Here is a 72,089-nt window from a genome sequence, read left to right as displayed (position 1 = left end):
CTCAAATAAATCTGGAAGAATAACTGTGGTCTTGCTCAATGAATTTGCACATATTATATAATATGGATATTTAGTTGTTACACTATTTGTACCTTAGGGGAACTAAAACCTGGAATGTAGCAAAAACTTATTTTGATCTGATATCTTTCTTATTCTAGGACCATTTATTTTGTTCATGAGGAAATTTTCTTATCTGCTTTTCCAAGATTGATCTAGTTTGTTAATATTCTGACTAGATAGGTAGCTTTTTCTTTTCTTTTTTTAAGAAATGTAAGTTTTATCTGGATTAGAGAAACAAGAAAAAAAAGAAAAGAATCAAGCAATTCCAAATAATATATCTATTCAATTTCCTTGATTATGGATATCAGGTCTAATTGTTCAAATGAAACAATATGGCTCATTGCAGATGAATTATAAAATTCATTTAAGAGCATGTAAAATAGCATCAAGGAGATGATAAAAAGCTGGAATTTGAATATTTCAGGAAGAAGACATTTGAACCACCCCAAAGAATATAATTATAAGAAAGAATTAAAAGAAAAAAAGGAAAATAAAACAAAGAAAAACAAAGCTATTTTAAACAAACGAATCTTCGAATTTTCAGGAGAAATGTTGCTTCCTTTATCTGGTTAATAGGCTTGTGAATAATGCAGAAACATTCTTATTTGGCTTTAAAATATTCTTAGTTCAAACCCTGAGTTTTAAGACCTGAGTCAGATGAAAGCGATTTTGCAATGAAATCTTTCTTGGGTGTTATCTTCATCAACCTATTTTCATAGAACAACAGAATTTTAGAGCCAGTAGGAGCCTTGGAGATCATACAGTCAGTCTCTTAACTCTTCCTCTTCTTTTGGAACAAAATTCAGAAGCAAAAATAATAAAAAACAAGGGGTATTTAGTCAATTCAGAGCTTTTTTTCAAGTAAAACTGCTTCATAGACTCTTTAAATCCTCGAAGAATTATTTGCAAATCTTCAGAAAAAGGCTTGTCATAAATAAGATTCTTAAGTTAATTGTCTTTTCCTTTTTTAGAGAAACATGGCATTTAACTTAGAAAAGAGCAAAGATGAAATTTAAGATTTGATTTTGCGGCTTCATATTGAAAATATTTTAAAGCATGCAAAATGTGCAGTATGCAAACAGAATGGGTGCTAACATCAAGTACAGTAGTTCCCCATTATCCACAAGGGATATGTTCCAAGACTCCCAGTGAATACTTGAAACCTTGGATAGTGCTGAACCCTAATCTACTATGTTTTTCTATACATACATACCTATGATAAAGTTTAATTTACAAATTAGGTGCAGTAACAGATTAGCAACAATAACTAATAATAAAATGAAAGTTATAGTGTAATAAAAGTTATGTGCATGTGGCATTATTAAGTAAAGTAAGGGTCACTTGAACACAAGAACTGTAATACCACGATAGTCGATCTGACAGCTACTAAGTGACTAACTGCCAGGGGCGTATGTAGTGTGGACACACTGGACAAAGGATGATTCACAGACCAGGCAGGACGGAGCTAGAGGGCTAGAGATTTCATCACACTATTCAGAATGGTGTGGGATTTAAAACTTATAAATTATTTTTTTTTCTAGAATTTTCCATGATAGAAAATCCTAGGTTGGCCATGGATAACCTGAACTGAGGAAAGTGAAACCGCAGATAATAGGAGGCTTCTGTAGTAGCAAAAATCAAAGTAACAGAATAAATGGATTTCATGAGTTCTCAAGCTGGCCAGCAGGTGGGGGCCCAGATTGTTGCCAAAGTATTTATGATAAGAAAAAAAAGAAAGGACCTTGAAAATAATATAAAATTCTTATGTAATATTCAGTTTGTGTAAAAAAATAAAAATACTGGACGTAAGCTCACTTGATTCTAAGTACCCATGCTCAAACCGGCAATGAAGACGGTTGTAGGTTACAATGCAGTGCTCCAGTTTTAGAGAAATGCAAAATTATGTAGTTCACTTCCCACTGAACTCTATCAAAGAAACTTTGAGTGCTCTTCATCAAAGTAGTTAATGGCACATAGCTCCCACAAATGTTCCTTTTTAAAAAAATATATAGAGAATCTAACATTCTAATATTAGTTCTTATTTTCATATCTTTTTATAATGCGTACTGAATATGCTCACATGTACCCAATTATATTTCAAAAGCATTGAAATGCTTTTTATATATCTTTGTTTGCTTTTTTTTTTTGCTTATTCAGTCTTTTGACAAAGAAGCATGAATGAACTGTGTAATTAATTTTTAAAAATTACAGGGACTTTGGTTGTTATTAATAGAAAAAGTAAAACATTTCAATACTAACTCACAAAAATGACAACTAATAATAGTTCATTTTTTCAATCACAGGATAATTAAATTATTATTATACCAGTTAAAGATTGTGCAATTTTTTCCCCACTGTGCTTTAAAACTTTTAGTTCAGGAAACAGTGAAAATGATGTGCTGTTTGTGGTATTAACTCTACTTAATTTGGAACCTCAAAATAATTTCATTTTCTTTCATTAAATCTTTAATAATTTTTCAGCATAAAATTTAAATATATAAATATGACAAATACTGATTTTGTGTTAACATTTTAAGACTATCTGAATCACATTGATACTTTTTGGTGGGTGTGAAAGCAGGTCGATCTGTACTTTATTATCTGCTCAGTATTATGATTTTAGGTTAATTTGTTGACTAAAGAAGAATTATGTCCTTAAGTTTCATTCTATTATGATACCCAGTTTTCTCATACTGTGAAGAAGACTTGGAAAGATTTATACATTTTTCCTGCATTAATGATACAATTATATAATTTTTCATTTTTAACATTACTTGGTTATATTCTGTCAGTCTCACGCAAAAGATTTTAAGAAAGGAAAGCTCTACTTCGTTAATACTGAAAAAATGCCAATGGAAGGTTGGCTTTACATGTTATTGCTCTTATTGTTTCTAGGGTAAGATGGATGAGAAGATATAAAATGTTAGAATCCCAGTATGGTTCTGACAGACGGCTGTGCTAAGAGAAAATTTTGCCTTTGGGTCTATTTAAGAGAACACTTGATTTACCCTACAGCTTTCAGTAACACCGTTATAACTACTGAGTAGTTTCAGGAAAGATAAGGGTAGGAGAAAGGGAAAGGGTGGAAGTTCTCTGAGGAATTTAGGAATTTTCTTCTTTATGCATCCTACAATGTTGTCCTATTTTCCCTACTTCATACACCCTACGTTTGGCAGAGGGTGAAAATGAGATCACAAGAAAAATAGAAAGAGAGAACTAGAAAGAAGAAAAATGTAGTTAAGCAGCAAGACGGTGAGCTAGTGGGAGAAAATGAGTTCTTCCCTCCTGAGACTACATAGTCAGATTTATAGCCTCCATATCTGTCTTAGCCAGAGATTTACTGACAAATCTTTGCCAAATCAAATCACTTAATTCTATAAGCCTTTCTTTTTTTTTTTTTTGCTCTTGGTAAAATATTATTGTTAGTATTTATGAATTGCAATGAGGGTTTCATAAACATAAAGCCATGAATATTTCATGAAGGTCTTGAGATATTTGGATCTAAGTATGTGTTACCAAAGACAGCCGGCTCTCAAGTACCACTCAGTGTGTTGTGTGCGGAGAACTGAGTTCTGGACTGCTATGCTACCCTCTTGCCATATCATATATTTCTGAGCTGTCTCCCTTCACAAGTTAGTCAGGGTATAGTTAAGGAAAGCAATCTAATTTAATTTTAGTCTTGGTGGTAAATCTCCTGCTATTGAAGGTTGAAATACAAGGCAGTGAGGGAGTGGTAGAGAAGGAACTACTTGGGCTCTCTTTCAATCATCAGTCCAACACGTATTCATCATCTACTCCATGTAAAGACTGGGTCAGGGCTTGGAAAAAAAGAATATGAATAATAGAGGAAGCCCTCTATGGTTACAAGGTAAAATTTTAGAGCTAGGCTTATTGGATTTGAATTCTAGATTCATTACTAGTTGTTAGCTGTGGCATGCTACTTCATCTTTTACTTGTTACCTGTTCTCTTATCTGAAAAATGGGGATATTACCTACATCACAGACTTGTCTTGAGAATTGTGAGAAAGGCACTTTGAGCAGCATTTGGCACCAGGCTTATATGCACTTGATACATGATAGCTGTGAAGATGTGATCTTTGTCCTCCAAGATGGTCAGTCATCTATGGGAATGTGTATAAATAACAATGACTATAATTTAGTGTAGCAACTGCTGTGACCCAGACCTGCATAGACCATTGTGAGGGCTCAGGAGACACCCTGAAATAAAATTGGAGGATTGGTCCAAGTTGGAAGAGGATGTCAAGACCAAGTTTTGAAAGGAATCACATGCTAAGCCAAAGATTTATATTCTAATCTGAAAAAAAGTATTGGTATACAATGTATAAACGTCTAGTCTCAGTTTCAACCTCAGAAGATCTTTGTCCCAGAAATTCTAATCAGGGTTTTCGACCTGTGACCCCTCTCTTAAGACATAAAAGAACTTAGTTTTACATCTTCAGCTTTTAACCTTTCAGTCTAAACCAAAGATTTGGTTTAGTTCTTAGGGATCCCTTTATCTTACTGAAATTTTAAAATTTAGTTTCATGTTTAACCTATTTTTACCTACTTTTATTAGCCATATTTCTCAAATTATTACACTTATTTTCTGAATTTTATTTCTATTTTAAAAGTGTAATCTCTCTTTTTTTTTTTTTAGAGAGAATTTTGGAATTTCTTGGCCCTCATAAAATATGTTTGTTTTCCTCAAATTTTTTGTTCAAGTCTGGCATATAATGAGGAAGAGAAAGTGCTGACTTAGAGAGGCTAGTTCTAGGGTAGTAAATGAAGTGGAAAGAGGTTTGGTAGAGAGAACTCAGTATGTGCAAGAAGAAGTCTGTTCCCTAACTCTGTAATCTTAAGCCGACTAATTAATCACTCTAATGTCATTTAAACATTTTCCAAAAATAAGGGTGTCACATGAAATAGTGAATATGGAAATGGCCAGCACACAGAAAGTTCTGAACAATGTTAGTTAATTTAGTTCATGATCATGAACAAAACCCCTTTGCAGTTTGTGATGATTTTCTTGTCCTAGAGGAAGCTAGCCTCACATTATAGATGATCAACTGTTAGCACGGTGAAGGTGCACGGTAGGCAACCAATACATATTACTTACATGAATAAATGAAAAAGTGAAACAGCTAAAACCTCCATGACTAAAATTATAGTTTCTCAGTAGATGGCAAGTTAAACATTTCCCTAAAAGAATACTGAAGATGCTGTAATTTTCTTACACCTAGGTTAGCTGGTATCTGGTGGTCGATGGTGTAACTTTCTGCCTCCAGTTAAGATATCATGTAGTTGGTACCATAGAGTAAATGTGAAGAATGTAGCCTAAAAGCCAAATTGAAAGATGATCTCCATTAGTCATCTACTCGTAATTCCTGTTTCTACAAAAATTAAGGTGGAACTGAATTTTTCCTTGAAAGCTTTCTACCAAGAAGGACAAGATAGAATTTCTGTCTCATTCTTTAGAATATCTACTTCCAAGATAAATAAAAACAAGTAAATTAAATCCATGTTTCTTCAGGGCCAAAATATTTCAAGAATTCTTTGTCTCCATTTCCTTCTCTCAATGTGAAATCGCAGAAGTTACCTGTAATTGGAATCAATAGAGACAGAATTTAGTGTGAAGATGGATCATGTCACTTACATAAACTAGATAAAAGAAGATCTTTGGTCTCAAATTTTCATCCATACTAAGAACAAAAATTAAATACACATGAAGCTTGCTATTGTTCATATCATTTTGTCAGGCTCGTGATTTAATAGTTTATGGAGACTTAAATGTCAGGAATGAAAATGCTCTGTCAAATCTTAAACTGAGAAGCTTCCACATTATGGGCTGGTTCTATAAGCAGAGCTTCCTGAACAAATTTAATATTATAATCTAATTTAGCTACCCTCAGGCTAAGTCTTCACTCAAGGTCCCAGGATGATACACTATTAGTGCTTCCCCATTTTGGAGATGGATGTTTTAGAGCAACTTAATGTAATCATTTATTCATTCATCTTTCAATCAGGAGCTATTTTTTGAGTGCTTATTATGTGCCAGGTGTTTTCTAGGCCCTGAGGATAATGGTGCAAATGAAACAGACTAAGTCGCAGCCCCATGTTCTAAAGGTGATTTATCCCTTAACCTTACTCTGACCCAGTATTCCTGCCGGAATCCTACACTTTCCATTACCAGAAGGACAATATAATGGGTATATAAAGGGGAAATGGTGCTAAAATGCTTCTGATTTATAATCTAAGTTCTAAAATACTCTGCTCAGACTGCCATATGGTTCAACTTTTCCTCAAGCCAAATTCCAAGGGCTCAATGATTGTTTAAAATCAGTCTCAACATCCACATGCCTTGAAAGCAGACTTGACAATCCCATCTTTTGATTAAATAAAAGTTACCAGATTTTTTCTCTCATTCTAGAAAATTTCTATAGATATTTTAAAAAGAACTCATATGAAATGATCGAGTGCCTATGTTTAATATTTTTGCAAACCATGTATCATTTCAAAGCTTAGGTTATCTCAATTTACGTTAAGGGAACTGAAACAGGGGACTGTTGGCAATTATAAAAAAAAAGTTTTATAGGTCTTTTTAAAGAGAAACTGAAAATATCAACTCTGTGGATGTCTGGACAAGCATTTCACTTAGTTCTACTGTAAGGATCCATCTGAATTTTTTCAATTGCAGTGTTTTTGTGGCTATAACAACAACAACAATAACAACAACATCAATCTCTGTGATCTTTTAAACTTATGATTAGTAGATCAAAGCTGAGAAGTGCCTTACGAGACCTCTTGTTGCCAAGAAATATAGAGCCTTGGACTGTGAATGTTTAACACTTTGCAGACTTCTACTTAATTCCATGTAGGGACTGTACTCTAGAAACGGTTGTACTCTATAGATATGATTTCTCTATGAGTCCCAGGAATCATGTTAAGTGTTATAGATTTAGTGGCAAACAAAATATATTTTTATCTTTTTGGAGTTTACTTCTGAGTATGTGGATGTAGTCAATAAACCAGTAAACTACAAATAAAAACGATTACCATTTGTCATGAGATTTATGATAGCAATAGGATAGTATAAAGGGCAGACAGATGTAGGGATTTGAGGGTGAGCTAACTTAGATGTGGATATGTGTTGCTGTGGGGGTAACAGATGAAGTAAGACATCAATGATTAGGAGTAAGCTAGCTGTTTGAAGGATAGGAGGAAAAAATTAGCAAATACAAAGGGCCTGTGGTAGGAAAGAAGCTGATGATACCTAAATCTATATCCGAGTAGAAAAGCTCATATTTAAACCCTCTTCTTATGTCTGAAACTTTTTATCGATACATATTTATATGTTGAACAAGGACTTAGATTGTACTTGCCATGTATGAGACACTGGTGTAAATGCTTTACATTATCTCATTTAATCTTCATTAAAATTTTAAAAACAATGCTGGTTCTCCCTACCCCAACCCCCCAAAACACACTTTATAGAGGATGAAACTGTAGCGCAGAGATGCTGTATTCTATTGTCATCTCAGACTTAACAAACCAAGACCAATGTTATCATTTTTAATTCTGTCAGTCTTATTATATCAATGGAGTTCTCTTCTCAATCCCACAGGGTAGAAACTTTTAAGTTGCACTTAATCTTTTTTTTCTCCCTCTCATTCTCTTTATTAGGCATTGTCAATTGTCAATTGCAATTGTCCCTTCAAAACATCCCTTATACATATCAATGTCTTTTTATTCTCATCAGCAGTACCTTGATGCAAGCCCATCCTTCTCACCTGGATCACTTCTTGTTTCAGAAGCTTAGAGTCTGAAGAGCTGCCTAGTTATTTTCTCCTAGAAAACCAATTCATCATGTTAGTCCCCCTTTAAAAAACTTCACAATTCCAACCAAAAGGACACATCATTAGAGTGTTTTGCCATTTAACTTTGTTCTCTTTATCTTTAATCTCCTGTTTACAATATGGCTCTTCTGTACCCAATTTTCTTATTTCTCTACTATTTTCTGTACATAGAGGAAACAATGGTACAATTCCATGAATACCATTGCCCTTAAATATAAATTAGATGAACATATTAGTTGTGGGGAAAATATATATTAATTTAGGAATCTATAAATATTTGTAAAATATGATTAATACGTGTTGCAAAGAAATTTTGCACATGCGACTGACAATACATTTATAAATATGAGAACCAACTTGCTTTTCCTGCATTCACTGTGCTGATTCAATAACAACAAAAGAGGAAGTTTTAACAGTGTGTGTGTGTGATTATAACAATTTCATTTTCTTTAGTTAGCAGTCCTTTTGCTAACTTGAATGTTGTATTCAATTATGAGAAATATATATAAAGGAACTAAATCCATCTAACATATATTTATCGAGCCATTATTATGTAAAAATTCTGTTTTGAGAGCTATGAGAAATAGAAGAATATGATATGCATTTTCCCTTTAGAGAATTTAGAGTCCACCAGAATTTAAAATAAAGCTTATAATAGTTCCCCTAGAGGCTGAATAGTGAAAGGGCGCTGGTCTTTGGGAGGGGTTTGTGTGCATGTATGTGTTCCTGTAGTTATTATTTTAAGCAATGAGAAAAACTAAGGGGTATATATACACAACTGATATTAATGGAAAGACCTAAAAAGAGAATTGAAACCAGTGTGCACATGGTCACCCTAAAGAGTTCTAAAGGATTTGAAATACTAACATCTTTTCTCTCATTCCCTGGCTACCTTGAGGTACACTCAGCCACCTAGGTAGGTAGAAAGCACTCATTAATTGATTCAGTACTGGGATTCACTCTTTGAAATGGAGTTTGAATTTCTTTCCCTTTAGCTCAAAGCTGCTCTCTGGCTCAGTGCTTAATCTTTACTCATGTCTCTTAGCATTAAGAAAAGCCAATATTTATCTGAAATTAAAGATTGAAAAATCAATGTTTTAAAAAAGTTTATAGTAACAAATCTCTTAGAGTATTTACTCACTTTCAAAATTACTTCTATTTCAGTCAATGCAAAAGATCTAAGACTGATTGTCCTTTTTCAAGATCTATTCCCTCCTCCTCAACATAACATATTCTTGTGAGTGCATAATTTAGTCTAGAATAATGCCTCAGGAGTTCCAGTAAGACAGTCTGGGGTGGTTATTGTCACTCTCCTTTCATGATCATTCAAAAATATTTTAAAGGCCTTCTGGCAATAAGAACCACCTCATTGCCAAGCCGTATCTTGTCAATGACTGCTCCCTTAGCTTAATAAAACCATGCTAAGGCTTATTGGGACTAATAAATTCTTAGACCAGATGCCTCATCCTCCTCAGTCTCCATTATAGGCAGTATTAGGGAAGCTGGGGGTGGTAATTTCATTATTCTAGTTAGCTAAGTAAAGAGACTTTATTTTTTATACAAACCAAACAATATACATCAAAAGAGCTCTTGATCTTCAAGCTAGTCTCCTTAAAAAGAAAAAAAACAAAACAAAACTATGCTTAGTTTAATAAGGATACTGCCATTATTCAAATATTTTTTATTCCTCTTTTAGAATTGCCTTCTAAAACAATCTTACAAGAAAATTTTTTATAGTGTAAATTATCACTCTTTGTTTTTGACTAAAAATATGATTAACCAAGTTAAAATATTCATCTATTCAAATAATTTTTGATTAAAAGATAAATTTAAATATGCTCTTTAAGAAAAAGAGATTTGTTACCATTAAAATAACATAGAAGAATCCACCATAGATGAGTAGCTAAAATATTTTAAACAATCACTGCAACAAATGCATATTATGCAAAGACGACTGGTCTGAAGGGGCCATGTGGAGTTGTTTTGGTGTATTTGTTTAGAACTCAGTCTTGTTACCTTGAAAGGTGTCACCAATGTATTGAGCGACTTGGGCTGGGAGCAAGACAGCAGGGAGCGTGGTGGGTGTAAGAACGAGCTATGTCAAGAGCAGGCAGCTGCTAACTCATCTAGAGCCAGCGTCATAAGGGGCTCCTGAGCCCTGTGTTGCCAAATTACTGATATTTCAACATCTTTGGAGAATGCAGAGAAATCTGGTGATTTGGGGGTGACTGGTACTATTGGTGGTAATTTTTCAGTCATGTGGTGGCCCAAACAAGAGGGAAGGCTGCAGAAACCCCGAGCACAGATTGTGCATTTGAGAAGTTTACTTGTGAAAGGAAGAAAATAAATTAGGATGTTAGCAAGGTCCAGAGGGTTTTCTTTAAGGTAGGTATAAGAGGGAAGGGAAGGATTCTGAAGGTAGGATATGATTAATGTGAGGGGAGAGGGGACAGAGAGCAGGACTAATTGAATAACATGAAACCAGGGAACCTGGATGGAATAAAGCCCAGGGTCCAGGAAGAAGGGAAAATTGAGAGAATGAGAAAGGAGACCTCATCCTTTGGGAAAGAGATTTATTGTGGCAGAGTGAGAAAATCAATTATTTGCATAAAAATAGAAAACACAATTATCAAATTTGTGCATGTTACAAATCCGTGAGCAGTATCTCATATGATTGATAATAAAGATTCAAGAAGTCATATTGGAATGTGGGAATGATGAATTGAAACAAACAGAATAAAGGCAAGTGGTGACAAATGCAAAGTTTTTCCTTTATACTAAAATAAATCATGTAAAGTACAGCATGGAGGGAAAACTACTTAATACTATTTCAAGTGGAAAAGATTAGCATCTTTTACTGAATAAAAAGCTAATATATTCATGATACCAGAAAGATAACATAATTGCTTTAAAGTTAATGCTAACATTGGTTCGATGAACTGGGAGAGGGTAGAGTCTAGTCAGGAGAGTTTATAATATGGTATGTGAAATGGCTAAAACTGAAACTGAGAAAACAGTCCATAATCAGGGCACTAAATAACCTATGGTACATTCTCATAATGGAATACTCTGTAGTTGTGAAAAAATAAGGATGCTCCCTGCGAACTAATTGGGAAAGATTTTCAGGATACATTGTTGAGCAAAAAAATGAAGGTACACAATTGTATACACAGTATACTAACTTTTATCTATGAAATGGAGGAAATAAGTAAATAGTAAATATATAATTATATTTGCTTTTATTTGTACAATAAAATTCCAAAATAATAAAAAGGAATTTAAAAATGTGGCTTTCCACAGCAGGCAAAATAGAAATAGAGTAGACAGGGATGCGGTAGGAACAAAATTTCTCAATATACCATTTTAAATTTAGTTTTGTTTGACCTTGTGTATGTATTACCAAATTAAAAATATTTTTAAAAATGAGATTTGTGGGGTGAGTGGTTGAAATTTACAACAGAGAAAATAAGAACCAGGGACACTATCCATACTTATATTCCTCCTAGTGATAGGGGTCACACTTCATTTATCCGTTCTTCTTCATAGTATCATCTATAATAATTGTTCTGTAGGAGACTTTCAATTAAATATTTGCTGATCAAATGAACAATTGAATGGATATGTGAATGATATGACATGAAATTATATCTCTCCTTAAATGTACTAATGACTTTTATGTTAAAGAGGAATTAGCACTGTTTTTGTTCTATGTGATAAAAATAGAACGAATGAGATTTATAGAAAGAGAAAAAAAACAGCTTTTTCTTTTTTTTCCAACAAGCATTTTTGAGAGACTATTTTGTAGCAGGTACTGGGATTATCAAGTGGAATTAGACATGGTTTACGCTTTCAAGAGATTCATAGTTTTGAATCATGGTGTCAGACACAGAGGTAACCACAATGTCACAAAATGCACACAATGGTAGAGAGCAGACACAGGAAGTTTGGAGAGTGCTGAGCAAACCTGGGATGAAGGTGTATGTGTGGGTTTTAAGTGGTCATAGTTAGCTTCCTGGAGAATGGCACACCTGAGCTCAATTTTAATAAAAAGGAGGGAGGGGAAGAGGAGAAATTTTCAGTCTCAAGAGAGGGAGGGTAAGAGCAGAGACTCAGGCGAGGGAAGAGCAGACTGTGTTGTGAGGAACAACAAGCAGATCATCTTGGGGGTCAAAGCAGGATGGCACGATATGTGACATGAATGATACACAAGCAACCCTGAACTCAGTATAAGAAAGGTGTTTCTAGCAGAATGCCTGATCTAAACAGGAATGGGCCTTAATGGAAGCTTCAACGTTCAAGCCCATACAGGCTGCATTACTCCTTGATGGTAAAATAAAAGAGAATACATACTCAGGGTAAGTATGTATAGAAAAACAAAACAAAACACATTTAACTTAGAATATAGCACCATCCCCCCCATTCCACGGTTTTGTTTTCCATGATTTCAGTCACTCACAATCAACCACAGACTGAAAATATTAAATGGCAAACTCCAGAAATAAACAATTCATAGAGTATAAATTACATGCCACTCTGAGTAGCGTGATGAAATCTCACGTAGTCCTACTGTGACGTGATGCGAATTATCCCTTAGTCAGCCAATTGATGCTGTAACTGCTTTCTCTTGTTAGTCACTGAGTACCCGTCTGCGTTATCAGATTGACTGTCCTGATATCTCGGTGCTTGTGTTCAAGTAACCCTTATTTCACTTGATAATGGCCCCAAAGTACAAGAGTAGTGATGTTGGCAGTTCAGAAGTGCCAAAGAGAAATGGCAAAGTGCTTTTTACGCATCTTCAGAAGGTCTGTAATAGCCTAACGCTATGTCTCAACGCCTGCGTCATTCACCTCACTTCATCTCATCACATAGGCATTTTATCATCTCACATCATAAGAAGAATGGTGAGTACACAATAAGATATTGTGTGAAAGATGACATTCACATAATTTTCATTATAGTATGCTGTTATAATTGTTCTCTTTTATTATTAGTTATTGTTAATCTCTTTGCTTAATTTATAAATTAAACTGTATTACAGGTACATACATATGTATGGGGAAAAAACATACGGAAAGGGCTTGGTACTATCTGAAGTTTCAGGCATCCACAGGGGATCTTGGAACATATTCCCTGCGGCTAAGGGAGGACTACTATAGAAATTTGTCTTTTAAAAGAACTGCATTGCAGGAAAAAAAGGAGGATGGAACCATCACACCTGAGTTTCTTGACACATCAAAATTGCAGGTTAACATTGCCTCCCCTTCCCCATTACCTGCTGGTTAGCAGGGGAGGAGAGGTACATGACACTCAGGAAAAGAAGAGGGGACCTTATAATATTAAGCAGTATGGCAGGTGTATCTTGAAGTGAGTAAATTTGGAAAAGGCTTTTTGCAAAGAATGTTGATCACATACATTTGAAAAGGGCCTTGTGATCGGTAAGGCCTTAAGCAGCTATCATTTCATTGAAGCTTAAACTTTCTCTAAGGATGATTCTATAAAGCTGTCTTATGGAGAGGTGGGGAAAACTTTTCTTCTCTTCAGTTAGAATAGTAGAGAGACAGAATCTAAGCATAGCGCAAGGGATTAAAGCCAGATAGTTATTTATGACACTTTATAGTCCCGAATTTAGTAATGTGAAAAATTGTTGTTAAAACCTGCCTTAGGACTATTCTAGATTCATATCACCCCTATAGAAAGACTCTCTTTGAGAGAAGAAAGGTTTTTGTTTGCCTTTTCTCCTCAGGCCTTTATACAGGGGCTTGCTACCCAGTAGGGACATTAAATAAATTCTTTTTGTAAATAAATGAAGAAGTCTATCACCAATAGTCTTCTATCTTTATACTAATAAGTAATAGTTCTATGTGCTAACTAGCTTCTATGAATCTTTTAATAAAACACACACACGCACCTTTTATAGACACAAAAGCTGAGGATCAACAAGATTAGGTAAATAACTTGTCTGAGATCACACAGCTAGTCAGTGATGGAATACACAAGCCTTTTTAACTCCTGAGCTGATGGCCATAGACTGTTGAGAGATTTCTTTGGCTTGTTCTATTATTTATTCTCTTTTTATGTATTTCAGATTTTAAATTATGTTAGAAAGCTACACAAAGGAAACAAAATAGTGTATTTTTCCCCTTTAAATAAGCCACAAGGTCCTCATGCTCATTAAGAAGGAACCTCAGGGTAGCAGCCTGCATTTTCCATGGGAGTCCATATCTGCTTTAGAGATCTGTCCTATAATTTAGAGAGCTGGTAGAAGCTGACAGTGTAGTGAAAAGGGTACAATCAACTTCCTGACATGGGAAGAAAGACTGTGAAGAGGTCAACTCTCGGGAGCCCCTGGGCACCAACTGTGGGACAGAGCTAACAACTTTCAGAGGGAGTTGGGGCCAGCCTTTCCTCACCAGATGGCTCATTGCAGGATGGAGGGTCCCACAGTGGGGGGCTGTGGAAGGGGCTGTCCTGGAGGCAGGAACAAGTTATAACAATGAGGAATCCTTCAGATACCAACTGGGGCATACTATCCATGAAAGAAAAGGGTCCAAACTACTGTCGCCTCACAGCAGGATGCTGTCTCTCATCCTGTTCAGCTGGACTCACCAGGCACTCCCTTTGATATGAGTAATTATAAACACACTATATACAATCTTGCATGTGTTTCATTCTTTGGCAAAGTGATTACACTAATTACAAGCATTCGAGGGCATGTCATGATAGTCAAAACACTTGAGGTGAATGCTTTTTTACCTTCTAAGAGAAGCAGCATATGGTACTATATTAGTTACCAAGAATATAATTTAACCAATTTTGGCTGTTTTCCTATATATGCTATTTCCTCCTTACTTACTTGAGTGATAGTGCTTATAAAGTCTGCAAAAAACATAATTCTGTAGCCATTATTTCTTGAACTTTTCTCTGAAACAAGACAAGGCAAATACAAAACCTACAAAGTTGGTTTCTCTTCACATATTAATTTTCTATCTTCCTTCTACAAATAAAGCCTAAATAAAGCATACTACCTTTCAAGAACTTTTCCTTTTTGTTTTACTAAGATTATAATTATGATAACATTCAGTTTTAACTTTTGTTGTACCAATCCCAAATACCTTATACAATTGCTAAGGCATTAAATTGAACACATTCGTAAGCCATTATTTGACTCATTATTTTATTATCATTAATTCGTCAAGTTGTTATAATATTATATACTTTTAAAAGAGTTTTTAACACACAAGTTATTCGTTCATTAAAATAATTCATCCCACTTTATAGCTAAAATCTTTACTCAAGGAGGTTGAATAACTTGTAAGTTGGCATGTGGTTAATGGAAGACTACCAGCTGGCCTTGGATTTTTAGTCTAGGCCTTTGAACATTGCTTTATCATGCTTCTGAGGTGGGAAATCTATCTCAGTTACTAGGAACTCTGATGCAGGCCACTTTCCTCTCTATTTACTGTTGTACAGCTATTTAAAATAGGAGAAGAGGAATAAAAGAATCTAGTGGAGGGTGGGGTAAATGAGTATCTAGTGAGGTTGGTCCTTGACTGATTTTTTTCCAACTCTTGGGAATATTTCTCTGGTCACTGCTATGCAGCTGGAAGCACCATTTCTCTCAGAGTTGGCTGCTTTGGTTACTCTAGGAGAAATGATAGTGATCAAGAGAAGGTGAAAGATCAAACAACCCACCTCCTAAGTGAAGTAGGGATGTGACAAGAAGACTTTACTCGATCCTCCAGAATTTCCTGAGTCTCTTCTACTACTTAGTCTTCTGAACTTTCTCTCCTCCCTCTCCTCATTCTCTTTTCCTGTACCTTCAGTGTTAATATCTATTTTTCTCCTTCAGCAGTTCTGTGAATCTCTTGTTCTTTGGTAGAACAAAGGATTATGGTTTTTGTTTAGCAAATATTTAAGGAACCAAGAATTTAATGGCCACAGTGTCATATTATGCTCATCTGTGTCAAATAATAATAAACAGTAGTAACAATAAATACTGATATTGGTTGCTAAAAAAATCAGTTATAAACTCAGTAGACAGTAATATGAAAGCTTTTCCTATGTTTTTGACTAACGGAAAATATCATATATATCTGATAGTTAAGCTGTCAGGTAAGACTGGGGACAAAATGCCAAATGAGTGTAATAAACTTCAAGAGGAAGTCAACTGGCTATATGAGTGGGAAAAATGACTTTTTAATTCTTTGTGTGAATGTTTAAGGCAATAATTAGACAGGGAAAAACTCAAAGTACCTAATACTAAAGTTTATACTATGAGTTTAAGAACAATGGATAGAGGAGGCTAAGAACAATTACAACTTTATATTAAAACTATTGTGGCAGAAATTGTTAATTGCCTACCTAATATCCACTTACCCTTTCTTTCTTTTTCTTGTTTTGCTTTCTTTGTTTTTATTTTTTCACTAAAAGAAACTGCATATTAATGAGTGGCTGTTTTAACCCAGCTAAAAATAAATTCCAACTTCCCTTTAGATATAGGAGTCAGTGAGTTATAAACAGGAATCTTTACTAAGGGTGCTTACTCAGCTACAAGTGCCTTTTTGCGCTTTTTTCTCTATACTTTTTTATGGAATGTAGACATAAGGGATGGAGAATAGTGACTATCTTGGGGCCATGAAAATGGCAAACAGAAAGACAGAAGAGCCTGGGGTACTGACAATACCATGGACTTCTGCACCAGCCCTATACGGATGCCTTTGTCTGCATTACATGAGAAAATAATCCCATTTATACATATGTGTGTATATATGTATACTGTATATCATATATCATACATATGTATCTATCGATCTAGTTGATTTCCTCAATAGATCTTCATCATTCTTCAGCAATCTCAGCCACATTACACTGTTTTATCTTTTCTTTTTTTTCTGTGCAGTTATTACTTTTTCACTACCCTATAGTTTCTTTGTATTATGTTTACTGTCCATCTCTCTTTGCTAAAATATCAGCTATGCCTGTTTTGCTCACTAAAGTATCCTAAGTGCTTAAACATGGTCTGGCACATAGCAGGTGATCAGGAAATATTTACTGCTTTATACAAAAATGACAATTAAATGCTTGGTAATACCTATCAATAAATCATGAATAATAAAAAACATAATTTTCCATGTGTATGTGGGATATTTGTCCCTGAATTTTTTGTGTAATGTTGGTTATTAAGACTCAGGAAAACAAGAGAATTGGACAAGGACTACTGAAGGGCAATTAAAGAGGACTAAATGTAAAGTTGAACTTTGAAAAAATTAGGATTACTTAGGTTGGTCAAACAAGCTGCAAAGAGAATTAGCTCAAGTCCAAAATAATATGAAGGACAGAAAGAGAAATTGTTCATTCAATTCCAATCCCCACTATAAAGAGTTATCCATTTTAACCTGATAGAGGTAAGTTTCATATAAATGTAAGGATATAAATGTAAAGATATCGGTGATGCCATATAAAATTCATTGCTCTAACTAGCATGCATGCGTCAGCCCCAAACCTGAGAAGGCTGGAATTTGGACACCATAGGGATCCTTTCAGATAGGACTGAGGCGAGGGTAGGGTCCAACAGTAGGGTCCAACAGGAGGTATAAGGTGAAATTGTTGCTGGGTGAGCTTAATACAACTCCACGGGGCTACTGGCAGAGGGGATATGGAGAGAGCGAGAGAGAGAGAGAGTTATAAGAACTGGGGATGAGAAAAAAGACTCCCGGGCCAAGGCAGAACTGGGAGGGAGTGAAGGAAGGAAATGGAAAGCCCGGTAGGGAGCTGAGAGGAGACCTTTCCCTGGTCTTGGGATACAAGGCAAATCAATACTGCCACCAAAATGTGAGGTCAGAAAAGCAGAATGGATTAGCCGAAGATCTGAATATCGATACACAGATCGTATCATTTGTGCCTTGAGGTCTAACTATTCCAGGGACTTGAATGGGACAGAACATATAGGTAGGCTGCATGGCCCCAACTCTAGTTTTTGAAGTGCTGTGTATCAGGAAAATCAAATATTGGAAATAACATAGAAAACATAATCCTGAGTGAAAAACAAGGCCTATCTGAATCTGTAATTTGTGAATATTTCTTAATGTTTATTAAAGACAGGAGAAAATATGAAGTATAAATAACTACACATCTAATGTAAACAAGTTAAGTAACTTTGAATTTCTAATTAGTAATTTAAGGGAGGTAGGGCTATTTGGAGTATATTAATAACATTTTTTTTTGTTGTTAAATTTATTAGGGTGACATTTGTTAATAAAATTATACTGGTTTCAAGTATGTAGTTTAATAATGCATTATACATATATTGCATTGTGTGTTCACCACCCAAAGTTGCTTCCTTCCATCACATTATATTTGGCCCCTTTACCCTTATCTAGCTTCTCTCGCCTTTCCCTCTGGTAACCACTAAACTGTTGTCTGTGTCCATGAGTCTCTGTTTGTCTTATTTATTTGTTGCTTTCAGTTTAATATCCCACATATGAGTGAAATCATATGATTCGTGACTTTTTCCGTCTGACTTATTTTTTTTTTAGCGTGATAATCTCAAGATCCAGCCATGTCACAAATGACAGTATTTCATCTTTTCTTATGGCTGAGTAATATTCCATTGTATACATGTACCACCTCTTCTTTATTCAATCATCATCCAAAGGCATTTCGGTTGTTTCCATGTCTTGGCCACTGTGAGACATTTTTGAATTTGATTTCTATGGAACAATCACATCTCCCATAAATCTATCTTGGTGTCACTCTCATAGAAGTACTGAAATAGAGAAATCATGAATTTAATTGAGTTTATCGGTTTAGATTTTAATTAAATGAACTTATAAAAAACTATAAAAAATGAAATGAAAATGTTTCCTGTAGTATGTTAACATTTAGCATCATAACCAATACTAACCCAATTATTTGTAATTTATTTTTCTCCTTTGGTTTACCTTTTATATTTGTACATGGAAAATTTGAAGAATCACATTGTGCTTTATTGCCCATTTTTATGCCAATGTGAAAAAACATTTACTTACAAAATATTTCGACACATGTCTTGAAGTTTATTTCTCTAAATGCCGTGAATATGCATTTTTATAGGCATTATTCTAGAGGAAGATATTTTATCATTAATAGAACTTTTATTTAAGGAAGTAAAATATGACTGGGTTTGTATATACGTACATATATTATTTATGTCAAAATAGACCTAGGGATCCATGAATTCACACTCAGAGCACTGTGGTATGTTTATCACAACAAATATGCTATCATTAAAGATGGGGACTTTCTGAAACTTTAGTGCCTACATCCAAAGAGGTGATTCTATTTTCCAGGGGCAATTATTTGGTGGAGGACATGTTATCTGGCAGCTGGTCCTTTTTCGATATCCTTCATGATGGCTTTAATGAAAGCAAAGTTGACCCTGCCTATAAGCCAGTACCATGAGAAATCATTATTAGGAAAAAAAATGAACCTTTTGTCAGCTGAGGAAACTAATACTTTTTATCCTTTATTTCCCTCTAGTCACAATAGATAAACACATTAATTCCCTATGTACAAAGGACATGCAGCTCAATTATTTACTAGAGGCATAAATTAAATGCTGAGCATAGGTCAGGTGGCAGGGCGTCTTTCTTTCTTGAGAAAGTAAAGGGAGAGAGAAAAGCACTAGATGCTTCTAATCTTGCCTGTTCATATTATAGTGAACGAATCAAGTTTAATCTATTTCAGTGTTGGGCTTTAAATTTTCATGTTTTCTTCCTGTTTTTTAGTAAAAGCTAGTGTGCAGACCAGCCATAGTGCTTGTTTATTTTTATCTGAACAAATGTCTCCATTCCCAACAAAAGGCTTATGTATTCTTTACCCTTTCTCTTCCAAATGACCTGTCAAAACTCAGAAATGTCATGTTAATGTTTTATGGACAGACTATCCCAGCTGCTTCAGGAAATGCAGCGCCACTTCAATAATTCACATTGTGTTTCTGCTCTACTTTTTCCTGCGTCTGTAGAGTTTTAACAGTGAAAAACCAGACCGCAATAGGGCTTCTAGGCAACATATCAGTCTCTAGAGCTTTGTCCACTTCGAATTCTGCTTTTTTCCTTCTTAAATGAAAAAGTCAAACAATTTCCATTTTCCAGTGCTGGCGGGAACCATCAATCCATTATCACACAAAAGGCTATGTTTCCAGTTCATTTTGTGGTTCAACTTTCACACTTATTTTTTACCTATTGGATTTATTGGCCTTGTTTCATAATTAGTAACTTATTTTAAACCTGTTCTTTAAGGATCCCATTCATAAATATCTTGGTTTCTTACCTCGATAAAAATGTCTTGGCTGAGAAGAAAATGCATATTTCTTCTGTGTCAATTTACTATAATTATATAAAATCGGGCACATTAAAGTATTTTCTAAAATTTAAAAATATTATCATGAATAAATTTGCCTTTGTTTAAATATGTTGTGGTGAAAAGAAGAGAGGGTTGGCAGCCCAGAGGCCTCAAATGGAGTCTCAGTTTTCCCCCTGACCTTTTCTGGAATCGTAGTCAAAGATTTGTTTTTCCGTCCTCACGGCAAGTATTCTAATACTTGTCTGACATCTCATGATCTGTGTAAGGATAAAGGAAGATGCCTTATGTAAATGTTTCATAAATAGAAGATTTCTAATGGGATCCTCCCAGTCTGTAAATGACTCTGGAGTTCTCACACATTTCGGCCTCTGTATCAACCTTCCTAGGCCTTTGTGCTTTAAATCAGCAGAAGTCCAAGTGGCAGAGCCTATTGAAAGCAACTCAACATTGTGGCTTCTGCGAGTGTTAAAGCACCTCCCAAACAAGGACACTAAAGCAGGGAAGGTCCAGTGTGGTGCAATCTTGTGTCAGAGAGTGTAAAATGGATTATGTAAGAGAACACTCTTTCTATTGGTTTCCTTCCAATAAAAAGATGCCCTATGTGGAGGCCTCATCATTATGAGGCAGTAGAAGGCACGTAGTTTTTTAAAGAAACTTAAACTTACAGGTGTTTTGGTAAAGATTTTTAAAATATAAGGGGATACACTTATCTTTAGGAAATCAGTTTTCAGGGAAGATTCACTTCTATGCGTAATCTAAAGTCTTGTGGTTTATAAAACAAAAATCTAGCATCTACCAAGGACATATTTTCCACGTTGAAAATAGATATTTGGGTTCTACTTTACATAAAGATTATTTTTATATATGGCACTAGGTATAATGGAAATGGTATATGAACGTGAATATATTACTTGTGGTATGTTTACTTGACCTGAATCTAAGTGGTTTGTATGTAGCAGAGTTTCAGAGATTTCCCAACTTTATTTTTGATATTCTATTCTCTCCCCTACAAAATAGGTTATTATTTTGATGTGAAGGATGGTAAGTAGTGAGATTTAACTTAATATATCTTGTTTTTATAGTGTTCTTATATTATGATTATTTCTGGGCTTATTTGATCTCTTTGTTGCAAAGAACTCAGCCATACTTTCATAAACTACATAATTACTTGAATATATCATTTTCTCAAAAGATATTGTAGAAAGAATGAATAATTGTACTATGTATCGTTTTGACAGAATGATTTTTCTTAAATGATTTTCATAATATTTTTTTTTCAGCTGTTTACCAAGGCATATCTTAAAATAGTCAAAACTTTTGGCCTGTTCAGTGTGAATTCATGAGGCAAGTGATTTCATATCTGTGGGTATCAGTTTCTGAAGATGCTGAGGTGGGCAATTCTCAAATTTTTATAAACTGATCCCTTTGTCTTTATCATCATTCAATGCAATGCCAGCTTCCTGATTTATATGCTGTTACTTCTACCTGGAATCTCTTATGTATGTTAGTGCACACACATAATCATAAGAAATTGTCATTCTCACCTTATTTGTGTCTAATTACCTTAGAATTTCCTTGTACTTTTGAAGTAGAAATTAGATGGAAGCAGGAGTGCATGTGTGTGCACATGCATGTATGTATGTGTGTGTAGAAATGGAAAAACGTTTGTAAAAATAGACATTCATTACCTGTAGGTGGACTGATTTTTTCTTATCTAACTGAGGAGGAGGAAATAGGTTTATTCAGCCAGCAAAAGATGACTTGCAGAGCTCTGGAGAACTCTCCTACTACTGCAAATTAGGACTTTGAGACATGGGAGACCCACGTCATCTTGGAGAAAGGCGTTACAAAGAATAGGGAACATGTACAGTTTTGGGGGAAGAGATCCTTCGTGAAAATATGTGATGCAAAGAATATTCTTTATTCCAAAGAAATGACTTTTACTAGCTTAATGTAAATAATGTTACAAAGCAGATGCAAGTGGCATAACTTAGGTTTAATATCTTTTTTTTTTTTTTGTAGTGGAACATATGATTATAGACAGAGTTTATTATTTTTCACTGATGGTTATTTTTTGCTCATGTAGTCCGTGGTGATGTCTTACAGCACCATCCTCCCACTCACATCATGGTGGAGAGGGAGGCATTCCTGGCAGACGTCACAAGGATGTTTAGCCTATAGTGTGTGAGCACCAAAGCTCTTGTGCTGCAGAGTTCCAACTATTCACTCTCGGTTTTGATTTTGGCTTTAAGAAGAACCATCTCTCATCTGTTACTTGAAGAAAAAATAAATAAATTGCTTACCATTGCTTAATGGTGTAAAATAACCAGCTTTTTAATTTTATATATTGTGATTTATTAAAGAAGCAAGCAAACAAGGGACTTTGCCTTTCTAGAGAGAAAGTAGATACAGTTATCAATTTAGGTACCTGTTATAATTAAAAAAAAAAAAACCTAGATGAAGAATATTAATGGTCACAGTTATAGAAAGCGAGGCATAAATATTAGGTATTGAGGATTTCTTCAGTGCTAAAACATGTAATTGTGACATCTCCCTCTTGAAGGAAGCTGGGCACTAAGAAACTTCCTGTGCTATGCTTTTGGCACAAAGTTGCTGGCTCAGTCACTGAGTGGTTTGGTCCCAGCTGCAGGTTGATTGATGGCACCGCATTGGAGAGCATCTTAGGGGAGCTGTTTACCTCCATCTTCCATCTGGAGCTGCTGGGATATAGTTTACTGTGATGATGGCTACTGAATGAGCTGCACTGGCACGACCCCGACAATAAGGAAGGATAGTGGCTGGGGAGCCAGCCCGGAATCAAAGGATGTCAGGGAAATGAATGGAGCAGAGCACAAAAGAGCCAACTCTTCTCAAATGTGATGGGGTGGCAATTCAAAAAGAAAGACAGTGCACAGCTTTTAAAACTACAAAATAGAGAAATATTATGTTCCTTTGTTCTTTCACTTAGGTTACTTTCTAGAAATTTCAGATCAAGGAAAAATACTACTTATGATTGAAATATAATTACTTTGCTGATATCTACTTATTATTTAAAAGACATTTGACCACATTAGATTATAAACTTCTTTTGGGGAAAGGCATCCAATATTTATATGGGCACATTGACAACCAGGACAGGAGGTACATTCTTGATCCACAGGTTCTCTAGGAATCAGCAATTATTATATATTAGGGAAATGACAAGAGATAAAAGATTATCTACCAATCTGTCTATCATCTATCATATATCTATCATGTATATTCACATATTCATATATACTTATATATAAATATAATATATAATATGTATTTTTTCTATTTTATGGGGGATAGTACTGAGAATTCCATAAGAATAGTACAGAAAAGACAGTACGGAAAACACCTGCCAGGGATGAACATATGTGAAAACACGATCCACTGACCACAGATGTAGCCAGAGTAAATGCTGAATATTATAGGGATGGGAGGCTGCTGCAGAAAGGAGAGCAAGTCTGGGAATGAAGCCAACTGGAGAGTGTCTAGAAAACCTCTCAGGAAGAGGGTTATAAGCAGAGCTTGAAAGGAGGAAGAGATTTTATCTTCTGTTTTTTGTTTTTTTTTTCTTTAAACTCTTCTACTTATGGTTATGTATTCTCACTTTGGCACTCTAGTTTTGCACAGTGTTATTATAATACTTTCATTTTTATAATAAAATTTATTTCCTAAAGTATGTTGATAGTTACAGAATATGGCATGTAAGTGTCCCAGATATTAAAAATGTAGAATTTTTAAGAAGATTGACTACTTAGACTAGATTCTGAGCTGGGTTAGAATTGGGCAGTGTGGTTGGTGGAATAAAATCTATGAGCATAACTTGTAATTTGGTAGAAGAGAGCCTCACAGTGATAGTTGAGGAAGGTGGAGTTGGCTGGATTGTTTTGAGAAGGTGGTTTGAAGGAGGGAAAGATGAAGTAGTGAGAATGCAACTGATGTATCTGCATACCTTGGTTCTAATGCAAGCAAGGAAAGGACGGATCTGAGAAAATATATTTGTTTGTCAGCATATTCTTTTATGAAAGTCTTGTTCATTTTGCTATATAAAATTTGCGGATTGATTCCGCGGTTCTCACTATCCTGGTTATGCCATGTACTATCACATTGCTCCGTATTTTTTGCATGAAGTTAATATAATACTTTCTTTTTTTTTTTTTACAAGAAAATCCATTTTTAAACTATACTGGTCATATAAAAGATATTTTTTGGAAGCAAAATTTCATTGTGTATTCTTTTGCTTCAAAAGCAACATATTTAAGACCTGCAGAGATAGACACTAAGATTCTCATTAATTGAAGCAAGTACAGTCTTAAAATAATTAAAACTTGAAAATCAGTAGAAGGTACCAACTAGGCACCTAATTTGTGTCCATTGCTTTGTATATGCTTGCTCTGTAATCTCTCCTTAGTAGTATCATGATGTAGAAATTAAAATAGTTTGAATAACTTGCCTGAGGTTATATAATGAAAGGATGAGCAAAGATTTGCACTCAGCTCTTTGAGTGGAAGTCCACTTTTTTCCTACTACTCAATTTTGCTTGGATTTTTACTATGCTTGATCATCTATAGCTTGAGTTTCTCAATTTTTTGACATCCTTGCAGCTTTTTGTTAGCTACCTGCCCCTAGGGAAAATAAAAGAAGGTAGAATATAAAATTTATCAATCTTGTTATTTAGTACCACTCCTGCAAAAAAGTTTTGCTGGAGAGGAAATTAAAACAAATGTCTAAAATTAGGAATGTGATTAATAACTATAATTTTAATTTTTAAAATTCTCTCTCTGGTATAAAGAATTAGGACTTAAAAGCAGGAGTCACTATGTAAAACCTATGCATCTGAAATCAATATTTTAAGGGGATGGAGATTTTTTAATTCATTCTTATACTCAAAAAGTGTGACAACACTATTTCATTAGCTGCAAATATTGCTAGATATAGGAAACACGCTAAAGCATTTAGCTCAAGTTACATTGCTTTTTTTTTTTAAGAGACTTTTATTCTTAAATGAGCTGCTGCTCTAGTTTACTATTAACTTCTGAAAAATTCATAGAAAATTATTTTCTGAAAAAAATTCTGAAAAAGTTTAAATTTCAGGTCTATTTAATATATTTGAGTCAGATATTGTTGAGGACTTAATTGTGTCACTCTAATGTACAAGTTCATGTTCTAACTCCAGAAACCCATGAATATGACTATTTGTAAGGTTATTGCACATGTAATCAGATGATCATGAGGTAAGACTGGATTATGGTTGACCCCAATCAGTCAACCTTTGAAGGAAAGGAAAAGTTGGACACAAACACAGAGAGACACGCAGGGGAGAATGGCATGCGAAGATAGAGGCGGAGATTAGAGTGATTTGTCTACAAGCCAAGAGACACTAAGGATTGTCAGCAATTTATCAGAATCTAGGAGAAAAGCATCGAACAGATTCTCCCTCAAAGCTTCCAGGAGAAAACAGCCATGTTGAACTTTGATTTCAGACTTCTAGCCTCAGAACTCTGAGGTAATATATTTCTGTCATTTTAAGCTACCCACTTTGTGGTACTTCGTTCCTTGTAAATGAAGACAGATATAAAAAAAATCCACAACAGAAAAGTGCATCTTTTTCCCCTAGAGGGTATTTTTCCAGTTTACAGTTTTTCTGTATGGATATAGACTCCTGACAGAGAACATCAAAGCAATATGCACACTTTTCTTGAAAAATTTTTGAAGGCAAAATATTTCCAAATATAAAGTCATGCAAAAAATTTCATAGTTCTGAGTCTATCTGGGAAATATATATATATATTTTGGTTACAATTTTCTTTTTTTTTTTGTGATGAGAGCTTTTGAGATTTACTCTCTCAGCAAATTTTAAATTTGCAATATTGTATTATTAACTGTAGTCACCATGCTGTACATTATATTTTTATTCGGGAATGTCAAAGAAAGATTTCCTGGTTCAAAAATAAAAGGATTCAAACCATTTATGTGGATTCTTAGGTGTCAAATAACATCGACATAGTAAAATGTAGCATATGTACTACTGTTATTAACCAATGTGCAGTCCTCTCTTTGAGAAAATATGAATGTGTTGGGAAAAAGATGGTGGGCACGCACTAGCAAAGAGACACATTCATTTTGAAAAGTTTGAGCCCCTGCACTTAATCAGCTTTATTACTGGGGAAAAAGACCTTTCACTTTAATATGTTTGTTGAGTAAAAAACAGTACAAATAAAACAAGATAATCATTAAAAAGGAGAAAATCATAACAATCATTTAGAAAACCAAACACTAATAGAGTATTTTATATTAGGTGCTTTTGCATAAATGGTCTTTTTAATCCTTCAGTAAATTCCATGAGATATAAGGATCATGGATAATTTCTTTTATTTTTTAAGTCAGGGAAAAAGCATTTGGGCTATTTAATGAATTGATTGAGGCTGCACAGCTTGTCATTTGCAGAATTAGGACCCAAACTTGTAATTCAGGTCTTCTGACTTGAGTGTTAGACAGTTGCCTCTCTTATGCTCAACTGTACTGAGATGACCTGTCCACTAATCTAGAATGTAAAATGTGTTGTGAAACACATCCAGACTGAAATAAAACTGAATAGAAGAGATGCAGAAATGATTTCTTACTTGGAGACCGGAAGCTTGACTCTGAAGAGTCAGATCGGGTCAATGTAATGCAGACACTTAAATGTATGCAGTTGAGTATTTCACAAAATAATCTTTTTTGAGTGCCTGAACTGACATTCATTAACATGAAGTAGAAAAAATCAACAGATATATAAAATGAGCAAACATCAGTGGGTTCCGATAGCAATATTCAGTGTTTACTCATGAAGGAGTTGCTGATAATGTTTTGCTCATAGCTGAGATTTGTCTGCAGCTATTCCTATGAGATCCTCCACAGTGCACCTCAAGCAACTCCGGCCCTGAAGCATGGCATTTTACTAAGTCTCAGTATTGACTTTTGCAGTGGACCCAACTACAGAGAAGTAAATACTGGGTCTTGACCAATTGACTCCCACAGTGGTGGCATAATGGACTCATCCTCCATCATGCCCTAAATTGTGTAGGTTCATATTCACAAATGCTCTCGAACCCTCTACCCAAGACAGAATGGTATACAAACCCTCTTCTCAACTTGACTATGTATTCTCTTATTTTCTAACCAAAAAAAAAAGCTCACCTAAGATTTTTGCCCTCCTAAATATGCATTGATATACAAAAATACTGTCCTTTCTTCTCTTATATGTCTCTTTCTCATGGAGCCCTTTTGATTTAGTTGTGCTTGTAATAGACTTTTCCTTGCCTCTACTTTGAACATGTCTCTGTCCGAAAGATGTTTCTGGTCATTACTGTACATTTCCAAATACTCTCTGGGAGCTCTGCATGGGTCACTGTAGCTGAGGAAGAAGTTCCCTTAGCCATTTGAATCAGTTTGCTTTTTTACATTTTGCATATAATTCTAAGTCCATCTTACCCACTCAATTTCTATTTTTTTTATTCAGTCTTCCACTGAGAATATATTTACCTTTAAAGAACATTTTTTCTCCCCTTACAGAGTGTGCAAATTTAAAAAATTACATATGAAGATGAAGTAGAATCTAAGAAGTACTTTTTCCCCCCTCCTCAAAATTACTGCATGGAGAGTACCCACTAGAGGGTGTCATTGAGCTGTTAGTGTGACATGACCTGCTGCCACAGAGGGGTTATTGACTGGCAGTCTTGCCTCTCTGTAATAGATAATATAGATAGTCTGGCATGCAAAGGAGGAAGTAGTGATTCCTCATGGATTCCTAAGGTTCTATGTATCTAAATGGGGAAAAAATAGGTATTTCGTATATATTTTTAAATTTGACGAACAAACTCAAAAGATAAACCGTTCTTCACAAGTAAGCACACACATATTCTAAAATGAAATTTCACAAAAACCTAAAGATACTCGACTTTAACAAAGGTATCGTTTTCTCTAGAGCTCAATGAATCTAAGACCCTAAGTACTGCTTTCGGTCACATAGATTGATGCATAGATTGAGAATTCATGGAATAAAACATTTCCCCAAGCTTTTACTGTGTGTTACTTCCTGTTACCACTAAGGTTTGACTATAAAAATTTCAATCTAGCTGAGCTACAGTGTAAAATCAGATCCACACTTAATAGACACCAAAATACCATACAAATATTAGCACAGGCTCTTTAAATGTTCACTTTTAAGATGACAGTTTGTTATTCTTCTTTTGTTTTTTGAGGGCTGTTAAACTTTATAATGCTACAGTGTCAATATAGTTTTGTAATTGTTAGCCTGAGCCCTTCTAAGCATTTTAGCTTGCTTCCTTTCATTACATTTTCAAATAAAATGAAGCCAACAGTGTTCTTAATATTGAAAGACTGTCATTAAAAGACTGTCATTGCTTGTATTGGTTAATTTCAAATTCTTTATCAATTATATTTTCCAGTGTTCCATCTCCATATTGTCAGTTTCTTGGTTTGGGTTATTATTGCAACTAAATCAATTAATATCACAGTTTTTTGATCGAGTATTGTACATTTTATTAAAAAAAAATGTTAGAAGTGCTGAACTGGCCTGCAATGTAGCCATTTGGATCAAGTTGTTCAGGTGTAAGTCTTTGCTTGTTTCTGTTTTTATCACATAGACATATCTATTTAATACCAAACTCGACCTTAGAGAAAATAATATAATGAAATTGACCTCTCTCAATTATCCCTTCAGTTGGTTTCAGGTATTTATAATTTTTCTATCGACCTTAGGTTTCAAGGAAATCTTTTGACCATTTCTTTCTCTTAAATCTTCTTAAATATTACATCTCAAAGGTTACTAAGAGTTTTAATTAATTTCTTGTTGAACATTACTTAAATAATGTTCTCTTTTGTCTATGGCTTTAGTTACTATCTACACACTGCTTAATCTTAAATGTGTATACTAGAACACTGGTTCTCAAACTTTTGTTCTCTGTAACTCTCAATAGTCAAAAATTATTGAGAACTTCAGAGCTTTTGTTTATGTCTACTAATATTTATTGCATTAAATATGAAAATTGAGAAGGTTCTAGGGCATTTATTTCAAATAATGTTATTTAATTCATTACTTATTAACATAAATAACATATTTTTTATTGAACAGTAACTATTTTCAAAAATTTAGTGAGACAAATGGCATTGTTTTGCACTTCTGCAAACCCCTATGTCTGGCTTAACAGAAGACAGCTGTATTCTCATCTGCCTCTGAATTCAACCTGTTGTGATATTCTGTTTCAGTCGAAGTATATAAAGACAATTTGGACTCCCACAAATATTACTTCTTAGAAGCAACCACTGAACCTTGATTCATGCTCAAGGACCAATCTGAAGGGAAAAGGGGGAAACAGACAAACAAAAGAGTCCAGCAAATCGATCTAAAATAAACTAGGGCCTTTATAATTTTCATATGCGTACTGATCATAATTATTTATTCTACTATTAATCTATATAATAATAAAAGATTAATAATCTTAAAAAATGTGGATATTCTTCATTGATGTTATACCAAATCTTAAACAGAAGTATTTTTAAGAGAAGTATTTGCAAGATGGAATCTAAAGTCATTGCAAAGAACTTATTACATTCTATTATATTAAAATCCATTGGTCATGATATTGTATGATATTATAACGTTACACATTGGTCATTTGGAAAGTACTGATTCTCTGAGTCATGCACACTTTCCAAATGTTCACACATTTTGCTATAAGAATATTATTAAATATATTTAAAAACCATATTAAGTAACATGACTACTAATCTCATCAGAAAAATGTTTAAGCATTTCAAAGCTCATAGTAGTGAATGTAATATTTTAAAAATTCTAATTTTTGTTTAAAATCTCTAATTTTGTCTTTTGTGACAAATAATTATATTTAAAGTGACAAGACTTACTTTATTTTTGAGAAAATGTCTACCAAATATTCACAACTGGTTGTTCTTTCAAGAAAGAAAAAATCTTATTCTTTAAAATGGTGGATACATCAGCTCACGACTCAGTCACACAGCTTTCTCTTTTCGGCAGCAGCTGTTGTAGTTCAATCTGCAGCAGAACTGCTGTCTATATATGTCCTACTTGTAACTCTAACTATTACAGAGACTTCTCAAGGGTCGAGATTTAATGAAATTAATAATTTTTCCTGCTTTCGAATTTTTTTAAAAAATTGTTGTTGTTGTTGTTTTTAAATAAATGCAAGTGTGTGGTAGCGAAGCAAAGTGTGACCACTACTAAAGTTTTGGTGCCACCACTGATATGTGTGCCAAGGTATCAGTAGTTTTGCCCACCATTGCTTTTGCATCATTGGTGTAAATACCAATAGGGCGAAAAAGGCAAATATGTTTCAAATCATAGCGATATTATTTAAATTGTTTTAACTTTGCTAATTTCCTGAGAGAACACATTGTGTCTATGGACCACACTTTGAGAAGTCCTGCACTAATTCAAAACCCTTTCTCAAAACCTGGGCTGTATATTCAATGGTCTCCTAGATATCCTACAGGCACCGTGAACTCAAGAATTTTAACTGAATGTTGGTCACACTTCTTTCTCTTCCTCCAAGCTGCATTACTTTCATTTTCTGTCTCAGGTGCCTTTATTCCCCAACTCATTCATGCCAGAAAGCTAGGAGTCACTCTTGATTTTTATTTATCTTTAACCTCTTCTACCTAATTAATCGCTAAGTCCAATCTCTCAAATACAATTGTTGTTCAACCCTATTAAGACTGAGTTAATTCAAAGTTTCAGTAACTCAGACAACTGCCTGTAATTAATAACTCTTTCCCCCTGCCCCGTCTCTTTTCTATTCATCCTCTATGTGCTTCCTTAAGTTAGTTTTTTAGAAAAGCAAATCTATTTTTTAATTAAATTTATTGGAGTGACATTGGTTAATAACATTATATAGGTTTCCAGTGTAAATTCAATAAGATATCATTTGTATATTGCATTGTGTGTTCAACGGCCATAGTCAAATCGCCTTCCATAATTATATATTTGACCTCCTTTACCCTTATCTACCTCCCCCATTGCTTTCCTTTTGCTAATCACTAAACTGTTGTCTCTATCCGAGTTTTTGCTTGTTTGTCTTGTTTACTACTTTCAGTTTTATATCCCATATATGATTGAAATCATATGGTTCTCAATTTTTTTTTATTTATTTCACTTAGCATGATAATCTCAAGATCCATTATGTTGTTACAAATGGCAATATTTCATCTTTTCTTATGGCTAAGTAATATTCCATTGCATATATGTAGCTCATCTAAATAATGAAAACGTGACCTTGCTCTCTGTGCTAGAGTGTTTTCATTGTAAAACACTGTAAAAAAATTTTTAAATAAAAATATTTACTGTATTTCATTGAAAAGACAGAGGCTGGCATATAACAAGTTTTTAAAAAATGTTTATTATTATTTTTTTTTTTGTCTATTCTCCTCCCAAACCCTTTGCCATTTTATTGTAAGTTTAGGTGATATGGTATAGTTTTTAATTTATTCTTCTTTTTATTCCCAGGGCATAACACAATGTTCAAAACATAGTTGGTGCTTAATAATTATTGGTCAAATGAAGAAAAGTTTAATATGAATTATGCAAGTGTAGACTTTATTAATTTTATTACTGTTTGCATCTTCAGTGTCTTAATTCTTGAAGATGCTACTAATTATGAGATGAAAATATACTGCTAATAGTTTAACATATATTATTACTTAAACTGTATTAAAGTATGGACCTGTGATCATTATTGCCCTCTAGGTAAAAAAAAAATCCCTAGTTTTAATGACACATTTCTAAAGTTGTAAAGTCTTAATCTGCCTTTGGATGGGCATGAAGAGAAGTAGGTAAAGTGGGTAAAGTTCCCCAAACTCTTGAAATTATTAACGATGTTTACTGTATGTTTGGTGCATTTCTTTTGTCACATTCTCAAAAGGGATCTGTGACCCAGATGAGTAATTACTGTTTTAGAAGATGGTAGGCAACATAGTACCAGGGGTCGCCAGGTTCCATAAGATGAGTAGGATGATTTTTTTTAACAGGGAAAATTTTTGGAACATATCGAATTATACAATGAACATGATTGTCCTATTCTTGAGACTAAACTTTGAAACTAGATGATCTAAATTCTGTAATCTTGAACTCAAATACCTGACCTCTGAGCAAGAGCCAATAAATAAAATTATTAACTCACCGTCCTGATTTTATTCATGCTTCCTTAGAGTTTCCCTTGAGTTTGTTGCCATCACTGCTGGGACTTACACAGAACCTGTCAAGACTGTAACCTTGGGTTTTATTTCTTTGGTGTAAGTCTCCTGACTTTTTCTTTCATTCTTCACAGTTTCTCAATGTGGTACTTTTTATTTTTATTTTTAGAACAGAAATCAGAATAGCTCTAAAAACAGAACATTGTGACTTCCCCTTTTTAAAAAGCCCGAGCAGAGAAAAAAGAGCTGTTCTTTGACCTTATGATATCTTTTGAAAAGATGTTTGTTACTAGAATTTTTTATCATCTCCTTTTGAACTTTGAATTGACTACGTGGATAGTTTAACTAAAACTCAGTAATATTGGAAGATTCACTTGGATGAAATACAGAGTCTAAATGCAAGATCATAGCCAGATAGAACAGGAATGGGTAAAGAGCCTAGAAACAGTGAAGTGAATGCCAAAACTACCGAGAGTGAGAGTTTTAACTAGCACCTTTCATCTGAAATTTCATGCATTGGTTATAAGTATCAGGGTAGGCTAGGATCTAGGATCCAGTTCTCTCTCCATATGGTGACCATATATCTATCTCCATTTGCCCAAGACAACCTCAGTTTCTACTCATTGCCCTAGAATCTTTTTGGTTTCATTTTCACTCTCAAAGTTTTTAAGTTTAGATAGCAAATTATATGGACCTGCTCTCTGTCACCAACGTTATAAATCTAATGCTGCATCTAGAAGTAGGTAAATATACAGTACTGATTAGAACCAAAAGAGAAAGTGATACATTGAGATATCTAGGCATTATGGTATTTTTGTAGAGGCATAAACTCATAGCCTAAAGGAAAGGCCATAGATCATGTTGCTTTAAAGATTTAGCATTATATCGGAGACATGAAGCATGACTGCATAGAATAACCTGACCTCATCATTCAGTGTGTTCTTGGTAGACAGCCTTTGGTTCAGTGGTCTGTGCAAAGGGATGATGATCATGATCTTGTCAACAGAAAATAGAGAAATGCCTCAATGGATACCATGGTCAGCCTTTCTTCTTATGATATATATCATTACCGCATGTGTGCAAGTTTGCTGAATACATGGCGAAGATTCGGAATTACAGGTGACCTCTGGTGCTCTGGGCTGTATGATTGATAAGGAATGTGTTTTAATCTGAATTCCTGATTATCCTCCCCCTCCCATTTTGTAGCTTCTGTAAATAAAAAGTACAACCTTTATCTAAATGAAAATATTGCCAAACACTTTAACAATAATTCATGCCTTGCAATAGGTTAATGAGAACAGCAACCTTTGTGTAGTTTGGTGTCTTTCTGACTCTTTACTGATCCTCTCCTTCTCTACTTATGGCTCCGGAGAGACATTCGGGGTTTTTCTTCATCAATTGCTCACTTATTAAACGCTGTTGGAGTATGTGTAGCCCAGGTTTGTGAACATCCTTGGTTCTACTCACTGTGATTAGGCTTCTTTCTCAGCCATTCCTGCCCCAGGAGGCAAACACGTGGGTGAGTAAAAAAGGATGTGGTTCCTCCTTTGTTGGTAATTCTTTCTTAGACCCGCTTTATTATTTTTCCCTGTGAAACTAGAAACAGAATTGATACTTCATTTTAGTAGAACGCTAAGTCTCAGAATTTTCAATGCAAGTTTTCTTCCTTTTTTGAAGAAAGAAATATCTCTCAACTCTTATTTTTTTTCTTTTTACTGTCTGTCACTGGAATTCATGTACATCGAAATTGAAGTTCTTGCAATAAATCTTAGTCGTAGGTTCTTTTCAGAAACCAACTTTTTTTTTTTTTTTTTTTTTTGATACAGAGCTTTGGGTTATAGGGATTAGATTTTTAAAAAAACTTTTAAAATCGCTTTATTTAAATATGAGCTTTGGACATAAAGCTGTTTTATGAAAAATAAAAACCTTGTTTTCTTGAAGTACTCTGTCTGTACTTCACATTCTAACAACAGCCAGGAACAGACACCCCTCTTTGGTTTTTTTTTTTTTTTTTTTTTTTTTTTTTTTTTTGCTTTTGCCCCACTTCTTCATTCTAGTCAATATGTAATGGCTGCAAAATCTGTGCCTTTGTAATGTCCACAATGCAAAGATGTTTCAGGAATAGAAGAATATTTAGAAAAAGAACAATGAGATGTGAGACACATCAAATGATACAATTTACGTGTTTTCCTTTACTGAAAGTCTGGCTAATGTACATTGAGAAACTCTGAGAGGTGGGCAGACACTGCACGGCATTTCCTAGCATATTTGCCCATAGGAAAGTGGTCTATGAGCTATTATTTCTTTGGCTTTGAATATTTTATGGGAACAGTGGTCCACGGTAGGGATTTTAGGAAATGCCGCGCTTTTCCTATTGAGTGAAAACAGGTATAATTGCGTATGTGTGAATACCTCTGCATGTATCAATATGTGGCTGTGTGTGTCCTCACATACATATATCTGTAATAAATATCTGACTGTGAGAAGCACTATTCTTGCTGCACTCCATCTGTATTTGAAGATTAATGCCTGCATGAGGGATTTGTCTGTCACTCTGTGGGTGAGTGTGCAGGTAGGTGTCGATGAATATACTTGATGTCAGTAGTTCCTGTGTAAGACAAGGTGAGAATCAGTTTTCAGCATGACTGGTTTCGGGCCAGCAGAAGATGGTTACTGGTGTTAAGCCAAGATTACTATTTCTTTACCAAATTACATATACAGATCTGCTGGCATAAAATACCTACATTTAAAAAATTGCAAGAAAGTTAACTGTCAGCTTAGAGTGGAAATTGGAGCTGTGTTGAAGGGAACATATACATTGAAATGCCAGGGACTCTAGTACACGGGTAATTGTAGCTTCGGTGCTTAATGTATGTGAAATTTGTATAGACTAGGACAGAATTATTCCTATTTATGTATTCTCTTTTGCTTGTATTGGGCAAAGACACACCAATTATCACTGTTCAGATCACTTAGCGTTGCAATTACTATTCACTCCAAAGTGTGTGCTTTTGCTTTCAGCTCCCAGATCAGAGGGTGACTTGGAAAATTATGTTTGGCTAATTGCTAAGATCTCTCCCCTACACTCTCCTTTTGGTAACAGTGCTGCCCTCATTGTATGCTTTTGAACATGAATAAAAATACTGAATTACTTCTAAGGGGAAGCAAGTAAATTGACACATGGGCTTCCAATGCCTTATCTCTAGTGAAATCTCAGTGCCTGGCAGTATTTAGAACTCTTTCAGGTCTGTGACAGATTGTATAATCACAACTAAATCCCTAGAGAAATGCTTCTTAGATTATCACCGTTTTTAAAAGCAGATCCATGTCACAAAGGAAGCAGAGTTACAGTGACCTGCATGGAAGCTGACAGGTTGTGAAGGTGAATTAGCTGCTGTAGTGTCAGTGGGTGCAAATCACCATGGGGGGTGGTGACCTAGGGATGAAAAGGTCTCTTCTGGGTTAGCTGCTGGGCCAATTAGGTGCTAATGGTGGCAGAGAACTGTTCTTTTTGGGGGTGTTAAGAGGCCTGCTGAGAATACTGTCAGTAGGATTGCAAAGATGAGCATTTTGTCATGATATGGAACCAATAAATACTTTTTAACTTTCTATTTTTACAATGAAAATTTTACTTTCCTGAGGATCTTTACCTTCATTAAAAACCGAATATTTCACCTCTTCACTACTTTATCTTTGCTTCTTTTCTTTCTTTTACCATTACCCCATTCAGCAATGTATTAATTCAGATATGCCCTTGAAAGACTGGTCTTATAGTGAGATTCTGGTTTTGAATTATGTTTTTCCACTAATCCACCCTTAGAGTATTGGCTATGAGTTCCTCTAGGGAATAGTTTGTGCTCTAATCATAAAGAAATGTAAATGTGATTAAAATTTGGCAAATTTATTTTAATTTAATAAAATAAAATTTATTCTATTTTATTAAATTAATTTCTCATGGCATTATTCAAATAGAATAATTATGATGCTATAAACAAATTCCACAACAAAACATAATATTTAAAGTAAAATCTATAGTATTTATCATATGATAAGATTCTATAGTATCAGTTTGGAGTCCTGGGAGATTTGCTTTTAGGGATAGTCCTGGCCAAGAGAGTCAACCATTTTACCTCTATTTCTTCCTTTATCTGTTTAGTTTCTTTTGCTTTTGCAATATCTTGGCACTAGGTATCACAAAAAGGAATCTGACCTAGACATTAATCAGACAAGAAGTAATTGAAAGTATAACACCGAGATTGTTTTTTAATGTTAAAGAGAACTAACAAAAGATGATGCTTAGGCAAGAGGAATGAACTCCCTTCACATACATGCACACACATGCACATACATGTACACATTACACTGTGAAACAGATCTTTTCTTGGTGGTGGTAGGGAACGGTCCTTTCTGCTACCTTTGATCAATTCCATGAGTATATAACCTACTCCATGTCCTCATTGTGTGTACACTTTTGTATTTAAAAAGTAGTGCTTCTTTCATCTTGGAAATTCATAAAATTTTGTGTAAATAAATCAAATCCTTTAGCCCTCCATCACTCCCCTCTTCTGAAAACAGTGCTGCCCTCATTGTATATGAAAAAAAGTACAGAATTGCTTTTGAAAGAAAGCAAGTTATTTGACACAAAGGCTTCCAGTACCTTATCCCTGGTAAAATTCAGTAAACTGAGGAGAGGTTGTTTAAAAATAAGGTTCTAATTCTTTGAAAATGCCTATCAACTGTCCCTTCTAATACAACTCAATTGCAGTATTTCCAGGAAAACACATTATTAAAAATTTCATTATAAAGAATAATAATTTCAATGAGAAAAAGAGGGAAAGGGCTAAGTGCTTTATACCTATGATAATAGTTATTGTTTTCTTTCAGCTATTTCAATAATGAGAGACTTTTAAATAGCTCTAGGTGTAAAGCTCTGAGACGTAAACATCAGGGAGCAAATTCAGCATGTGATCACATCTATTTCTACTCAAGAGTAATAAGGAACTTCTATTTATTTCGAATGTCTATATCACTCATTGTTGTGAAGAACAAAAATCACCTCAAATTCAGCAGCCCTATTGCAGCAGAACGTTTTTCCTAGTCTTGGTCCTAGCTAAATTGCATTCTAATCTATTGTGGTTAGTATAATGCAAAGCATCCCTAATTAATCTCTTTTGTTATATCTAGTACTTGTTAGGAAAATTTAAGCTGATAAAGAGATGTCATTTTTTTTTCTTTTTTTTTTTGAATGGAGAAGCAAATGTTCATGACAGACAACATGTAGTGAGTTAAGTCATTCCAGGAGTTACAATTAGGACTTGGCAAAGACCATCAAAGTGATTCACAAAATGCAGTCAAGAAACCACTAATCTGTGTGTCCTGAAAGAAGGGATAGTGACTTGTGTAATCTTCACCTCCATTTACCTAGGAGTAGGAGAGGGGAGAATAAGCCCCTTTTGTAGTGTCTGTCAAATGTTCCCAGCCTTGTTTGGTTTCTTCTTTATTCTGTGCCTTGTGATCTGTTCACCTTATTTATTTCTCCTCTGCTTCTATCTTTACCTTTGGCAGGAGTGTATGTGGACTTGTCTGAAGTTTGGTAATATCAGAGACCACAAAGAGGAAATCAAGAGCAAATATGGGAAAATGGAGACATTGGGAAGTAAAATAGGAATGAGCAGGTGTTTAGGATGAGGAAAAACACGATAACCAGTCTTCACTTTCTTTATATATTGTGGTGAAGAATTTGGAGGAACTTTTGTGCTCAGTGCATCACTCGCTGTCTTTGGATGCCCATTCCTTTCACGTTCTTTGACAATTTCATCTTGCTCTTCCTATCTTCTTTGTTGTTGGAAGTTGCCTGACCCTCTCTGTGCTGGTCAACACTGTTGCTGTTGTCACTTGATTGTCATGTTTATGTGTAGTGCCATGGCATTCACATCTTGTCAGCCATGTCACAAGTCTGTACCTATCAGCATTACAGTTATTGCTTTCTTAATAGACACCTTTGGAAATTGGTTAACGTTTAAAGGGAGAAGTGGGACAGACAAGCTGGTCACAGAACCCACTTTTACTTTAAACCATTTAAGAGTGTCAAGTTATGGACCAGGTAGAAAAAATGAATTAATAGATTAGGAAACAGGGAAAATGAAGACCACTAGAAATAAAATTTTCATTAAAATGCTGAGCTTGAGGATTTTTTTTTTGAAACATACTAGATAAATGAAAAGTGACCCCAATGTACCGGACCAAATTAAATCTCTGAAAAGTATTTAAATATCTTTCAATAAAAATATAATCTGTTGTACACTTCATACAATCAAGTCATATGTTTCAATCAAAAAGATATGTGTTATCCATTTACCCAGAAAAAAAAAATTAAGTATTAACAGTGATTTGCCTCTGGATAGTAAAATTCTGGGTCATTTTGTTGTTGCTTTTAGAAATGTTTATTTAAGTTCTAAAATTTCCACTCTATGAACATTGAAGAAATGCTACTCCTTCATTATGAAAGGAACACTTTTATAATTATAGGAAATTTAAGAACCAAAATTGATAAAGAGGTAGGTATATAATTTGTTGTTTTATCACATGCTTGTCATCTTCATTTCTTGTCAACTATATCACTACTCAATGCTTTTGATGGGGGTTTGGGAGGTGAGGTATAACACCAGCAATAAACTGGTGAATAGCCTTAATCAATCTTTTTGCCAAAAGTGGTATACTTTTGTATGGACATAATATTTATAATATTTATAATATTATGTATGGACATAATATTTTATATTATGTATGGATATAATATTTATAATATTATGTATGGATATAATATTTATAATATTATGTATGGACATAATATTTATAGAAGACTATATCTTTCAGTCCAATAATTATTTTATGTATTTTTACTTTCAAGAACTTCATATAGAAAAAACAGTTTAAATAATTTAGTGAGTAAATTTAAAACACTCGTGTTACTTTTTCAGATTTTTGTAGTCTGGAGTACTTCTACAAAAAGAATCTATATACTTTAATTAATGTGATACATAGATATTATAATATATCCACTAAATTTGTCACCCCATGAATATTATATATTTATGCATGTATTGTTTACTTTTTTCTCTTTCACTCAAGTAGAAATAAAATTAAAAAGTCAAGTTCCAAGATAGCAGAAACATTCTTTGTTTAAGACATTGTTTTTTTATGTGCCCATTGTAGCCCTATACTTCAGTAGCACCTAGTAGGTACTCAATAAAGGAAGTTAGATAAATGGACACAATCTATTTCTTTAAGGTTATAAATGTAAGGAGTGTTTACAGTAAAAATAATTAGAATATATGGAATTATGTAATAAAGACAATAAAAGTCACTCACAATTCAATCACATAGAGATAATCACTGTTAAACACTTACCGTATTTCCTTCCAAGTTTTTCTATGAATATAATACAAATATGAGGTTATAATTCTAAAAATAAAAGTATTATATATACATACACATATATAATTATGTAATCTGATTTTTCTTATTTTTGATGTGAGATAGACATTACCAGTTGTAATGGTTGCATAATATTTCACTATAATTTTTTCAAGGTTTGTAACATAGGCTTGCATTTTTTGGAAAGATCAGAAGCTTTGAAATCATCCTAGGTTTAAATTCTGGCTCTTTTATTTTGTGTGTAATTTTTGGAATGTGACCAAATTTTCTGTTTTCGATGCAATGAAGAGAGGAGAGAAAGAAGTGCTAGAGAAACAAGAAAGTGGGAAAATGGAACAGAGTCCTGAAAGAAAGGGAGAAGTGGACAGACAAGCCAGTCACGGAACCCGGCAGGATTCCAGTATCACACCTAGCTCTTTCAATGCACCATCTTCCTCCTCTATGCTCTGCTGCCAAAGGTACCAAATCCCCATCAGGGGGATGCGCACACTTTATCCTCAGTCTTGAACTTCTGACTTTAACTCTCGTGACCAATAATAAACACATAACAGACTCAGTTTTAAACACAACCATTTTTCCTGATGGAGCTGTGTGTTCATAGGATTCTGGTGTTGATATCTCACTACAGTAACATGAGGTGTCAGCACAAGTGAAGACTGATTTATAGTCCTCCCAAAAGAATGCCATTTAGTTTTGTACCAGTTGATTTTCTGCCTTAGTTATTCATATTTTTAATGAAGGTTATTTCACTTGTCAAGGGGCTTATAAGTTATTTCACTTGTCAAGGGGCTTAATCACTTCTCACATGTCTTCTCTCTCTTTTTAAAATACCTTTATCATTTAGCAACACATATAATTTTATAATCTATTTTTTCTGGGGAATTATTTAGTAGACCATCTCTTTGGAGTTATGTAAACTTTCTAGTAAGCACAGTTAATAGTGGTGATCTTCATGGTGTAATTTTTTTTAAAGAAGCCCAACTTTCTCCTTCTCTCCATTTCAGCGCAATTCCCTAAATATTCCCCTCCACTTTGGTTGTTGTAATTTAGGGTTCTTTCCAAATCGTTAGTCCTTGGAATAAATGTTATCTTAATTACTTAAATATCTACCATTACTTACTTTAAGCCAGGATATATTTTAGAGTTGTTACTGTGTGAATAATTCATCTGGAAGTAGGTTATTAAAGTAAGCCCTACATGTAAGAGACCACTTTAGGTTCAGAAGCCTCACAGGTTTTTTTCTACTGGGGGTGTTAGCAACTTCTCAAAATAGTTTATACAGAGGACTTCAGAGTGACATCTCATTTGTGCAAATGCTTCAGATAGATTGAAAGTTTTTCTTCCCCCAATTTCCTAGGCCCTGAAAGGCCGATGTTTTGTTTATAGCTCTCAGACTTTCACTATAGAAGCTTTCTCTCTCAGCTTCTTTGTTTTTAATTCATTCTCAGAAAGGGAAAGTTCTCCTCAAGAGGTGACCAACTGGCAAAATGTAGCCATCAGTAGCTTCAATTTCTATCCTCCTCGCTTAGTGATTCAGTGGAAAGAGAATATCTCTCTCCTGAAAGTTTCTGTAATAGTTTTGAACCAGCCTGAGTCACAGGTTCATTTATGACATGGACATTGTGATAAACACACGCACACTCACACGCACCCAAATCACCCGATTACTCTTTAGTCAAAGAGAGAGCTCATGATTCAAGCTGAGCCAACCAGTTTTTCTCCTGAGATTCTAAATTATTTTGTGATGACACACAACACAAAAGTAGGAAATAACTGGGATTGAGTCATCCTTGGTAATGGCACCCTAAACATGGCCCTTCGATTACTGTTTTCTCTAATGGACAAGGACTGTGTGGCTGCAGCCTTCTAGTGCTCCCTGGACAATTATGTTAGGGGGGACAGAGCATTTTCAAACTCAGCGAACCAGTAGCCTTCCACTACAACAAAAATATTTTGAATACATTGAACTATAGTGTTTAAAGTAAGACAGATAAAGAAACTGTTACCTTTTATTAGACATAGGCTTTCCTACGTAGTGTCTATGCTTGTCTCGTAGGAATTAGCCAAGTGAAGGCAGGAGGATGGCTTTCTGTACAGGTAAAAGAGCTCAAGGGAAGGTATTAAAATGAAAACATGGTGAGAGAGTTCTTGTCAAGATGGAGAAGTATGTAAGTGCTTTGCTCACCTCCTCCCATGACCACATCAAAACTAAAACTAAACTACAGAATAGCTATTGCTGAGAATCACCTAAAGTCTAGCTGCACACAAGTCCTATAACTAAGGATATACAGAAGAAGCCACCTTGAGACTGGTAAGAACAAGCTGATCTTACACCCATGTAGTGGTTAAAAATTGGGAAGGATATTAACATATATTAAGATAGCTGTGGAGGTCACCCCTGAAGATCAAAAGCTCCCAGTTCTGCTCTAGGCTCCACATTTCAGGGTTCTAGTGCCAGAAAAAGAAGTCCCCAAAACTTCCAGCAGTGAAAGCCAACAAAAATTGTGGCTGAGTGAGGATGATTGTGGTTTCTGGCATTCCTCTTATAGGGAGTGCTTTGAGTCCATCGGTGAGTAAGAAAAGACTTACTCACTGGTGGACTCACTTCCTCTGAGTTCCAGTGTTGGAGCAGCAGCTTGAAAGGTGCCAGAGACATTTGGGGAGGAACCGTTTTCTGGCTTTGGGGTGAGGGCTGGAGGGGCAGCTTTCTCCCAGACAGAAGTGCTGGCAGAAAGCATTGTTCCTCTGTTGAGCCCTCCCTCCACCCAGTGTGCAGATGCAGGTGTCCACTATGTCGGAGTCTCTCTCAAGCTGACTAATGTCATTAGATCCACGGTGGCGATTCCTTGAAAACTCACCCCACCTGATTTGTAGGCACACCCAAGTCTCTTCCAGTGGTTTATTCCATATAAGCAGCATGTCTTGGCTCATGCTACAAACTTTCCTAAAATCTCTCAAAGGTTTACAAACCCCATACAAGCAGCATCTGGCTTTGGCATGTCCTGTACCTCTTGCTAAGCAGCCGCAGGCTCAGAACTGTGGCAGTTGGCTTTATAGCTCATACTGAGTGGCCCCAGGCAGCGCACAGGCAGTGGCTGACCTTGGCCTGCACCAGAGCCCCTTCCAAGAGGCTCCAGAAGCAGCATACCTGTTAGCCAGCTTCAGAAAACAGCAGAGAACCACCACCCAATCACATCCACAAATGGCACACCCAGAGGGCAGATTAGGTAGGCACCAATTTACCAATAAAGCAAATCTTATTTTGTAGGGTCAGCCCCTGCATAACAGCCTTTCCATCACAGTTATGCCAGTCCTCACAAACCATCAGCTTGAGAATCCATTTCTCTCATTGATATGCCAATAGCAGAATCACACATACAACTCACACAAGGCATACACCTGGAGCACCTGGCTCTGGTGACCAGAGAAGACTGCTCCACTGGACTCTACAAGACACCTACTACATAAAGCTCCTCTACCAAGATCAGAGCCACAACAGCTCTACCTAATATAGAAACAAACACAGTTTGTCCCCTATCCAAAATGAGGGGACAAATTTCATGTTCCAAATGAAAGAACAGAATAAAATGCCAGAAAATAACTAAAAAAAAAAAAAAAAAATGGAGGCAAGCAATCTTTCAGATACAAAATTCAAAACATTGATTACAAGAAATCTCAATGATCTCAGTGAGAGCTTCAACAAAAAGATAGGAAATATGAAAATGGAGATAACACACAAAAGAGAACCAGCCAGGAATGAAGAATACAATAACTGCAAAAAAAAAACTAAATTACGGGGAATCAACAATGAGTTACATGAAGCAGCAAATAAAATCAGCAATTTAAAAGATAAGGTAGCAGAAAGCACCCAATCAGAAAAAAGAAAAAAAAAAAGATAGTTTAACAGGCTTTTGGGATAACATCAAGCATACTAACATTCACATCATAGAAATACCAGAAGGAAAAAAGAGCAAGGAATTGTAAATTTGTTTCAAGAAATAATAACTGAAATCTACCCTAACTTGGTGAAGGAAATAGACATACAAGCCCAGGAAGCACAGAGTTCCCAAGAAAATGAACACAAATTGACCCTCATCAAGGCACATTGTAATTAAAATGCTAAGGGTTAAAGACAAAGAGAGAATATTAAAAGTAGCAAGAGAAACACAGTTACCTATAGTGGAGCTCCCGTAACACTATCGGCTGACTTCTTAACAGAAAATTTTCAGGCCTTATGGGATTAGCACATAATATTCAAAGTGATGAAAAGCAAGGATCTTCAACCAAGATTACCCTACACAACAAAGCTATAATTTGGAATCGAAGGATAGATAAAGAGCTTCTTAAGAAAAAGCTAAAGGACTCCTTCACCACCAAACAAATATTACAAGAAATGTTAAAGAGACTTTAAGAAGAAGAAAAAAGAGATAAAAAGTATGAATAATAAAGTAGCAATAACTACCTATCTATCAACAATTACTTTAAATGTAAAAGGGTTAAAATGCTCCAATCCAAAGACATAGGCTGAATGAATGAGACCCTGGCATGTGCTGCCTACAGTAGACTCACTTCAGATTGAAAGACACACACAAACTAAAAGTAAAGGGATGGCAAAAAAATATTTTATAAAAATGGAAAGAAAAAAAAAAGCTGAGATAGCAATATTTATACCAAACAAAATAAACTTTAAAAGAAAGGCTATAACAAGATATGAAGAAAGACCCAGTAATTCACTTCTGGGTATAAATCTAAAGAAACCCAAAACACCAATTCAAAAAGACATATACATCCATATGTTCATTGCAGCATTATTTACAAGAGCCAATGTATGAAACCATTCTAAGTGTCCATCGATATATAAATAGATAAAGATTGGTACATATATACAATGGAATATTACTCGGCCATAAAAAAGAATGAAATTTGCCATCTGCAACAATATGGATGCACCTAGAGGGTATTATGCTAAGTGAAATAAGTCAGACAGATGCTGTATGACCTTACTTATATGTGGAACCTAATAATAATAATAATAAAAAAAGCAGAAGCAAACTCATGGAGTAGAGCACCAGGAATAATTCAGTGAATTAGAAACCTTATTTGCAATGGCCCTATCTCTCTCTCTGCCCTGCCCCTGCTTCCTGAAAATTAGAAACACTCTTATAGGTTAAGGGGATTAATTGATGATTTCAAAGTAGGAGAGTAATGCTTTCAGATATTTATTTTCTTCCGTGCAGTGAGAAAGATGGGTTTGGGACTGAATTTGAGACAAAAGGATGAGTCCTGTCATAGTCTAGATGATATGCGCCTAACTAAGGTTTGACAGTGGTGATAAGGGCATGGAGGAAGAAATCAAGGAGTATTTAAAGGGTAGAAATGATGATCTTTATAAAGAGGCAGTATAATATTGTAGTGTCAGATGGGCGAGGCTCAAAAACTGGTCATGTTAAATATTAGTTCTGCGACCTTGGACAAATTGCACAACTTATTTGAGATTCTGTTTCCTTGTCTATCAAATGATATAACAGCAGAACTGGGTTGCTATGAGGATTAAATGCTAATGTGCAGAAAGTATATAGAATAGTGTCTGTCATGTATTACTATTCCTGATTGTATGTAAGTGGTAGAGAGACAGTTAGTGGTGATTTGATGGATAATGGTACTACTATTTGAAATAGAAAATAGCAGAAGCCATTGGCTTTTTAAAAAGTTTATGATTTTAATTGTATATGTATTGAGTTTGATGTGTTTGAGTTGTTTTCTCAGGTAAAGACGTTGCATTTACTGGTCTGAAACTCAGAAGAGACTTTTGAGAAGCAGATGTAGAAATGGGAGTTGTCAGTATTTCTATGTAGGTACCATTGGGAACTGCAAATATTGTTGAGATTGTTCATAGAGAGCATTCAAGTGAGAAAAGAGGAGACTAGAGCAGGACTTGGGCAAATCAACAGTGAGCTGGAGGCAGCAAAGCTGATGCAGAGACTAAGGTAGGACCTGGAGAGATTGGTGTCTGCCCATATGCAACCATAGACATGTGGTGACTCCTGGATCATGTAGATCAGGAGTGCCCAAACCTTGGACCATGGACCAAGACTTGTCTACAGCCTGTTAGGAACTGGACCGCACAGCAGGAGGTGAGTGACAGGCAAGGGAGTGAAGTTTCATTTGTATTTGTAGCCATAACCCAGAACTAGCATCTCCACCTCAGCTCCACTTCAGATTATCAGGCATTAGATTCTCACCAGTTTCTGGTGCCAAAAAGTCTAGGGACTGCTGACATAGATCACACTTCTCTCTAGAAGGGTTGAAAAATAAAGGTCAACAAAAGGCATTCTTGTGAATCTCTCAGCAGAAGTGGCTGATAGGGCAGGAAGGTTCCATTTCTGAGAAGTTCTGGCATAAAGGAAGGTGAACAAAATTCCCACTTTTTAATGTATCCCATTATTCAGACCCACATTCTGTTTTCCACATTCTGCTTCACTGCTTCTCCAGTTCTATCAACCCCTTTTTGAGAGTGGCAGTCAGCACTAACGTAACTTAGATAGGGACGAACCACAGCTTTTTACGTTAAGGATAATATTTTCTGATTATTTTCAATACTAAAGACTTTGTTGACTTCATCGATTGCAAAGGCATATTGCTCTGATTTTTGTATGACTGTAGCTTTCTAAAATAACTTATGATTCTTTTACTGGGTTGTAAAAAAGTTCTCAACTATTTCACATGCTCTTTGCAGCCATAGATAGAAACCACAAAAAAACAAACTTCCTCTACTGACTGTGGACAAAGTCTTCCATAACCTAAAATTCTCTTCTCTCTAGAGCTTTCCTCCAAGTGTTTAAGATTGCGAAATTTTCTTCCTATTCAAAAAGTTAGAGCAATGATCAGTTTATCTCCTCTTTATTTTACACGACATATGGATAACTTAGAACCATAAACAGTTTGAATATATAAATGAATAACTAAAAATGGTCTGATCGTGCACTCAATGGTGCAAATTATACATACAACTTGTTACGGATGGGATATATTCCTGTTAGCACAGAACTTCTCTTTATATAGAATTAGAGTTCAATATATTATTTGTATCACTAAACTGAATCTTTTGACTTCAACTTCAAAAATTTTTAAATTAGTATTCATATTGAGTCCAATGCTATGAAAGCTATCTGCGCGATTTTGGTGATAAGAGCACTTTAATATAAGGTAAATGTCATCTATGAGCATAAACTGCTCTTCTTTTTCTTCAGGTTTTATTTTTGAGGCAAGACTAAACCACAAAATGAGAAAATACCTGGGAATAGCTGTACTACCAGTTTTAGAAACAAGATTTCTTACACAATATAAAAACATTCTTCCTTTGTGAGATCTGTCAACTCTGTATAGTTGTCTATAGGTTATGTACGCTTTTAACCTGTGATGTAAACCTTGAAACATAAGAGTGGCAGATGTTCCTTCTTGTTTACCATTACTGAACAAATTAACACAAATACTGCTTGGCATCTTCGAAAGACTAGCATGCATATTTATACTATTTTATTATTAAGAATTTTGTTCTTGTGGCTTTTCTACAATGATGAGTTCATGTTTCTCCACAAGGTAAAGAAATTAGTCTGTAACAAAAGAACAAGGACTGAACAATATTAAAAGTAACTTTAATTTGCAAAATGTCGAAGCTGTCTATAGCTTTAGATTCTTGGATGTTATGAAAAATTTGTATCTCAGATATCTATTTTTTACTTTATTTCTTTTTAAAAATTTATTTCTACTTAAATATACTGCTTATTGCTTAGCAACGGTATTGGTACTGCCATGTTTCTCCTATAACTGAATAAATAGGCCATGCTGTGAATAAATTTATCATAGGAGTCCTCAGCCAGGAGTTGATCAAGATGCCAAAATGCTGTGAAAGCTAGGCAAGCAGGAGTCTTTTGCTGCATTGACAGCATTCGAAGGCACCATTAATTTCAAACATGAGTTCAAATATATTATGCAAGTCTCACTAACAACAACTGTGCACTGAAATCTCATCCAGGTTTCATCCCCAAGTACACTCCTATTAGCTGTGAAGTATTTCATTTTAATGTTACCATTGCTTACTCTATAGATGAAAGGTTTTTCGTATTTGAACATTTTTTTTAAACATGATTTACCAGTCAGTTTTACTATCCTAAATCTACTTTGAAATGATTATTTTAGAAATATCCTATTGATTAAGACCTCCTTGACTCACATTACGCTTAATAAAATGGATAGGATCTTTGTTACAAGTTACCTCTACTTACTAGCCTTTCAAATTTATGGCTAAATGTATGACAATTTTTAGGGCTATAATTTTCAATTCAATGTTCCCATGTCTTTGTGCACTTCTATGGCTAGATGTCATTAAATGTTGCTTAGAAAAGAACAAAAATTCAAAAGATGTAAAAATAAGTTTACTAGATTCCTTCATCTGAATACCTCATCATTAAGAAAACTTTTTAGGGATCTCATTCATTGGTATGTACTCATTAAACATCGCTAATGAATTGGGTAGTAACTCAGCCTCAAGGTCCAGTCCCATTAACTGTCACAGCTTAAAAAGAATAGAGTCAGTCACTCAATAAGGCCAGTAAATACCCTCAAGGTACTAACTAAAATGTAGTTATTGATTCAGTAGGTAGCTCATCTTTCTACAGTTCAAATCTTTAACTAGCATTCTAGTGCAATAATTTTAGGTAACACATCTTTTCTTTGATTTTTTTTCCCCTTCAGGGTAAGAAGACAACCCATTTCCATCATAACATAATATGGCTGCATTGGCACCACCTTGAAACAATTGAACATAAAAGAAAACAACATTCTAACAGTTTAGGTATTTGCTAATATGTTTGCTTGTTTGATTCTTCTCTTTCCTTTTATTCCCCAATGTCATTACTATAACTGGTATGATTTTTTTTGTTGTTGCTGTTGAGTTGACCATTTAATAGAATTCTCTTTCTCCTTTGAACTTTGGCTGTGCTTGTGATCTGTAACATAAATGGAATCCTAGAGAATAATGGAAATTTGGAATTCATTTAGTCTGAAACTTTACTCCCTGAACAAGAATTCTCTCAATAACATTTTTGAAAATGTTCTTTGGGCTTTGTGTTGAACACTTTCAGCATAATGGTTCTCCCTGGGGACAGCCAATTTTGTATTTATATATTCTTTCTTATTATGGACCAAGTCTCTTGTGTCTTTCCCCTAACTCCACTCCATTGTTCCCAATTTGGTGTTCTAACATATTCAGAATATGTTTATTTCATTTCTCATATGACAACTATTTCAGTATTTGAAATAAGCTCGATTGAGACTCTTTTTCAGTTAAGACATTAATAATTATTTCAAAAATTCTTCTCACCTCATGTTTTTCAATTTTTTCACATTTTTAAGAATCCAGGTTTTTTTCTAAATGTTCATAAGGTGGCTCTTGCACTCATTATACTCTTTCATGTATAGATTTAGGACACTTATTTACTCTAATTCTTAGTAAAGTTCTCATGGACAGTCTCCATTTCTTGAAATTCATCTGATGGTGTAGCATGGGTTGTATCTTTTATACCTCAGTAAATTCAAAATAAATACTTGTTTTGAAAAAGAAAGGATTAAAAGAGGATAACTAAAATAGAATTGTTGACTTTCTAAGTCAATGCATTGTCCGAAGAAACTGGTTGTTTTCATATCTACTTCTACTTCAGATGTATCTTTATAGTATATTCATAGGCTTAGAGAATTGGAAGGAAACTTAGAAATTCACCTAACCTAGATCTGCTATCACTGGGGACTGGCATTCACCCCCCTTGTTTAAATGGAGGGTAATTGAATCCCTATGGGATTAAGGGGATCCTTCTTATTCTTCTTCATTGGGTATTTCATTTTGGAGTTATGGAGATCAAATTATATTGAAAGTATTAGGATTCTGTGCCTTTACTGCACTACTATTATTTTTATACCTTGAAGTGTTTTATTTACATGATCACACTTAACCCTCCTTTTTTTTTTTTTTTTTTTTCTGATATGGAAACCGAAGCAAAGTCAAATAGCTACTAAGGACAAAGATGGTCAACCCAGTGTTTATCTTTGCATTTCCAGCACAACATTGTGCTTGTCTCTTAATATGTTTGTTGTCTCATATATTAGTCTCCTAATAACTGTTTGCTGAAGCAATAATTATACATATTTTTTCCATTTAAAACTAAATTATCTAATTAAACAAGTACTTATATCATAGTTATTTATAAACTGAGTTTAAAAGGTAAAACAGTTTTATAAGACTTATAATAAAAAAGTAATTAGTTTTCTCATGCATTCTTCCCTTTCCTTAATTATGAATTCTCAATATTGTTTGCAATTTATGGAATTTACTCTCAGCATACTAAAAATATGCTTATTTTGCATGTTTAAATTTTTAGTTTGACTTACTGTGGAAAGAAAGGAGTTAGTTTCTTCTTTTCTCTCCCCCATATACTTGTATTCACTTCACCTGCCTCATCCTCCTAGTGTTACAAGCTTTATTAAACCATATTCAATGGTTACTTTATTATGACAATGCAAACATTTTTCTCAATTGAACCACAAATTAAACTAGTATTGTATTTCCTATCTTACACAATATTTTTGGTTTTCCAGGAGTGAATAATTTTCTTCCACTTAAAAAATGCTCAGTTTTGGTTAACTGTGTCTGACCAATTCATTCCCAAGGTCTATGATAGAACTTAAGGTCCCTCCAAACACTGTCAGGCATGTGAAAGAAAATATTTTTTAAAAAAACATTTTTTTCAGTGTCTTTTACATTTTTGCTCCTGTATGAACTGTTTCTATCTAGGCTTGCTACACAAATGTCATATAGGAATCTCTATTGTCATTCTGGGAATTCTAGTGTTCTCTCTAATGTTGCATCTCCTACTTCCTGAATCCTGCATCTTACTTTTTATCAGTTTATGCTTTCCTTTTGTTGGTGCTGTTCCTCCAGTAGATTCCTCAGAAAGAGGGGATGGAAGTAAATTTTTCAAATTAAATTTTTGAAAATATTTTTACTTTCTCCTTTTGTCTTCATAATAACTAGGTTATATATTACATTTTAAATTGGAAATAATTTTGGAAATTAAAATTGCGAAGGCATTGCTTTGTTGCTGTGTAGCTTCCAGAGCTGTTAATAAATGCTATTCTTTTTATGTAAACTAATTATTTTCTCTCTGGATGTATTTAAGAGCTCCTCTTTGTCCCCACAGTTCTGAAATTTTATGATAATTTTCTTTGGTGTTGTTTCCTTCCATTCATCTTGCTGGGAATTTTATAGATTCTTTTAACACATCTTGACTCAATAAAATTTTTCTAAAAAATTTTGGATAATTTCCTTTCTTACATTTTCTCTTGTGTTTCTGAAACTTTTATTAATTGCATGTTAGATTTTTGTAGCTTAATCCTCCATTTTTTTTCTTTTGTTTATCCTTTCTTTTCTTCTTTCTGGATGTTTTCCTTAACTCTTATCTTCAAACTGTATTAATGATTAAAAAAAATGTTTTTAATTTTCAAAAGTTCTTTTGTGTTTTCTGAATGTTCCTTTTTAAATATCCCTTTGTTTTTGTTTTATAAGTGAAATAGCATTTACTATTTCTTAGGGGATATTCTTGTAGTTTTGAAAATAGTTTTATTTTCTCTTCCTTGCAGTATCTCTTATTCTTCAGGTTTTTTCCTACGTACTTTAAAAAACTTATCCCATTAAAAAAAGTTTTTCTAAAATGATGATAATTTTGGCTTTTCTTTCATTTTCAATATTATGGTGCTAAAAAGCTGATTTGCACAATTATGAGGGTTGGATGTCTCAGTTGGTAGAGTTTACTGTAAGATGGGTGATCCAAATGAGACATTTTGTTGTGGTTCCTTAAATAAAATTTGTGTGGCTTTCCTCTTGAATTGTCCCTTTTTCTTAGAGAGAAATCCTCTGATCATCTACTAGGGTGAATGAAGCCTCTCATTATTTAACATCTCACTTTCTTTAATCCCCCTGTTTTTAGTACAGTATCTTCAGTATAGCTGAGCCTAGTAAGTTTAATAATACTTAGCACAGGATCTATCTCCAGAGAGAAACCCCAAGTCTTCAGCTGAGGCAGAAAAAGAAGTAGTTATGTACATGTAAAAGATGGAGGATTCTAGGGCTCTAAATTCTTCTGATTGTAGACTTCCAAATAATTGAGTTTACAGCCCAGTCTGAAGCCACTGTCAGAGGTAACTACTGCCTTTCACTTGCCCATTTGGGGTTCTGTGGTGTGAATCAGCTGGCCAGGTCAAGAATGTGTTGGGTGAGGGAAAAAGAGAAGGAGGCATTTAAAGACTGTTCAGGCTCAGAGAATAGCTTGTACAGTGTGTCATCACATATTCACACACACACACACACACACACACACACACACGCATCTTTTTTATTGGCCTCATAGTATTTCATAACTATAAACTACTCTAATAAACCCCTTTTACATATGACTTTGCACATATTTTTATTTTTTTTTCTCCATAGGAAAAATGTCTAGAAGTGAAAAATCTAGGTCAAAGTCCGTGAACATGAAATCAATGGATTTGAGTTTTCTTTCCTGCTATATGTCCTCTTCTCCTCTTGAACAGATGATTGATTCTTCAAAGGATGGAGACTATGAAGAGAAACATGTACATTTCAATTAAATATTTTAAAAGAATCTTTGGCAAATAAGTTCTGCCTCCTTCCTGTCTTCTTCAGAGAAGCTCTCTGGCCAGGTAAGAGCCGATTCTATCAAGGAATTTCATTAGCACTAACAATATTGTATTTTTTTTTAATTGAAGATTATTTGTAATTGTAGGCTTTTGATAAATTAAATTTACTGGGGTGACATTGGTTAATAAAATTATATAAGTTGTGAGTGTAAAATTCTATGATATATCATCTGTATATCACATTGTGTGTTCACCACCCAGTTAAATTTCTTTCTAACACCATATTTGACATATAGGTGAAATCATATGGTTCTCAAATTTGTCTATCTGACTTATTGCACTTAACATCACAATTTCAAGATCCATCTATGTTGTTGCAAATTGTAGTATTTCATCTCTTCTTATGGCTGAGTAATATTGACATATGGACTATATCTTCTTTATCCAATCATTTATTGAAGGATTGTTTCCATGTCTTGGCCACCATGAGTAATGCTCCTATGCATATCAGGGTGCACATGGAAAAATATTTTCAAATTTTTTGGGTAGATACCCAAAGGAGAGATTGCTAGGTTATACATTAATTCTCTTCTTAGTTACCTTGAGAAAATGCTGTAAAATGCTTTTCACAGTGGCTGTACCAATTTACATTTTCACCAGCAGTGTATGAGGGTTCCTTTTTTATCCACAACCTCTCCAACATTTGTTATTACTTGTTCTATTGATGATAGCCATTCTAACAGGCATGAAGTTGTATCTCATTGTGGTTTTGACTTGCATTTCCCTAATGCCTAGTGAAGTTGAGCATTATTTAATTTGCCTGTTGGCCATTTGTATGCTTTCTTGGGAAAAGTATGGGAGAAGTATCTGCCCATTTTTCAATTGAATTTTTTTTTTTTTTATTGTTGGGTTGTATGAATTTTTTGTATATTTTGGTTATTAACCCTATTTTGGAGGCACTATTTGCAAATATGTTTTCCCATTTAGTTGGTTGTCTCTTTGTCTTGTTGATGGTTTCTTTTGCTGTGCAGAAGCTTTTTAGTTTGATATAGTCTCATTCACATTTTGGTTTTTACTCCCCTTACTTTGAGGTCAAATTTATAAAATCCTCTCTAAGTCCAAGGTCCATGAGCTTGGTCCCTATGTTGTCTTCTATGCAATTTATTGTTTCAGGTCTTATCTTTAGATATTTGATCCATTTTGAGTTATTTTGGTATATGGTGAAGGATAGCAGTTTAGTTTCATTCTTTTGCATGTGACTTTTCAATTTTCTCAGAACTATTTATTGCAGAAGATTTCCTTTCTTCATTGAATTTTTTAAATTATTTTTTTGCTCCTTTCTTAACAATTATTTGCCCATATATAGGGGATTTATTTCTAGACTCTCTATTCTGTTCCATTGATCTGGGTGTATGTTTTTCTGCAAATGCTATCCTGTTTTGATTATTGTCATTTTGTAGTATAATTTGAAGTCAGGCAGAGTTATCCCTCTGGCCTTGTTCTTTTTCTCAGGATTGCTTTGGCTCTTTGGAATCTTTTGTGATTTCATACAAATCTGATGATTTTTTTTTGTTTTATTTCCTTCAAAAATGCCAGTGGGATTTTGATGGGGATTGCATTAAATCTTTATAATGCTTTAGGTAATAAGGTTATTTTAACTATGATGATTCTTCCAATCCGTGAACACAGACTATCTTTCCATTTCTTTGTATCTTCTTCAATTACTTGTAATAATGTCTTGCGTTTTCAAAGTACAGATCCTTCACATGCTTCATTAAGTTTATTCCTAGGTATTCTTTTTGTTGCAATTGCAAAAGAATTTTTTAAATTTCTTTTTTTGAAAATTTATTGTTGGTGTACAGGAACCCTTTGTAAGTTGAATTTGTATCCTGAAACTTTACTGTATTTGTTTATTGCTTCTACTTTTTTTGTTGTTGTTGGAGTCTTTAAGATTTTCTATATAGAGAATCATGTCATCTACAAAAACTAACAACTCGACTTCTTCATTCCCATGTAATTGAAGGTTTTTAAAACTGACTTCTTTCAGGTAATCCAGATGAACTACCACAGAAGTTTTTTTTTTCTTTAAAAGATACTTGCTGATTTCAACCCGAAGTAGATAATGATAGTTGTTTATTGACCCAGTTGGTGTTCTCAATCAAACTGAGTTTAATGAAATAAAATATTCTTTGAATAAGTTTAATTTAAAAACTATATGAAACAATTGTCCCTAATTCAGAAAGGTTTTGTAAGCCTAGAAGCTTGGGCAATACTTCAGGGTGCCAGGTGGTCTTGACACTTTCTCTAGCGGTCTATTTCTACTTTCTGGGATTTATAGCCAATCTGGAGCTTTGGTGCAGAGTCAGAAATTTTGAGGGCATATTTTAAAAACTCCATAGGGCAAAAAGGTTTGGATTTAAATTTGTGATGAAAAAAGAAAAAAAATGTTGGCTATATCAGTAGAAATGAAGGTGTTTTGCATGCATGAAAATATAATTGACTTCCTTGGTGGGATGGAATTCGCAGAAACCCCTGGAAACTTACACCAAGGAAGACGTAATGTGATAGAACAAAATACAAAATACAATTAAATAAAAAAGTGTGGGGTTAGTATATGTTGTATCTTATCAAGAAGTAATACTGCAGCTAAAGCAAAGCAGTTATAATGGCATTTCTTACTTAGGGCGAACTCATTTATGTGTATGTAAAGCATATGCTGGCATTCACGCTGCATAAATAGAATGTTCCCTATAATATCATAATATTCACATGTAGAAAAAATTCTTTTTTCTGATGGTCTTCACTATTATAGAATTTTCCTATATTTCTCTCCTTTTTATTTTCAACTAGTTTTGACATTATGGCTCTCAGGGACAACTCTGGGTAGCCAGCAAGTGGACAAATGCCTTCAGTGATAACCAAGTCTAGAGACAAAGACAAACACTTCATTGATGTATTAATGCTTCTTGGAGATTGTTTCCTTTAATAATTGATTATTTGCTGTGGTTTGACCATATGTGCTTGGGACAGCATGTCTGTTGCCATAACAGACTAATTGAGCAATTCAATTGACACGGCTTCTGGTTCCCTGTAGTGTGGTAACTTCAGTTTTGACTGCTGAGAAAAATTGTACTCTTAAAACAATGTATCTGGGAGACTTGAGACTTTTCCAGTTCCCTTCACTTGTGACCCACTTTATGGATGTTAGACTTGTGTGAACCTGATCCCAGAAGGGACGACTTACTTCAGCACCCTGTCCCGTAGGCAAAGGGAGTAGACCATCCATTACCATCTCCCTCTCATTCTCAGGTTAATGCCTACATTAAATATTAAAAGAGTTTCTGTCTCCAGAGTGCCCATGTAAGTGATTTTACATTAGCTCATCCACTTTTGGCACTGTCCTATCTTTGATTTCTGATAAAGTATGTTGCTCTATGTAACATAACTCAGAGGAAATCATGATTGATTTGACAACTGTTAATGTGAAGCTTAATATTAACCTTCATCTTTAGATACAAAGGAGGATAGTGAAGGAGGAGGAGGAAACAGAAAGAGGAGTCAGAGAGAGAAATGTGTCTTAGGCTTTTTAAAGGTGACAGAAATGAATGATCTCATTAACATACCACAAAAATTGATGCTTCCCCATCCCTTTTCTCTTTGAGAGATCTCAGAATGTCTGATTGTTCAGATACTGATTCTAACTACTTTCTAACACAAATTTGTGGAGCTGTGTCAAGAGGGTAAAAGTCATTTGGGGACACAAATATTTTAGGAATAAAATCTGTGGGATTTGCTGCAGTTTTTCGAAAAAAAGTTAGGGTTTTACCTTCAGCTGCTTTTTGATTTAACGCTTAATGAGGAGAGGTGATGTGGTTGATGCTGAAAGGAGAGCAGAATTAAGACATAATTTCTACTCACTGAGATTATTATCAGAGCAGACACCTAGAAAGCAGAGAGTGGAGGCAGGGCATTAAGGAAAGTGAGACTCTTGTTGAGAGTGTCTGAGGCATCTGTCAGCAGCTATTTTCAGAAAATTCAACCAGTAAGAGAAAGGTTTCCCTGAGGCTTTTTCTTCTAAGGTTATTATCATTATTTTTATAACCTTATTTTTATTTTTTAAAGAAGACACAATTTCATTTTTATATGCAGGAGCGTATAGTTGCCCATGCCTCTTTTGGCTGTTCTTTTAGGAAAGAGACTAGAGGTGTATATATTTTTTTCATATTCCCTCAGTAAAGGAAGAAATATCAACTTTGACTGGCATACACTGGAATAGACTGTAATTAAGCAGGAATGAGGTGATGGAAGAGGAAATCTCTGGGTAATTGCAGAAGTCAGTGGTTTTTGGAGCTCTGTCTTGCAAGATGGTATCCATTCTCACTCCACAATATTATAAAGAGAGCAGGAGTAATTCGGGTTTGTTTATGACATGTTTGTCCTTTGTCACCTCTTAGAGACACTTATAAATATTTTAACAGGATTAGGAAGGCGGAGCATAGGTCTAGGAACATTCCATGCTTCACTACCATTTATTAGGGCCTGAGCATTGAATAAACCAGTCGCGCATGGGAAACTTTATTTCATTTGTATAAATTTTATACCCTAAGGAGCCAATATGTAAATATGTTACTTAAGTGTTGAAGATATATAACTGAAAAGCAAGGGAGATTTTAACTAGTTCAACTTCCTCATTTGACCTATGAGAAAACAAAGATCTTACTTAACTAAGAAAGCGGTCATCTGAGGCCTCACGACATGGTGTATAGTTTGTGTAACACCAATGTGGAGATGAAAACAGGGTTTAATACACACTGGGAAAGAAAAAATGTGGTTGAGAGCTGACTAACCAGCTCAACCATTGTGAAAGAAAAGTTATAAATACTCTAGTAGAAATACAGAATCACATTTTTTCTTCTTTTTTTTCTTCTTTAATCATATGATGCATAGGCTGGCTGGGAAATCAAATAGTAAGATTTAAAATATATATATATATATATATATATATATATATATATATATATATATATTTAACACAAATCTCCATAGTTGAAAATTCAGTCTTTTGATACATGTTTCTCCTATGTCTCCTCAGTATGCATATTAACAAAACAAAGAAATCTATAGTGAAATTCAAATTTATGCAAAGCAATTAATGTGAGCTGTATATAGCAACTGACAACAAAGGGCAAGACCTCCACTATGTGCTCACCATAAACAAGTTTAGGTCCTGCGTAGTCTCTCTGTGACCTGTAGTAGCGTAGAAGCCTGAGAATTCTTTTTTTTGGGAGGTCTGTCTTGTGCATTTTGTGCGTTGTTGGATGTTTAGCATCATTCCTGGCCTCTACCTATTAGATGGCAGTAGCATGACCTACTCCCCTACCCCCATTTTAACATGCAAATTGTCTCCAGACTCTGTCCCCTGCAGGTAGCAGAGATGGCAAAAAGAGCCATCTCATTCAGCGATAAAATCACTTCAGAATCAACTCGCATGATCAGTTTGTTCCAGGTTCAGAAGCCTGCGTTTGCTTCTTTAACACAGGAGATAGCACCACAGTGTTTGTGTGTACACGTATGTGCATGTGAAGACAGGCAAACTAATCAGGCACTTTGTAAACCAATCATATGAAAGGCAGAGAGGAGAATGATAAAGATCACTGGATCAGTCAGAGTCTAACGAGGAAAACGAACCACAGAGGAATAAATGCAGGGAAGGGGTTCCACTGGTGATATGTTGGGCTGAGAATTATATATGGAACTGCAAGGAAACCCAGAAATGAGCAAAGATAACCATTACTCCAGTTTGGAGAGACAAAGAGAGAGGTGCTGTTACTTGGTTCTCAGGGATCAGGATCACCTCAAAGCGGCCTGGACCAGGATGAGACTCTCTAGTAGGAACTAAAACCATGAAAGAGACGTGAAGCTGCCATAGGCAGAGGAGGGAGGTGAAATACACTGGCTTTCCTTTCCTTTCTCCCCTCACCCTCTAATCTCTTGCCAGCACCTTTTCACTGTAAGAACTAGTTTTCCATTTGTCACAACCTATGTTTTATAGAGCATAGGAGGAAAGTTTGGAAAGGAATCTAAGGGCAAGCAGACCCAGGGCTGGTATAAATAATTATGTTCTAACGAGGACTGCAGGCACAAACTTATCTTGCTGACACATCTTCTACCTCTTCAGTGACTTTATTCCACATTCCCAAAGCTAACGAGGCACAAATACAAGTGCCATGTAGGTGAGGGGGCCTGTCATGGGGAAATACCCAAGAAATTTTATACTGATATTAGATAAAGAAAAAAATACTATAATCAATAAGTAGCTTACTTTTGTAGAGTATTTATCATGTGCTGGACTCTATATTAGTTACACACATAATTTAGTTGTAACATTCCCCAAACTTGTATGATGCAAGCACTACCATTATCCCTTTTCTGGAGACAAAAAACTAAAGTAGAGAAAACTTAAGCAAATTGCCCAAAGTCACATAATTATTAAGGTCATATAAAGATTATGACTTGAATTCAGGCCTATGATATTGCATATCTCAAAATCTTGGCCACTATGTCATACTGTCACATTGTGGGAATATGATGATGATAGCTAACATTTGTCAAGAAGCTGCATTGTACCTGGCTATGTTTTAAATGCATTTCTATTTTTTATTAACTCACTGAAATCTACAAAAGCCCATTTTACAGGCAAAGAAACTCAGGTTCAGAGAGGTTAAGTAACTAGTTCAAAATCACAGAGGTACTGAGTTGTAAAGCTGGGGTTTGAACCGAAGCTTCAGACCTGTGCTTTTAACTAATGTAATACACAATATTATGTGTATGTGACTTATTTATTCAATGTTTCATTTCAAGCAGTTCCATTTAATGCAAAGCACTTTTCTAAGCATTGGAGCTATAAAGATGAATATGACATGAGTGAAGAACTTATGTAGCAAAACTTATCATTTAGTGGAATGCTCACAAATGTGTAAACAAATGATGAAGATTTCCTGTGACAGGTATGATGAGATAGGAGATATGGAAGAATAGAGGTAGATCAGAAATTTCGTCTGTGTGGAATGAAAAATGAGTAGCTCTGTAAATGAGAATTTAAGAAGAGAGCTAACTGATAAGATGTATTTACACTGCAGAAATAGTGCAAGTTGTGCAAAGAAAGCGACAGGAAAGAAAGTGGAACCTAAAAAAATGTTCTTTTGTTAGAGCATGGGGTCAAGGAGTATTGGGCAAAATCAGAAAAGCAAAGAAGATCCAGGTTAACAGAGGTCTTACATAACCTAGTAAGGTGCTGACAGGTTTTTCTTTTGTAGTGTCTTTAAAATTTCTTAGGGTACATGCTGCATTTATGTTATATTTCCATTTTCTACCAGTTATAAAATTACATTTTCTGGTGACTTTGAGTGCACTGCAAATTGTTCACAAGAACTAATGAAATTTTTCTCCGATTGTACTTTGCTGTAGTTGCTTTGTGAATGACACACACTAAAACTCAGTGCTCTGTCCAGCTGGCTGTTAGGAGGCTCTGATGACCTAAGGCAGTAAAAGCCCTTATGGAGAGATTGCTGTAAAGAAGCTGCTGAAATGTCACTTCAGCCTTACTCTCTGCTTCATTGCTGTCCAGTTATCCTCCAAATGGCTTTCTTTGGTGATTAGCTTCACAACGAGTGTTTAGACCCAACGGAAAAAGTGGAAACCTGCAGTTTGTGATGGACGTGCATTATGGGAGCTTTAGCCTAAAGATATCATGGCTTTAATTCTTAGAATATGCATACCATAAAAAAGTAATTAAACTCTCCTATTATGCATGATGATATGTTTGGCTCAGTATTTCAGGTAGATCTGCCCTGGGAAACTTGGCCTCTGCTTTGTCGATTGGGCACTTGTGTGACTTCTCCAGTGTCCGAAGCGTTGTTGAGAGGTAGATCAGTGGGAGAGTGGGAGAGGTGACATCCACTTGAATGTAATTTTAACGAAATGCCATTGGCTCACTTTTGACAAGTAGAGAAATCTAATGAGCAGTTCTTTCCCAAACCATAATTATTTTATTTTTTGGTTACTGATAATAATATAGTGAATTAGAGAGAATTGTTAATATTAAAACTTAATTGAGTGAAAAAAGCAGCAGAAGTCAGAAGAATATGAATTTGAGTGTCAGCTCTCCTGTTTTCCGTTGTATAACCTTTGGGAAATCACTGAATATATAAGTTTTAGTTTTCTCATATGTAAAATAATTTCTCTTGCATGTAGTCGGTGTGAGGAATAAATAAGTTTATACATATCACAGTGATTTGTGGGACATGAAATACTATACAATTTAGCATTCCTACTAATAAATTGCTTGTTACCCTCAAGTATTTTCATAACACTTGAGTTTTAAGTATAAATATAAAGTAGTAATAAAAGTATTTGTTAGCAGAGTGTTCTTTTTCATAAAAAAACACACACACACACACACACACACAACTCTTTTTCTAAGAGTCAATCTTTTTTGTTTCTCTTTTTGTAACCATGGTAATCTCATCCTGGCAGACAAATGACATGGGAGCACTCTGGCTTGAGTCTGCACCTGAAAAAGCGGGATAATAATACCTACAACAGAGGGCAGTTTTCAAGACTACATGAGTTAATTCTTGTAAAACACTTAGCATAACTTGTGAAACAGAGTAGTCAATGAATATTAGCACCTGTTTTTATTATTATTACTACAATACCCACAATCTGTTGGCCCTTGCGAAGACTGTTTAATTTCATTCTGGGCACAGTGGAGATGTGTTGTAATATTTTAAGCCACTTTGAGTCATTAGTTCATATCTTGAAAATAACCTTCATTTTCCACGACTCAAGGTAATATCTGAGTACCATGTCCCAAATAGCTCCTATATCTTCTTTTCTGCAGAAAATAATGTGACCTTGTGAATCTAGCATAAAAAGCATCTTTAACCAAGATGATTAAATTAAATAATGAATGGAAGCTGACAATTTAAAAGAATCTTATAGGGATTTTTTTAGAAGGTATTCATATATTTTTTTGATGAAAAACTCTCTTCTAACTAATTTGAGCATATTAAGCTTTTTATTGCACAATTGATCCATATTTAATGCAAGAAAATTAAAAAGAATGCTCCTAAAAAAAATGAATTTCCTATTACCTTGCTACAGAGACCATCATTGTTACTATTTTGGCATATAATTATTTGGTTCAAATTTTTCAGTGTTACATATAAATTTGGCATATGTCTTTAGCATAGAACTCTAAGAAGATAAAAGTCCTGTTATTGGAACTTACTTCAAATTTAAAAGAAATACAATCAAAATTTTAAACTTTTGATCCCATCCAGAATCCTGTTTGTAGCCCTGTTTAAGTAGGTAATTTAGATAAGAAGTATAGAAGATCTTTGTGGATTCCTTTCCCAAATTAAAAAAAAAAAATGAAATTTTTTCTATTTTATATTCTTTGCACTATATTTAATAAATAAAAAATTGTTGCTGTTTTGTATAGTGCTTCATAGCTAAATTATCCTGAAATTTCCAAAGAGAGAGTATTCAAAGAATGATTTAAAAGAGGAGAGTATATCTGAGTCAAATATATTTTATAAAATGATTCATGGATCATGTGTTTTTTTGAATTCTTGAATGTTGCTTTGAATATATTGTTTTCCTCTTAAATGCTGGTTTTATTCCTGTACTCCTACAAATCGTTGATAATTAGTATTGATATGCTTGTTCTCATAACTTACTATTTACTCTTTGATACAGTAGACATTTGGAAGAAAATGGGCTAGGTAGGCTATTCTAATGTAATAGTTAAAAAAAATACATTTTAGAAGTGTGGATACACTACTTGTAGAAGGGAAGCCACAGATGGTTTCATACTTACCTTAATTTGTAGATACATGAGCAAGCTAAAATGTCACAATGCTATGCTATCTAGATAAATTAATCGTGCCTACCTCTTACCAGAACTAAAAAAAACCAGTCAAGAGTAAATCAAATTTACTTTAATCAAAGCATCTGGATCTGAATAATTATTATATTATTATCATAAAAAGTGGATGGTTATATTTACAGCTGAACTCTACTATGAAAAGTTAGAGGGAAGTGGAAAATGACTAATTCTTTTAGATGAAATTTTTATTTATTTATTTAAAAATATTTCTTCAATTGAATTTAATCCCCATAAGCAATAAGTAGGATTCCTTTTCTTCCATTTAGCCTTTGCATATGACCACGGGATCATAGAGGTTGGGAACATTAACAACCTGTCATCCCAGTTTAACTTTTATCAAAAGATGATAGAAGATGACACATTGAAACTTGCCTCTCTTAAATGGTCAGCATCAGTGCACTAGCTTGCTCAGCTTGTCACGTCAAAGAAAAATTGCACTGGACAAGTTAAACAGGCAAGGAAGACTATATTCAAGACTACTGCAGTAGGGGTCAAGACTATTGAAACAGGGGAAAGAAATTAAACTCAACTGCACTGAAATAAAAGGCAGAGTTTTTTAAGCACTGAGTGAGCTAATGGAAAAATACTGGAGGATGTTAAGGGCAAGTTTTCAATGTGATTAGGCCATCTGTGTTTGCTAATTGGCACTTATCTAAGTTAGGCCCATATTCTCCCACAGAGACTGGGAGATAGGGGTACTATCTTTCATGATGATTACATTTCAAATGAATAGCTTCTAGGTTCTTGAGAAAGACATTCCTGGGTTGTAAAACTAGCAAGGGGCTGAAGAAAATTTCTTCTCAAAGGGGGAGAGAAAAAATTTACAAGTTTTACAAAAGAAATGATCTAAGAAAAGGGAGGTCAAAGGTCTATAGTCAGAAAGAAATGTATCTAAAATTTAGTTAAGCTGAAGGGAATGTTTAAGTTGTCTTAGTCAGCAGAGTCAAATATTTAAGAAAGCTGCCCCGTGGACAAGAATCTTTCTTTCCATCCTTCCAATTCTTGATTAGTTCCATTGATAGATGTGAGATGAGGTAGATATGGATTGTCCAGTAGGGATAAATTGTATGTCTAAGATCTGAATATATATACACGCATACTTCTATACATACATATATCTCTATATATGTATGTACATATGTATATACATACATAAAATATACATATAGATGCCTAGTAGTATATATGTATATCTATTTTTATCATTATCTGTCTCTGAGGGGAATGTTTGGAGTTTGGAATCTCTCTTAGGAAGAGGGCTTTCTGCCCTGTTGGAACAACTCCTTCATAAATTAAATGTCAATTCTTATCTGAAACACATTACTTCAGTGTTGAAAGACATTATTTAATCTCTTCTGTTTTACTGTAATTTTTCAGAATCTAATTTTTAACTTTTAGAATAATTAAAATTCTTGTTATTCACAGTAACTGTTTTAACACTGATTTTTATTGAACACAATATTTAATTGGAAAGAGGAAGGTTGTGGCATATAGTTCTATTATATTTATCAAATAATATGATACAAGATTTAAAAAGTACATTTGATAAGAGGAAGTGATCAAACATTTTGAGCACACAGAAGAATGGTTAATTTTGACTGTAGATGAAGAGAAAGGCTTCATAGGAGAGGTAGCATTTAGATGGGTCTTGAAGAATGACAAGATTTTGATAGCATGAAAGAGAGAAAAGGGAAGCCTAGATCAGGGTGGCTATAAGCAAGAATAAAAGGTGGGAATTTGTGTAGGGTGTTCAAGGAGCAGTGAGTAGGTGGATTTAGACTGGATTTGGAAAATATGTCTTTCAGGACCAAATAAAAAACAGCCTTCTGTGCTATGCTAAGGAATTTTGATTTAATTCTTTTTGAGAATAAGAAAGAACTAAAATTTTTGAAAATTAAAATGATAGCAAATCTATTTTAAGAAAGTGATGACTGGACTTATGGGTTCCTGGAAAGTGAATGAGGGAGTTTAGAAGAAGTGAGGACAGAGAGGGAGCTATGAGTGTATTCACTTTAAAAGATGTGGTCTTTTGTTCCTCAGATTCTGCATATAAGTGAAATTATATGGGATTTATCTTTCTCTGTCTGACTTATTTCACTCAGCATAATAACCTCTAGGTCCATCCATGTCATTGCAAATGGTAGGATTTCATTTTTTTAATGGCTGAGTAATATTTCATTGTATATATGAACCATAATTTCTTTATCCAATTGTCTGATGACTCTAAAACAGACTCCCAAATATAGTGCACAATTTGGTGATAGACAGAGGGGAGGGGGTGGGGGGACTGGGAGAATAGGGTGAAAGGTTAAAGAAGTACAAATTAGTGGATGATAGTTTGTCATGGAGATAGGGAACACAGCAAAGGGAATACAGTTAGCATTAATATGATGGCTAGGTGGAGGGCCAGGGGAGGGAGGGAGAAATTGGCGGGGATCATTTTATGAACTATATAGATGTCTAACCAATGTACTGTATGCTTGAAACTAATTTAAATAAATAATTTTTTTTAAAAAAGGTGCGGTCTGTTCCCAGGCAGAAGACAGTGCAGGTCTCAGAACATTTGAGCATTATAGTGAGTAAATATTGGCTGAATATAGAACTGCATAAAAAATTACAATGAGTGTAGGAGATAATTAAAGGGAGAAATGGTAAAAATTACTCAGGTGTTTTTAGCCAGAATTATTGAGAGGATGGTGATGCAATCATTATATGAATTTATCTAAGGGTTTATAGTACGCTATAAGAGCTTGGAGAAAGTTACAACTCCTTCTGCTTGGGGGAATCAAGAAGGATTCAATAAGGAGGTAATTGATCCTGAGCATGTTGGGCAATGAAGGAAGGCATAAGTGGCCAATGCAAGTGAACAAGTGGATTCAGAGGCCATAAAGCAGAATGGGAGGTCAAAGTAACAGGAGCACAGGCTTTTGGTCAGGAATGGTTAGAGACAGACAGGAGCCTGGGCTGTATTTCCAAACAAAAGAGTTTTGTTTTAATCCTTTAGTAAGTTATTGGTATTATGATCACATTATTATTCACTATCTGCTTAGCTGAATTAAGCTCATTAATTTCTTAAATATCCTTCATGAAATGGCCTAGTGGATGAGAGAAATTCCCTAAACAGCTGTGTGGGCATATAATAATTAACACTGCTACCCACTCTGCTACCCTATAACTCCAGCTAACAAGAAAGTAATCATTTTTCTCTTGTTTTAGGCATCATTGTACATAGTTTTAATTGCAGAACTTTATGGTCATCTCTCCATTATTTACAAACCTTAAAAAAGCTGTCTCATTTGGCATATGAATAATAACACCTTTTACTACTTCAGTTTCCCCATTTTCTTCTACCCTCATCTTAGAAGTAAATGTCATGACTCAGAGGACATCTTTGCAAAATTACTGTAATGATGTGATTGCCATAATTCTAGTACTTTCTATGCAAGAACTTAGCAAACTGAAATGCCTCATCTCCACATATCTTCTTGGCATTGACCAAACATTTTATATTATGAACTGAGAAGAACCCAAAAATGGCTCTTATAGGTTGATTTTGGGGGTTTCCAAATGAATAGATACTGCTGTTTCTTTAAGGTTGAACTCCTTGAAGGGCAGAGTAGTAGGGGATCTAAGCTGTGAAAATTCTTTCACATCAGTCTGTCTTTAAGATAAAACTGATCAAATGGATGGATTGATGTCTTATTAGTTCAGAGTTTAAAATGTATCTTTATTAGGGTGTTCTGCTCATCTTTATTCCACTTTCAAGGAAAATAGAGAAATTATCTAAATTTGGGATTATAATTAACATGTTATTTTGGACTGAGGTATGTATAAAGTACAAGGGTAGAGTTTATGAACCACAAGGGCCACTCATGGTTAGGGAGCTTGTGTCCCATTTGGGCCATACCTTGGCTCCGTGGCAGGAATCTTAGGAATACATGGACTTCAGTGAATAAAGTCTTCTACAGCTTTCACATGATGGTTTGCATCTGCAAGTTAATTATAACATGTTCTCCAACCTGAGAGCATTTTCACTAATAAATATTCTTAAATAATTTGTTCCTGAATTTAGGTTTTAATCCAGGAATTACTCATTTGGGAACACTGGACATTTCTGCCTCTTTCATTGCTCGATGATGCTGGATTTTATCCTGCTTGTCAGTGTGATTGCGTCTTCATCCTTTCTCCCCTTCAGGATGATCTTGGTGATCTTCACCCCTAACCAATCTTACTCTTTACAACCATTGGTTTTTATCATTCTTTGTCATGGACTGACTCATTGAATTTGTTCTTTCTTCAGAAGGGCTGGTAGATAATGCCCCATAAATTCTGTTTAAGAAGAACTGGTCCCAATAAATTTGTTCTGGTCAGCCATGGCTTTACTGAAAAATCAACAATTATGGAATCATTTAACCCTGAGTGCCCAAAGACAAATGATTGGATTTAACTGGATTCTGAGAGCACTCTGGAATGTCTCTTAATGACTAAGATATTTTCCTTGGATAGAAGATTTAAAATCATTGGTTTACTAAAGTTCTGGATTTTAGAAAAAAATTGTTACATCTGGGGCTTCTAGTTGCTTCCATCTTTTGTGAAAATCCAGCCTCACAGAAAATAAACATGGGTATGCTTTTCTGATTTTAGATAATGGACAGATTCTGCACTCTTACCACAATTGATAAAATATCTTTCTGCACATCTTAATCTCGCCTTGTAGTGAGGTATGCACACTCACACATAGATAGAGAGACACTGACACACACACAGATATGGACACTTTTAAAGTAGTTTGGTTTAATTTTTTTCCCTTTATCTCTTATAGTTGTCTTTTTGAATAATCAGACTTTACAAACTTCCACTGAAGTAAAAGATTTAGTATTAATCTACCTTTCATTTGACAATATTTTTTTTTGATAACCCGTTTTCTTCTATTGCTATTTCTCCAGGCATTAAAAATGTTCAGTCATTTACACTAGTTTACATAGACTTGGTTTTGGTATATGTAAGACACATGCTTATTGTTTGGGAATGTGTACAAATGGTTTATACAAAGCATGCATAAGTAGCATTATTATCTATAGAGTTAATACCATGACTTCAAAAATTTCGTAATAATTTTTAAAACATTGCCACTATTCCATATATATTTTTTTACTTGTTCCGTTAGTTTCCTCATAGCATTTAACAATAAAATTCTAGAAAAACAGAAGATGTATTCTGAGAATTTAAAATTCAGCATAGAAAGACAAGCTTGGAAGACAGTGTCCTCAGCCAGTCTGTGAGTGAAACAAAGAAGCCTGATAGTATATTTAGTATGAATAGCTTTAAAAGGTAAAAGAAAGCAGATTGTACTTATGAGCCCACTGAATGGATAGAGAGGTAAGAACTGAGAGCTAGTGTGGGCACAAGTAATAGAGGATATGAGTCGTTCTTAACTTGGTTGAATGTTGAGTTGGCCGTTCCATGACAAAAAACAAGACACCAAGTTTTTCTGTGCTTTGGGGAAACCCACAAGCTCACAGTATCATCATCCATAAAAGGAATAAGGCAAAGCAAGAATCTATGTCCAAATGGGAGTTAAATATCTATCTAGAAAGGTAGAGACATCTATTTGCTGGTGGCAGGATTTGAACTTGAATGAGGTTGGACAGCAAACCTTAGGGCAGAATTTGGCTATAAGGTACTGAGGAAGGCATTATCATTACGAGCAAGTCAAAATCCTCTTAAGCTATGAGGAAAGTCACCATAACAAGTTCAAGGACACAAGTAATAAAACACGGTTTAAATCTCTAAGCTCGCCTTATAAGGATTCACTTCTTGGATTGTGAGGGTTATCAGAGAAGAACTAACCTAGCTCTAGGTAGAATTGAAATTGAATTCCAAATCTTTTCACATTTGCATATCAAGTAATATTTCTTAGCTCGAGACTTAAAAGTATCCCTAAGGACTAATAGGGAATGTAAACTAGGAATTATGGAACCATAACTTGTCTTGGTGGTTGTATGAGTTATTCCCTCAGACTTAATAAATGTAGGGTTTTCTTATCCTGAATTCTATACGGAAGTTTTTCCTCATGGAGTGTCTTGTCCAGCCTGTAGGGCTCTACTTCCACTTCTACCAGACTGAGTTAGCCGTTTGTTTTTCTCTGCTCTACTTTCATGAGATCTTTTGCCTTACAGGACATTTGAATGTTATTTGACCACTTTCCACATATGAAGCTGGTGTAGTAATAGGTGTCACAAAAAGAAAAAAAATGATCAAATAAGCATGGGAAATTTGGGGTTAAACATTTCCTTGTTGCAAGTTCTTTCAGAGACTGTAATTGGATATAGTTATAGTAAGTCTCTAAGGTAGAGTATTGGTTATTTCCCAATCTCATTCTGAGGCCATAAGGTACTTTTTGGGTGGGTAGCATCTCAGAGGCTAGGAAGTGCTCCATATTCCAGACACTGATTTTTTCTTTTTCTCCCTAGTTTGTGTGCATTTTTTGGAAGACTTAAATTATGTGTGTCTACTTTTGTTTTCCTAAAGCTGAGTACACTTACCTAAATGTGAAAGGAATCAGTACTTTTTTCCCAGTTTTTTCTTTTTTATTATGGTCAAATACATAAACATTAGATTTACCATCATAACAATTTTCAAGTGTACAGTTCAATGGTATTAAACACATTTATAATGTGTAACTATCATCACCAGCTTTTCATCTTATAAAATTGAAACCCATTAAACAATTATTCCCTACTGCCTGCTTTCTTTTTCTAGCCTTTGGCGATTACTGTTCTAGTTTCTGTCATTATGGCTTTGACTACTGTAGGTACTTCACATAAGTGGAATCATACAGAATTTTTTAAATGAGACTTTAACATATATAATACAACAGCTAGCATCCCTTTTTAATATATAGTTTTAAGGCTTACAGATCTCATCCACAATTTCAATATTTGTTTTCTTTGATGAGGACTTAGATTCCCTTACCTCAAACACTTAATCCTATTCCTTTCTTTTTCCTTCACTTTATTTCATTTTCACTTACCATTTTTCTTTTCTGGATACTACAAACCCTCAACCAAATAGGAAACAAAATAAAGTGTGATACATCTTGTTTACATTAAAACCTCCCAACCTTTCTGTCTGCATCATTAAAAACGATCTTACTTCAAAGTCTGTTGGCTGTACCATCTTAGCACTATTACTTTAGCTATAGTTACATTTGCATAACGGTTTAGCTGTGAATGTGGCAGGAAATTTCTAGAGCTATGTATTTGTTTTTTGTAACTGGCTTATTTTACCTTGCAAAATGTGAACTTAATATTTGTTGAGTGAATTGCTGAAAAATAAGTTAAAGTGATAAAAGCTGCCTGAGAGGATCTTTGAGAACCAAAAATATTGAACTTCTAATTTGAAGAATACATATTTATTTATATATAAAATGTAATTACTTTCATTTCTCTTTTGTTCATTATGGAGTCAATAAACATTCATTAAACCCCTCATATATTCCTTGTCCCTTGTTTGGCCCTGACTTTTATAGATAAATAAGACAAATAATTTATCAATGAGGAAAAAAAGTTTATCACATTTTCATAAAGGATAACCTTTTGACAGAAATTAGTAACCCATTATTTGTTTAGGCATCTTATAATTTTACCAGTTTATAATACTTGTTCTTTCAATCATATTTTCATGAAAAATCAAAACATTTAAATATAGCAATTTTGTTGAACAATGTTATTCACAACTTCATCTTTCTGAGAAATCAATTAAGAACAAAGTAAAATTTTTCTATATTTATTGATTCTTGTATATACTGCTGATTCCACAGAAAAGAAGTATTTATGTTCCAAAGCCTATGATCTTGTTATAGAATAAATTATAAATTTATTTCACCTCTTTCCTTAATTATTGATAGAATTTTTGTGGGTTTGAATAGTCTTCAATTTTTAGCAAAGTAAAAGATGACTTTGTCCCAGGTTTTCATGTTTTAAACACATGGCTCAATAACTTGGCTGCATTTTAGATGATTGAATTCATGTCCTTCTGCCAGACCAAATTAGAAAAAAAATAGTTTATTTTATAATGATAGTATTTATGTGTTGATTCAGCAAATATTATTGAGGGACTAGTATTACCAGCTACTACATTATGTGGAAATATTTAAAGTTAAAAGAAAATACATAACCTTCAAGGATGTCATGTTCTATTGGGAGAAACCGACCAGTAAACTAAAATGCCAATACTTACCATACAAACCAATTAAAAGTTGTGGACAGGGTATGGTGGAAATACAAAGGAAAGATAATGAAGACTTTGTAAGGAAGAGGAGAGTATTAGTAGAGTAGTTAACATTTGTGTTCTTAAATTAAAAATAGAAATTTTGCTGAAAAAGAAAGAAAAAGTATTTCAAATTGAGGGAATAGAATGTGAACAGAGCAGGGATTACATGACAGGGAACGTTGGACTATGTATGAGATTATAAAGACATGTTAGAAGCTGATTGTGAAAACCCTTATGTAGCATATTAAAATGTTTTGGACAGAGTAATAATAAGTCAAGGAAGAATGATATACAGGGAATTGACAAGATTACATTTAGAATGATCATCTGATTGTTGAATCATACCAATACTTTGCCATAGTCTAGACTAAAGGTAGTTGAGATCTGTGTCAAGGATATACGAATGAAAAGGAGAGTATAAGGAATTTTAAAACAGGATACAATGGCTGATTATGTGTGATGGTTGTGAAAGAGATAACATCATAATAAAAAAGAACCCTCAAACATTTCTACTTTAGACAAATGTGATAACAATAATCCACACTGGAGTGCAGATATGAAAAGGAGGAACAGAGATTTTTTTCTTTGTTGCTTCATTGTTAATTGTTTTTGGAGATGGTGGAATGAATGAAGTTGGTGTTGGTCAAGTAATTGCATGAGATAACCCAGAATACTCATGTGTATGAAAAAAATCGGTGACTGAAGGTGGAAAACTGGAAAATGATGGATAGTATTTAAGATGTGTAATGAGGAATAGGAATAATGAAAGAGACAAAACATTGAATATTTGGAGAAGTAGGAAGAGGATAGAATACTTTTCTAGAAGCCAAAAAAGAAGAAAGTTTCACAGATGAGATGAAGATATAGTAGTAGGGGTGGAATAGAATGAATTCTGAAAGTAGGCCATTGTAGTTTTCATTTAGGAAATCATTGGGGATATTTTTATAGCAGTTTCACTAAATGAAAGAAAGATAAAATGGATACAGGAATAAATGAAAGTAGACATAGTAAAGTAGCCTACTCCTTCAAGAAGAATTTTAGTAAAGGAATTGTAGAAAATAAGAAAGTAAATTGAGGGAAATATTAGTGTAAGGGGAGAGTTTTATATATATTTTCTTACATAGAGAAAATTGAGTTTGTTTCTGGACAGAGGAGAGAATTTGGGTCAGGAGAGAATCTGGAAGCAGTTCAATTTATTGGTTTAT

The sequence above is a fragment of the Rousettus aegyptiacus genome, unplaced genomic scaffold (genome assembly GCF_014176215.1).
Source record: "Rousettus aegyptiacus isolate mRouAeg1 unplaced genomic scaffold, mRouAeg1.p scaffold_m13_p_1, whole genome shotgun sequence".
Lineage (NCBI taxonomy): Eukaryota > Metazoa > Chordata > Mammalia > Chiroptera > Pteropodidae > Rousettus > Rousettus aegyptiacus.
This window is presented reverse-complemented; position numbering follows the sequence as displayed.